General features: G+C 36.2%; 10 protein-coding genes across 11 annotated transcripts; 6 read left to right on the top strand and 4 right to left on the bottom strand.

Moving 5' to 3' along the window:
• Window positions 1-19575: 19575 nt before the first annotated feature.
• LOC133324050 (probable cGMP 3',5'-cyclic phosphodiesterase subunit delta) lies at window positions 19576-20092 on the bottom strand. Its single transcript, XM_061532934.1, has one exon. The coding sequence runs from the start codon at window positions 20061-20063 to the stop codon at window positions 19581-19583; it is 483 nt and encodes a 160-aa protein (XP_061388918.1). The 5' UTR covers window positions 20064-20092; the 3' UTR covers window positions 19576-19580.
• An 827-nt stretch (window positions 20093-20919) lies between these two features.
• Window positions 20920-21671, top strand: LOC133324052 (trafficking protein particle complex subunit 4). The gene is made up of 2 exons (XM_061532937.1): window positions 20920-21116; window positions 21184-21671. Exons 1-2 carry the CDS (start codon window positions 20942-20944, stop codon window positions 21666-21668), a joined length of 660 nt encoding a protein of 219 aa, XP_061388921.1. The 5' UTR covers window positions 20920-20941; the 3' UTR covers window positions 21669-21671.
• A 1745-nt stretch (window positions 21672-23416) lies between these two features.
• On the bottom strand, window positions 23417-26018 carry LOC133324048 (kinesin-like protein Klp68D). Its single transcript, XM_061532932.1, has 2 exons — window positions 25314-26018; window positions 23417-25247 (listed from the first exon to the last, which is right to left on the bottom strand). The coding sequence occupies exons 1-2, from the start codon at window positions 25976-25978 to the stop codon at window positions 23459-23461; spliced, it is 2454 nt and encodes an 817-aa protein (XP_061388916.1). The 5' UTR covers window positions 25979-26018; the 3' UTR covers window positions 23417-23458.
• A 2848-nt stretch (window positions 26019-28866) lies between these two features.
• LOC133324063 (protein hook) lies at window positions 28867-30871 on the top strand. The gene has a single exon (XM_061532949.1). It carries the CDS (start codon window positions 28871-28873, stop codon window positions 30869-30871), a length of 2001 nt encoding a protein of 666 aa, XP_061388933.1. The 5' UTR covers window positions 28867-28870.
• A 2473-nt stretch (window positions 30872-33344) lies between these two features.
• LOC133324053 (eEF1A lysine and N-terminal methyltransferase homolog) lies at window positions 33345-38575 on the bottom strand. Of its 2 annotated transcripts, none has more exons than XM_061532938.1 (9): window positions 38484-38575; window positions 38261-38383; window positions 36676-37126; window positions 36345-36604; window positions 36094-36274; window positions 34268-34472; window positions 34037-34202; window positions 33826-33965; window positions 33345-33754 (listed from the first exon to the last, which is right to left on the bottom strand). In XM_061532938.1, exons 1-9 carry the CDS (start codon window positions 38573-38575, stop codon window positions 33345-33347), a joined length of 2028 nt encoding a protein of 675 aa, XP_061388922.1. The 2 variants fall into 2 exon arrangements, with proteins under 2 accessions (XP_061388922.1, XP_061388923.1); XM_061532939.1 differs by having other exon boundaries at window positions 34286-34472.
• A 3880-nt stretch (window positions 38576-42455) lies between these two features.
• Window positions 42456-49518, top strand: LOC133324059 (protein brunelleschi). The gene is made up of 10 exons (XM_061532944.1): window positions 42456-42487; window positions 43608-43786; window positions 43860-45589; window positions 45655-45898; window positions 46009-46559; window positions 46621-47156; window positions 47859-48052; window positions 48131-48322; window positions 48391-48598; window positions 49200-49518. Exons 1-10 carry the CDS (start codon window positions 42456-42458, stop codon window positions 49498-49500), a joined length of 4167 nt encoding a protein of 1388 aa, XP_061388928.1. The 3' UTR covers window positions 49501-49518.
• A 900-nt stretch (window positions 49519-50418) lies between these two features.
• Window positions 50419-52499, bottom strand: LOC133324057 (interferon-inducible double-stranded RNA-dependent protein kinase activator A). Its single transcript, XM_061532943.1, has 3 exons — window positions 52157-52499; window positions 51918-52078; window positions 50419-50847 (listed from the first exon to the last, which is right to left on the bottom strand). Exons 1-3 carry the CDS (start codon window positions 52497-52499, stop codon window positions 50419-50421), a joined length of 933 nt encoding a protein of 310 aa, XP_061388927.1.
• A 3444-nt stretch (window positions 52500-55943) lies between these two features.
• On the top strand, window positions 55944-62404 carry LOC133324056 (uncharacterized). The gene is made up of 6 exons (XM_061532942.1): window positions 55944-56399; window positions 56482-56628; window positions 56692-56986; window positions 59617-60336; window positions 60419-60549; window positions 61868-62404. The coding sequence occupies exons 1-6, from the start codon at window positions 55944-55946 to the stop codon at window positions 62402-62404; spliced, it is 2286 nt and encodes a 761-aa protein (XP_061388926.1).
• A 541-nt stretch (window positions 62405-62945) lies between these two features.
• On the top strand, window positions 62946-63913 carry LOC133324055 (mitochondrial inner membrane protease ATP23 homolog). Its single transcript, XM_061532941.1, has 2 exons — window positions 62946-63641; window positions 63713-63913. Exons 1-2 carry the CDS (start codon window positions 62946-62948, stop codon window positions 63911-63913), a joined length of 897 nt encoding a protein of 298 aa, XP_061388925.1.
• A 2974-nt stretch (window positions 63914-66887) lies between these two features.
• Window positions 66888-67749, top strand: LOC133324051 (post-GPI attachment to proteins factor 2-like). The gene is made up of 2 exons (XM_061532936.1): window positions 66888-67525; window positions 67603-67749. Exons 1-2 carry the CDS (start codon window positions 66898-66900, stop codon window positions 67737-67739), a joined length of 765 nt encoding a protein of 254 aa, XP_061388920.1. The 5' UTR covers window positions 66888-66897; the 3' UTR covers window positions 67740-67749.
• The last annotated feature ends 3408 nt before the right edge of the window (window positions 67750-71157 follow it).

Genomic DNA, 71157 nt, shown 5'->3' with positions numbered 1-71157 from the left:
TTGCGAAATTTCGATTTTCTGCCTCGAACTTACACAATTGTCTTTGTATCATTGAGATAATTACTAAAGCATGGCTTAATAATATTGCGGAAAGTGGAATCCATTATATAACCCATCAGAATCGAGTGTCAAATGTTTTGGGCAAGTCCAAAGCACCGACCACAGTCCGCATTGGTGGTCAATTCTGATTGAGGTTATTCGTAATATATGGCGTTATATCGTTGACCCTTCATGTCCCCAGTGTGTGGGAAATCTACCTAATTACTTAGCTGGTTCAAGGCAGAACATTTGAGTCATAAGCCAAACTTAAAAAAGATTTTCTGGCGCGTCGATCTTGTATGCAGCTCATACAATTTGAAAGACCGAGATGTTGTCTTCCACTTGTTCTTTCCATCAAATTCCCCTCTGCGTGAGCCATCCTCATCCAATCGCACAACATGGCCTAGCCACGGTAGTTCTCTGCAGCTCGATACGTCTGACTATGTCGATGTTCGTGTTTATACATCGTATAACTCGTGGTTCATTCGACGCCGTCATTTACCGTCCATGCAGATCTTTCGGAGCTATCTCATCTGCTTGCGTAGCTACCCATGCTTGAGATGCATATAACAGCAGGAAAATTCTAGGTACTGACGACATTCAGGGTTTTTTTCCGGCTCGAATGACCAAATGTTTGTATGTATGTGGTATGCGAATCCGTAGCAACCGCGAAATGGAACACAGAATGAGTCAATGTAAAGTTGAGAAAGAAATTACTTAAATAAGCCTCCGCTTTTACGTCTCCGTTGGATGTCGTAGAGAATAAAAAATGGAAAGAAACGATAGGCAGAATACAAGGCCGAATCAGGTGTTATGCTTAGAACAATTTTTATTTCGAATAAGTCTTACCAGTAGGAAGGTTGATTTACAAGAGAGCAAGAACTATATTCTAGTTTTCTATGGAAATAGTTCATTAAACCGAAGTTAGTCATAAATCGGTTTGACATTTAATACAGTTTTAGGTAGTATCAGCGTTTTGTAGAGTGTGAGATTGGTCTAGAAAGAAGTGGACTTGTATCTGAATTGCTTACTTAGACCATAGTAGCATCTGTTGGCCAACACTATCATTCTACGAATTTCAAATCGGATGTCTTTATTTTTATTCATGGCGGTATAACCAAGGTATATAAAATCTTTGACTACCTCGAAGATGTAGTTCCCAAGTTCATTAAACCGAAGTTAGTCATAAATCGGTTTGACATTTAATACAGTTTTAGGTAGTACCAGCGTCTTGTAGAGTGTGAGATTGGTCTAGAAAGAAGTGGACTTGTATCTGAATTGCTTACTTAGACCATAGTAGCATCTGTTGGCCAACACTATCATTCTACGAATTTCAAATCGAATGTCTTTATTTTTATTCATGGCGGTACCACCAAGGTATATAAAATCTTTGACTACCTCGAAGATGTAGTTCCCAAGTTCATTAAACCGAAGTTAGTCATAAATCGGTTTGACATTTAATACAGTTTTAGGTAGTATCAGCGTCTTGTAGAGTGTGAGATTGGTCTAGAAAGAAGTGGACTTGTATCTGAATTGCTTACTTAGACCATAGTAGCATCTGTTGGCCAACACTATCATTCTACGAATTTCAAATCGGATGTTTTTATTTTTATTCATGGCGGTACCACCAAGGTATATAAAATCTTTGACTACCTCGAAGATGTAGTTCCCAAGTTCTAAAGTTTGCTGATCCGATCACTGGTCTGAATCCTCGTTCGGTATTGAAGAGATCCGAGAGATCCCTTCCGACTTTAACTGCTTACATTGTACCAGTAAAAGTTTTCCTGTATATCCGTAATAAATTTGCAGGAATGCCGATCGCAGGCATGGCTTTTAACACCTCGGAGCGGATTGGGATTTCGAATGGTCGATTTGCTAGGTCTGAAGTCGCATTGGTATGGTCCAATAATATCATTGACCTTTGGCTTCAGTCGTTAACACAGTACGGTGGATAGCACTTTATATTCGATGGGAAGGATACTTATTCCTTAATAGTCTTGTTTCTTTTTTAAGCACGGAACACAGGATGCTGAGGTTCCAATCTTTGGCCATGCATTCCTCTAGCCCAATTTACTAATTAGGTGGTGCATGCTCCTAATCAGCATCTGATCACCAGTCTTGTTCGGCTGGTAGGCCATCGGCACCTGCTGCTTTATTGTTCTTCAGCCGATTAATTACTACTCTGACCTCATCTTGGCTAGGTGGTATACACTCTATACCGTCATCTCTTATTTGTCCTGGGGTATCTACCTCTTCGCCACTATTTGATGCCAGAAGCTTTGCTAAATGCTCCAATCAGATCCTCAACACTCTATCTGTATCTGTCACCAGGTTCCCTTCGGGTTGGTGTTTTACTCTTGGTGGTCGTATAATTTGACGGCGATATAATAAGGTTTATTTACTGCATGATGGTAACAATTTCATCTATGTCTACTCCCGAAGAAAAATTATAATGACTGGTGGTGATAGATTCGCAATGTAAAGGAGTGGCGACAGGACTTCTCCTTGCAATATGCCGATTCTAATTTGTACGAATTTCGATTTTCTGCCTCGGAATTCCACATATGCCTGTGTACCATTGAGAGAATTACTACAAAAATCGAGTGATCAACGCAGCGACAACAGTCTGCCTTGGCGGTCGATACTGATTGAGGTCACTCGCAATATATTATCGTTAATCGTCGAGTGCCGTCGTTGTGCTATAAGGTTCAGTAGAGAAATGGGACGATATAATCCTCCGGAATCAGCCTGTTTTCTGTTTTTGGAAGTAGTATGACTTGAACAATTTTGCAAATTTCTGGTATTGTCAACAGGTTAAACAAGATATTTAGAAGTTGTGCGAGATATCTTAGAGCTATGAGCATACGGTAATTTGTAATGGTCCGACCTCTACATCATACGTGAATTGGATATTAATAAATCAATGTTCTCGATCTCATTCTTCTTCACGATACAGAAAATTTAAAGTTGGGTATAATATTCGGCTTTGTCACTAGTTTTTCCAATAATCCTTATTTAAAAAATTCCATATAAAGCATTTAGGTTAGACATTCTCCAATTTTAATGTTTCTGTTAGCACATGCCTTCCTTAATATAAATTTCTATTTTTCTTATTTAATAAATATAAGTTTTTTTACTTTTTCCAGAATTTTTCATTAAGTCGGTAAGTAATTTTTCTCTATCTATATATTTCGACATAATCCTATCATATTTTTATCAAAAACTAGAGCCTAGAAATGCAATAATAACTCAAGAAAGGGGACGCTATTCGAATATAATTTTTCAGTTTCTAAAAGGTAAACCAAATGGAAATGACGGGACTGTAGTGTACTTTTATTTTTATTACTTCCAATATTTCAATTGTCATCGAAAAAGCTGCTGAAGATGTGACATTTCTCACGAACAAAAAAATATATTTTTACCCGAAGTACCCCTACTAATCCTGATCATTATTCGCTCCATATGAAGTCATAATTTTTCAAATTTCATTGCAATGCAAAATAGTCAAATGTAATCCGAGTCTCTTGTTTCTATAAAAAATAGATAGAAACCCATGCAAAATCCACAGAAAAATCATTTTAAATTATTCTCTGTATTCTTTTTTACAAGAATCAAAAATAATTCTGAAGACAGAATTCGTACAATTTGAATAAGAAGCGATTTAAATAAATTTGACTGTATACACAAATTAGTACTGTACACAAATTTACTCCCTTCTCTTCATTGAATAGCTCATAACTTCACCAAAATTTTGAATTATTTTGATTTTTCTTTTGATATGTGTCGTCCATAATCAGGTCTTGACATATGAAATCCAAATAATATATACATATCTACTAGCTGCATATTACATATAAGCTCTAAAACATTTTGTTGCCTGTGGGCAACATTGGGCCACAAAGGGTTAAAGCAATCTTTGGTGTTCTCTAATGACCTCTGGTGTTGACTCCTTCGGACAACATTCTTCCGTAAATGAATAATGATTTGATATCCACTTCTTCGTTTATCCCTCCAATCACTTGAGCTTTTCGCTAATGTTGTTCGACTTCGTTTTGTCGTTTTTCTGACATTTCACAATTGTTGTATAATACAAAAAGGATAATCAAGAATCAATTTCGGTGAATGCTATTCATAGCGGTTTAAAAATCAAACGTAGAGGTTCCCTTATGGTCAGTATTGTTCGCTTGAAATTTTTCATTTTATCCCGTATGATCACCAACGAATTCCGTTAATGGCCCAAAACTTTTGAACCGGTGAAACGTAGAGGTTTCCTATTGTTCGCTCGACATTTTATCCCTTATGATCAGCAACGAATTCCGTTATTGGCTCCAAAACCTTTATCACAGTCTAATCACAGCGGGTAAAAGCAAATGCAGTATTTCCCTGAGCGTCTTTGTGTGGTAGACGTTTTTACTATATTTCTCTCATTTTATCGTGCTTAGGTAGGATGGTCAAGGATGAACTACGATGACTGGTAAAATAGAAATCTTATTATAGCAATAGCAATTAAGTTAGTTAGTTGCTGATATGTTTTGTATGTATTTCAATCTATTAATGTTAGTTCTCTGGGGGCTGATGCTGAGAGTCGATAGAGAAATAATTGCGTATCGTAAATAATTCCGATCGTTCGCAATTTTCTAATTCTGAGAATCGGCACGTAATGAATCGTGGAAGCAAGAAAATATTAACCAACACTGTGAAAAATCGTAAACAAAAACCATCTGCTTCGCGAAAATTAAACAAAGTAATTAACATATTTTTTTAAAGCAAATATAATTTGAAATTTATAAACAAAAAAAATGTATCCGAGTTTAGTTTGTTGTGTAGTTCAACGATTATAAGAAGACAACTCCGTATGAAAAGTGATCGATTTACGTTGACAGATTTGTTATGCCCTCCACCCACAATATTAAGTTCTGTCTGTCGTGTCTGTTTTAATCAGCCTCCCAACGAAAATATCGACACAATTTGACAGAGACAGAGAAACGGTGGTATATTCTTTAGATGGTATATGGGAAGGTCTGTCAACGCAAATGGGTGTAACTCGGGATTCGAAACGCCTTTACACTTGTTCTTTTGAAGATTCGATTTTAACACTAGAAAGACTGGAATTTTGTATATACCTATATTGCATAAAATCGGTCAAAATGACCTCATTCTAAAATAATTTTTATTTTGTAAAGACATTTCTTAAACTTATTTTTTACATTATTTACAATCATTCACAACTTTGTTATTATTTGTTTTCGGTGGGAGAGCTCCCGAGTTTCCCTTTTTGAAAAATTAGAACGCGGACAAAATGTTCCAAAAAGAGGAAGTCTTTACTCTAAGAGTGAAATCGACTGGAAATATAAATTTTATTTTTCCCGATATGAGTGTTTGTTTGTGTTTCTAGAGTAGCAAACGGTTTTCGACGTTGTTGCACTGATCTGGTCATATAAGAAATTTACTTTATACAATAATAAAAGTAGTTTGATTATTTAATATTTCACAAGAGGTCAAAATGACCGATGTTAGGCCATATAGGTATAGCACATGTGAATACGGGGAATGAAAGAGGGGAGGAAGCAGCTACTATGAATAATAAACGTAGTTCTATGTGGTACAAAAAGTCACCAAATTTTAAAAAGCTGTGTCATAATATACACAATTGTTTTTGTACTTCAAATTGAAAAAGCGTCAAAATGACCTCTTTCGGCAATCTGGGTTAAAAATGCAGAAACTCGAAATTGAGCCGTTTTGTCGATAGCTTATACAGTATTTTTCGGTTAATTGAACCTACGGTTAATTGGTTTCCACGCTTAATTGAACCACATGATGGGTCAAAAATATTTCATTTCAAAGTAAGCGGGTTCGGATAATTGGTTCCTCGGTTAATTGAACAAAAATTTGTGCAAATTTTGATGTGCAATTAACCGAAAAATACTGTATACTATCGTTCAAAATAGCGAAAGCTTGCGTGTGACAGTTAAGCATTAATGCCTCAAAGCATACGAAATTCCGATACACTTTAAGCGATATCGTCTAGCAGAATACCAAAAGTACGAAATTTCGATAATTCCGAACAGTATCGACTCTCAGCATCAGCCCCATGGTTCTGGTGGCACTCAGAAATGGCACTATTTAATTTCGTTATCCTCATCTCCCTCTCGATCGGCAATTTCTTCTTTTATGATAGTTTAAAGGAGGCCCTAATATCAATTTTACATTAGGTGGTCCAAGTAAATCTTTATTTAACATTCTGTATTAATTCGCCTCAGTACTTCATTGTTTCAAATGCGAGACCAGGATATTTTAAAGATCCGTCAATATACCCACATTTCAAACCATAAAGGTGATTTGAGTGGAAATTTCATTATCTTTACACAGACTTCAACATTTGTCAGTCCTGATTATGATCATTAAGAACACTTTAAAAATGACCAATGAATATCAAATTTGTTCTTTACAAAATTACAACGGAGAACATTTAGCAAAATGTCATAAATAAAATATATCGCATTCAATATTTTCATTTAGAAGAGGAAAATTTCAAGAATTCTCCACTGTTCTTCAATGCCGCCATTATATATTTTTTGTTTTTATATATTATCCTTAGCAATAATTTCCATTATACTACACACTACTCCCAACAAGACTTGAAGCAATTCAAATGCCAATTAGAGTTGGAAATACGTCCAAAACAACAAAGAAATGTTTTCTCTGTTAAATATACATCAACAAAACAAAAACAACAATTCTTATACTCTTCTCCACTTCTCACCAAACACTCTTCAAGTGTCAGACTTAATAGAGTGGATTTTTGTTGTTGTTATAATAATAACAATAATAATAATGAACAAGTGTCCTTTTAATGAACGCACTCACTCACTCACACACACACAATCTAAATAAACTTACTTTATCGAAAAACAAAAAATATTATTAACAAATTCACTTTTTAAGTTGTTGTCGTTTTCTTAACAAAACCACCAAACAAATCGAAAGAAACAAACAAATCAAAAAATGCCAAGAAAAATTAGCGAGTTTTTCTTTAATGGTTGTTTTCCAGCAACTCTCTAAAACCCAACTGGATTTCACTGCGTCACCATCACCACACAAAACGCCAACAATGGAGGAGATGCACACAGCAAACACACAGAGCAGAGCACGGTCGTCGGTCTGTGAAATAAAAAGAAACAGCTCAAAATAATTGGAAAAATACTAAATAAGAAAACAACAACAATGGCAGTAACAACAACAACAAAAATCGTGAAAAAACACAGTTGTTTTACTCGGCTAAGCAGCACTCGACAATGGCACACAGAGCGAGCAAGTGAGCGAGCATGCGAGCAAACGAACCCGCCAGCCAGCCGAGACATCTGACAGGCAGTCCAAGCAGCCAGGCAGGCAGGCAGTGTTAGTAGTCCATAACAACAAAAACAAAAAAACCCACGAATGGCAACGGTCGTTCCCCACATTTCAGATATACACACAACGCAACCTACAACTCACTCGCAGAGCCAAGCGAGCCCAGCAGAGTTACAGGCATCATCATCAGCACCATTGTCGTGCTGTAGAAGAAATACGTAGTATGAATTTTTGCTCGACAACGGACTTTAGGTGGTTGTCGTGCTGTTACTACCACGGCTGTTGACTGTTATTATTGTGGTGGTCGTTGTTTTTATTGTTGTTGTTTGGCAGTGTGATCACGAACAACAAACTGGAATCACAGGCCATGCAGGCAGGCAGACAGGCAACCAAACAGCCAGGCTATGATGTGTCGAGAGCTACAAGCATTCCGGATACCCTCTCCCCCTCTATCACCACTTGATAGATTGCAGGAACATGGCAAATAACAAGTTAGGAGAACCGAGATACCAGATCGAATGATGGGGAGGGAGAGAGGGTATCCGCACCTAAATGACTGTGCCACGGAGAGGATTCGCGCTCGGTTGCTTGCTCCACATGCAGCAGAAAACGACAAAGAAGAAGAATGATGATGAACAAAACCTAAGACTCACGATTTTCTAGACTTGATTTAAAAAATGCTTGAAGCTAAATACAACAAAAACCCATGGATTCAGCGAACGACGGTCGACACGGTCGAGTCTCAGAAATTTTTGTTGTGAATTCACCCAAGCAAAACCTAAAATCAAACTCAGCCACCATCATCGTCATCATCATTTAGACAAAATGTAAAGCTCCGATGGTCAACAACGAACTTCAATGACGGCTACAATCACTACATCGAAATATAATTGAAGTCGGATAAAAATAAATGCAGGAGATCCCTATTTTGCAGTGTACGACAGTGTACGAACTTCGGCGCACGTAATCTAATCACAGCGAGTAAAAGTAAATTAGGGGTTATCTGAAGGTCTATATGGTTGTGCATTAGGTATGGTAAAGAACGAACCTGTGTGAGGACTAGTTACTGTAGTCAGTCTAATCATAGTATTTAAAGCAAATGTAGGGGTTCCCTTAAGATATGTGGGCAGTTTTTCGCAGACATTTTTTTCAATTTTCCCGAATAAGGACGATAACCTTCAATGAAGTTCGGAGATGCATACAATCTTCTATTGCAATCTACTAACAATGGTCATAAGCAAATTGATCGCTATCGGTCGGCCGTTTATAAAACATTTCTTCCATTTTACAATTTCGATCAATCGAATTTCGGGGAAGGTTACAATCATTTACTATTTTATCGTACACGACGAATAATGATCAACAACGAACTTCAGTGAAGACTACAAAACGTAAATTTAGGTTTTCCCTGAGGATCTGTGTTGTTCACTTGTTCAGTCGAAATTTTGCTGCGCCTATGGGATGGTGACAAATGAACTTGAACGGACTCGTCTACAGGTTGCGGATTATGTAAAGCTCAATATATCCATTGGGTAGCTGAGAATATTAAAAGCAACCGCAGACAATTAGTGGGTCCTGGAGGAGAGTCTCACTGGGTATGACCGATTTTCTATGATCCCAGGACTGATGAGGCCAGAATGGCGCTTCCTCGACTGTATTCTGACGGTGCCTTGTTGATATCTGGGCGCCTCAACAAATTCGTTCTTACTTATATGCAGAGTCCTTTCCATGGAATGAGGATACACCATCTCATAACTCAAGTCCTCGCATCAAAAATTTTGTTATGAAGTCGAATTTTATACCCCGACTTCTTCAAAAAATAAAAATGTTATGCAATGCGATTTTTTGGCTGATGTTCGACCTATACAAGGTCGCATCCCAATTCACCTCCACAAACGATGATATGGACCTTCTACTCGACCTTATTGAGGAAAACGGCTCCTTATGCCTTAGTCAGGAGAGTATGTCGAATCATATTTAGTATGACTCACCATTGACAGACAAATAAGGCACTATGGATACCATTGTGATTAGCACTACGGTGATTAACACAATGGCTCACACAATTAAGGTGAGTCTTCTCCGACGATGGGTACCGGTTTATCGAATAGAGTCCCATTTCTGACAAAGAATTCCTTCTGATTAAGAGGAAACTCAAATTCATGGAAGTTCTCTCGTTGCTATCCGAATGACATTGCGGGAGAATTATGAATTGAAAGAATTCACACGTCGCGTATGAACTGAACCACTGTAGCCCCTCCAAAGTAGGAGAAGACTGTGAGGACGATGGTGGCTGGGACTTCTGATCACTCAGCTTCCTCCAAGGCAGCTCTGGGAAGGTAAAGTAGTGTCGAAGTCGGTGAAGGATTTGATCTCAACAGCTCAAACTAATCACAGCTGTTTAAAACAAACGTAGGCCCCTGGCGCTCACAAACTTTTTGCGGGCATAAATAATGGACATCAAGAAACTTCGTGGCTCGCTGCCATAATCGTAATTTCCCATTTATCGTAATCTAATCAAAGCGGGTAAAAGCAAACGTGAGTTTCAGAAATGGTCAGTATTGTTCGACTTCGTTCTGTCGGATTTCCGACATTTCCCTATTTTGTAGTTCACACAGGATTGCCAACTTCGGTGAATGCTAATCAAAACGGTTTAAAAACAAACGTAGAGCTTCCCTAATGGTCGGTATTGTTCGCACCTCATTTGTACATTTTACTCTGTATGGTCACTTTGTTAATGTCTCCAAAACCTTTATCAGACCTAATCACAGCGGGTGAAATCAAAAGCGTAGGAGTTCTCCCATTGTACTGTGCATGATCGATGGTCAGGGGTCCTAAAGATCTTTGGTGTTCGACTTCGTTTCGACATATTTCCGATATTTACCACATTTCATCGGGATGTCAAGAACAAACTTCGGCTTTGATCATTACAGATCAAACTAATCAATGCGGTTTGAAGAAAAAGTAGGGGTTCCTTAAAGGTTTCTGGTGTTCATTCCTTTGGGCAACCTGTTTCCGTACATGAATAATGGACGGGTGGAATACACATAGGATTTCTCTAATGGGCATTTCCATATTTTTTAGTACAAAAAGGGTTGTCAAGAACCAACTTTGGTAACTGGTACGTTCTAATCGTAGCGTTTAAAAAATTTAAACGAAGAGGTTCCCAATGGTCGGTGTATTTCGCTTTATATATTTTTCTGTTTACTCCGTATGGTCAACAACGAATTCCGTTAATGGCTTCAAAACCTTCATCACAATCTAATCACAGTCGGTAAAATGAACAGCGTAGGGGTTCCCTGATTGTTTGTGCTGTTCGCCTCTGTTCGTTCGACATTTTGTTCATTTTGCCGTGCATGAACGAGCCAGCCAGCCAGTCACACACATTCAACACAGCACGAACACGCATACCTACTACCTACACCTAGAAATTATTACCAATTGTGCCTTTTGCCTTCCCCTTGGTAAATGTGAATCTAGCAGCCAAGAGTCTATAGTATACACCATGAGTGGTTTAGGCCACAAATCGTCGTTGGTTTTCAATTTAAGCTGTAAGAAAATTCAAAAAATATATATTCAAACATTGCGTGCTACGAGCTTCTTTAGGCCACAATCAGCCATCATTCATTCGCCGTTCGCTCGCTTACACCGCCATCCCGCCATTTGAAAACCTCCAACGGAAAAGGTAAATGCGCACAATATTGACCGAAACTGTGGAGAATTCCCTCAAACTAAGCCAAACATAAAAGCTAAAGCAACAACAAAATATCAAAATCAAGCCGCAAAACCCTCAAACATGTGTACACACGCACACTTATTCGTACACACGAGCAACTTAAAGGCAAATGCGAAAATACAATTGATAAAGAAAACCCAAACAAAAAACGGAGTTTTTTTTTCAAAATTTGCCAACTCGTGTGACCAGCAACCGCAAACACTATAAACATCGCCATCACCACCACCGCTTATAATCACCGAAGTGGGGAGATGTGTTTTTGCGGCGACGCTACTACAATTAAGATGCGCTAAGTAAGTGTGTGTATGCGTGTGGAGCCAATCCACCGGTCATCAGCCGAGCGAGCAACCAAACTCGCACTAAAACAATAAAAAGGGGGAGCATCATCATCATCATCGGAGAGGTTCTTGAAAACAACTAAAAGCAATACTCGTGTTTCTGTCCGGTACTCCAACGGCAGCAAGCAACTTGTAGAACTTGTCGAGTGGGTATGACAATGCGAGCTCGATCGTAGATTTGTAGTTGCGTTTGTTTTATTCTTTTTGTTACTCCTTTACTTGTTTCTCTACTTTTCTCTGACATTTGAATTTAATGCTTAATTTCTTTCAACACACAAAGGCAATACTTGTTTGTCGAGTAATCGAAATAATCTGTATGGGGCATCATGATTCATACTGTGTTAAGTTTTAAATTGTTTTGTTGGATCAGGGGAGAAGTGCTAAAGGCGTCCACAGATGGATAATATTTTTCCGGAACTCGGTCGAAGGTCCTGTCATTTATATCACACTTCCCTAGTCATTGTCGGACATATCCTTTAATTATCTCTGAATTACTATCATTATAAGTCGATGTTCTACTCATTGTTTCTCTTTAAAGGTCTTTTAATTTCTCATCAATGGTACCCGATGTTATTGTTAAAATCTTCCAAGGTACCGAAGAAACTTGTACAATTTGTCGTGTTGATATGACGGTCTTAGATTTGTATTTGTTTTTTTTTTCTTTTTTACTCCTTTACCTGTTTCTCTACCTTTCTCTGACATTTGGATTTAATGTTTAATTTATTTCAACACACATAGACAATACTCGTTTGTCGGGTAATCGAAATAATCTGCACTGTGTATGATTCATACTTTTAAGTGGTATAAAAATATATGTCAGGAAAGAGGCGCTAAATACTACGAGATGTGCCCACCGAGTAAGGATATTTTTTTACTGATTTTGTGATTCTAAATCCTTGGATTAACAAGGTGATTGGTTAGATCATTCTTTACTTTCCTGATATTTTCGAGCATGCTCAATAACATTTTTGTAATTGCCTATGATGTTTTTTTTCTTAGAATTGGAATGAAAACATGTATTTATTAAACCGCTAGGATTATTGAATTCAGGATTTATTTATAGGCAATTGAAATATGTGTGTATGATGGTCATGAACGGAAATTAGCGATTATCTGAAGGTTTATATTTTTGTGCAGAAGGTATGGTAAAGAACGAATCTGTGAGTAGACTAGTGACTGTAGTCAAGTCTAATCATAGCATTAAAAATAAATGTAGGGGTTCCCTTAAGTCCTGTGGGCCGTTGTTCGTATCCATTTTTTCCAATTTGCCGAATAAGGACGGTCATTTTCTACGAACTTCGGAGATTTCTAAAATCTTTCATTGCAATCAAAAACAAATTGATCGCTATCGGTCGCTTGTTTTTACAACATTTATCCCATTTTACAGTTTCGATCGATCGAATTGCGGGGAAGGCCACAATCACTTCCTATTTTACCGTGCACCACGAATGACGGTCAAGAACAAACTTCGGCGGAGGCTATAATTGCTGTTTCGCAATCGATCCCTGCAAAAGATCCCTATTTTACCATGTACAACGAAAAGTCTACAATCACTACAACGCAATCATAGCGGTCTGTGGTCCCTGAAGGTCTGCCGAATAAGGACGATAACCTTCAACGAACTTCGGAGACTACTCACAATAGCCAAAAGCAATTGGTCGGTCGTTTTTTAGAGTACATGATCGACCGAATTTCGGGGAAGGCTACAATCACTTCGTATTTTACCGTGCACGACGAATAATGACCATAAACGAACTTCAGCGAAGGCTATAATCATTACACCGCAATCCAATCACCTTGGATAAAAGTAAATATAGGGGTTCCCTGAGGGTCTGTGTTGTTCAATTGTTCGGACGACAAATTGCTGTGCTTAGGGGATGATGAAGAACAAACTTGTATGAAGCCTACACATCATGACAATCTAATCATAACGGGGCGCAAAGCTTTATGCTAACGAATGCGCCCACAATATTAGCATTTATTGGAGAAGAGTCTAGTAGGAAATGATAGAATGCACATTAAATATCCAATTTCATGTCCTTTCCTTACCTTCCAAGTGGCCTAAGCTGGCGTTTCTTCAAATTTGTCTTCAAATAAAAATCTTCAAAAATTATTGCTTTATTGAACAAAATTTTTGTGAGTCAATATATCGATATTTATCATATGTTTTTATTTACACATTTTTGGATCAATAATCGCTCCCTAAAAAATTACCAAAAAATAAAAATCGTCTGGTGACGTTCGTAGCGAACTCGTGCCCATCAGTGATTACGGATTGCAGTCAAATCCGGACGATATTCGATCGGAGCCTTGTTAATACCGAGTCGCCTCAACAAGTTTTTTTCGGGCTTAGCTACCGAGTCCTTACCATGGTAAGAGGCTGGCTGACCTCAAGTCCTCACTTTAAAAAATAAAAATCTTATGGAATACGATTTTTTTCGGCTGACGTTGGCATGAATGCCTTAGCACCCTCAGTCTCGGAATCTACAAGATTAGACCCCAATCAACCTTCACAAACGACAACAATGCTAATGTACCGGACCACTCTTCTATTTCTTCAATAATGCAAGCCTGGATAGACATATGAACTTTCTTCTCGACCTTATTAATGAAACCGGTTCCTTCCCTCTTAAAATACAAACGAATGAAAATATGTATTTTTGGTAGATATTTCCAGGTTAGGTTGTTAGTATTAAATCGCTACGAATATTGAATTCAGATTTTATTCATAGGCAATTGAAATATGTTTCTTACAAAGGAGAAATTACATACTGAACAATTTATTTCTTGGATAGAATTGTATATCGAAGAAATAAATTGCAAAAACCAAAGTCTTCTTTGTTTAAGACAAGTAGTGGATTAATTCGATTCAACAACACCTCCCCTTGAGGTAAATGAACTACTGTTGATATTGTTGTCTTCTTCAACTGTTCTCTTTCTCTCTTCGAGAATGGTTTACATGGTTTGTTTCAGACCTAATTTATGGAATTTCCAATATAGACAAAATCCGTTGCAGACAATTTGGAATAGTCTGTCTGGCCGCAATGTGCACACGATAACTCTCGAAGGGCTTAGCCGATTTCATCCAAACTTTGCACGTATTAATATATATTTCATACTTAATTTAAGTTCGAAGGTGGGCCACATCGGTTCAATCCTTCTTGCACCTCCCCCACAAAATTTTTAAAATTTTGCTAAAAATTAATAATAATATAATATAATTGTTAATAATAATATTAGGTGAACGGACTATCGGATTTGAACCAAAATTTGCAAAAAATATTACATTTAGGCCCCCCCACCCTGGGTCAACCTTTTCAATTTTTATAAATCCAATATTAGGCCAATAGAATGTCAGATTTGATCCAAACCTAATATTTTAATTGTGACGTTATATTGTTGGGAGATGGGACTTATCGGTCCACTCCTTCTAGTACCTCCCTCACAAAGAGCCAACCTTTTGAAAACTTGTAAATCTCTCATGGAACGAACAGATTATTTAATAATATTTCTACCTAATTTTACCACTCCTTCTGGCATCTCCCCCAAAAAAGGTTCAATATTTTTAAATCCAATATTAACCTTTTTTGGGATCTACTTCGAAGAAAAATATTAGCGTTTCTATATCAAATCTATTAAAAAGTTGATGCCTTCTACATCGAGGCATGGGACAAAATGAGATCTGATCTGCATATTTATCTCTTTTCTGCATAGATTTTGAAATCCTATACCTAGATTCTCAATTCTCATTATAAAACTTACGGATATTTTTCGGCAAATATAGTGACCGGTAATGAGTTAATAGGGAACAGTTCCTTGACTAACTCCACTGCTTTCAAAATTGCTAAAATCTCTTAGCTTGTATGAGTTCCTGGCTTCAAGTTCGTCACAGAAAACTACCGCACCAGTGCCTTCTTCCATCAAGTCTGTATATATTGACAGACCGCCAAAAGATAAAAGCTCATCCGCCCAAGTGTTGTTATTTCAGATTTCTTCAAATTAAGGTCTGGGGGTAGTCACTTGAATTTCTATTGTAACAGAGTTCGTAAACTTCAGTCAAGTTTAAGACATTGTGTAAAGTTCGCCATGTCCCCATATCCTTCATGCTAAATGCGCTTCTTGTTGCCTGAAAACGAGTTAGTAAATCGAGTAGCTGAAGATTCATTATCACCTTAGTGGCGCTTTCAGGAAGTATTACCGTAAGAAAACAATTACCAATTACCGTGTAATCAAAAAAGGCGGGTCCTAAAGTAGACTCGTTTCAATTTGAATTAAAACAAGTGAAAAAGCGTTAAGTTCGGCCGGGCCGAACTTTGCATACCCTCCACCATACTGACTGGTATCAAAATGAAAATGAAGGGAAAATGCCAAAAAGTGGGCCGTTACCGACATTTCTACAAAACGATTATGTAAACCATAATACAAATTTCAGAAATTTTTAATGGATGGTATAATTATCCAGCCTGTTGGCTAATGAACACGGTGAAGGTGTGCCTCATCGAAATATTGGTTCTAGACCCCATGTTTATTTGGAATAAAATTTTGATTTCATCGAAACTTTGCCCATCTTATTATTTCTTCCAAATTTAGTTCAAGTTCGAAGATGGGGAATATCACACTATTTTAATGTAAACAAGTGAAAAAGCGTTACGTTCGGCCGGGCCGAACTTTGGATGCCCTCCACCATTGATATACTAAAAGGTAGTTGAAATGAAAATGTAGAGAAAATACCAAAAAGTGGACCTATACCGACATTTCTACAACGCGATTATGTAAACCATAATGTGAACCATGTCCCAGAAAATGTTTATTTCATCCAACCTGTGCCTATCTTATTATTCTTCCAAACTTAGTTCAGGTTCGAAAATGTGGACTATCGGTCCACTCCCTCTGATACCTCCCACAGGCGCTAGGCCTAAATGCGGGTTATAGTTCATGTATAGTTCATTATCGAACCTTACGTTCTAACTTTATCTCGATATCCTCCGCAGGTTAAATACTTACGACAGACTCTTAGAACCAAACCCAAAACGCGTAACAAATTAGACAACTATTTTAATATAAAAAAGGGGGTTATATGGGGACTACCCCAAAAAGAGGGCGAATATAAATAATTTTTGGTAGGGAGATTTGTTACCATATACGACTACAAAATACCAAATTGCAGCGAATTCGGTTGAAAAATTCGCTCAAGAACCCCAAAATACCGAATATTTGGGGTACCCTTATATGGGGGATACCCGAAAAAATTGACCTATATTCATAATTTTTTGTGGAGAAATTTGGTACCTATTAAGAACTCAAAATATTAAATTACAGCCAATTCGATGTAAACATACGATAAAAAAACCCCAAAATACTGAAAGCTAGAAGGTGCCGTTATATGGGGGCTACCAGAAAAAGTGGACCTATACCCATAATTTTTTGTGGAGACATTTAGTACCCAATAAGAACCCAACCCCAAATTTTAGCGAATTCGGTTGAAAAACACGGTCAAGAACCCCAAAATACCGAAAATTGGTGGGTACCCTTATATGGGTGCTATGCCTAAACGTGGACCGATATATTCCACCTTCGAACTTGACCTGCCTGCAGACAAAAGACATCCCTATGCCAAATTTCAGCACCCTATTTCAATTCCTTCAGAAGAGCGTGATTACAACAGACGGACGGACAGACAGAATATATATACTTTATAGGGTCGGAAATAAATATTTCGATGAGTTACAAACGGAATGACAAAATTAATATACCCTCCATACTATGGTGGAGGGTATAAAAAGGGGGTTATATGAGAACTACCCCAAAAAGGGGGCGAATATTAATAATTTTCGATGGGGTGATTTGTTACCATATACGACTACAAAATACCAAATTGCACCGAATTCGGTAGAAAACGCGTTCAAGAACCCCAAAATACCGAAAATTGGGTAGTACCCTTATATGGGGGTATCCGAAAAAATGGATATATATTTATAATTTTTAGTGGGGTGATTTGCTACCCAAATGTAAATCGAAGAACTAAATTACAGCCAATTCCATCAAAAAATACGAGCAGAATCCCCAAAATACCTAAAATTTGGGTGTACCATTATATGGGGACTACCAGAAAAAGTGGACCTACATTTATAATTTTTAGTGGGCAGATTTGCTACATAATAAGAACTCAAAGTACCAAATTTCAGTAAATTCGGTTGAAGAATGCGCTCAAGAACCTCAAAATACCGAAAATTGGGGGTACCCTTATATAGGGGGCTATCCGAAAAAAATGGACCAATATTTATAATTTTGAGAGAACTCAAAATACCAAATTTCAGCGAATTCGGTCAAAAAATGCAGTCAAAACCCCCAAAATACCGAAAACGCACCCAAGAATCCCATAATTTGGAGTATCCTTATATGGAGGCTATACGAAAAAAATTACCTATATTTATAATTTTTAGTAGGGAGATTAGGAGAACTCAAAGTACCAAATTTCAGTGAATTCGGTCGAAAAATGCAGTCAAAACCCCCAAAATACCGAAAATTGGGAGTACCCTTATATGGAGGCTATACGAAAAAATTTACCTATATTTATAATTTTTAGTAGGGAGATTTGGAGAACTCAAAGTACCAAATTTCAGTGAATTCGGTCGGAAAATGCGATCAAAACCCCCATAATACCGAAAATTGGGGGTACCCTTATATGGAGGCTATCGGAAAAATGGACCCATTTTTATAATTTTTAGTAGGGAGATTGGGAGAACTCAAAGTACCAAATTTCAGTAAATTCGGTCGAAAAAACGCGCTCAAGAACCTCAAAATAACGACAATTGGGGGTACCCTTTTATGGAGGCTATTTTCGAACCTATACTTTATAGGTTCGAAAATCATTATTTCGATGCGTTACAAACGGAAAAACAAAACTAATATACCCTCCATACTATGGTGGAGGATATAAAAGGAGAACCTAAACTGATTATTGAAGAACACAACTACGCTACACCTTTTTAATAAAATTGTCCACCTGAGTAAAGCAAAATAAAACTATGTACATAATTAATTTGATTAACAGATTTGTTTGTTTTTTTTTATTTCAATTTAAACATATTAGTAATATTTAAAAAACAAGCGTTAATTTTAATTATTTTTTAAATTAAATTAAATATTATAAATTAAAAATCTATATGTATACATACTTATGTGTATATGTTAAATTCATATTACATTATTATTTTTCTAGTTTGTTGTTTTATTGCTTATTTATATATATATATGTATATATGTTAATAGCTGAATTGCATACGAACAAAAACGAAAAGAAAAGTCCGTTCTTTTTTCGTTCTATGGATGTTGTTGGCGCGGTGGCATCGTAAAATAAAAAAATTATTCGATTCGACTATTCAAAGAAATGCAAAACAAAAATGTTTTAAAAATAAACATACATACAAACAGACACACACACAAATATACTAAAGTATAGCCACTTTTTTGTGTTGGTGTATGTGTGTTGTAGGTGTGTTATATTAATATATATAGATTTAAATACACATTATTATAGGTATTAATAAATATTTAGTAATTTTTGTTTTTCTTAAGAAATGCTTTTAACAAATTTCCAGTACTTCCAAATGTTTTGGCGCGTATAATTAATGTAGGTATGTCGTTGTTTTCGAGTATCTCCAACAAATGTAGATTTAGACGTATGTATATATAGTATCTCCAAAAAAAGTGCCATTAAACTGACCACGAATAAAAAGTGTAAATCATTTTTTGGTTGTGGGAGCCCAGTAGAGAAGAGATCAAATAATCGATGAAATATAATGAAGCAGAAGAAATAATAAAAAAAACAACAAAAAATTAAAATCATTTTGTGTGGGCAGACATCACGGCTGCTGGCTGGCTGCCTGGCTGATTCAAAACCATGTCTTATTTTAGTTGTTGTAAGTTGATTTTGTTTTGTTGATGATGTTGTTGTTGTAATTTTGGAGATGTCATTCCATTAGCTTGTCTTTTGGTGGTTACTAAAATGAACAGGCAATGTAGTAGTTTATTGATGTAATGGTTGTTGTTGCTCTAATCAACATTGTCGAGGTCACTGAGAAACTGTCATCGTCGTCATCGCCTTTGTAGCCTGTCTATATGTAATAAAGTCGCACTACAGATTTGGTGATGAGTGTATCGTTGTCATAGAAACAGGTTTGTATGGTCACATTACCATTTAGAACCTTAGCAGGCATCATTTGTGATTCCGGCGCCGCCTCTATGGTCGATTGCCAGGTATTTGTGGTATTCGCTCCCACCCAACCCATTTCAAAGAACCACTCCTCCATAATGCGTCCCTTGAAGAGCACCTTTTGATCCAGGCGAAAGTTTTCCATTGCCTCAATGGTGCTGAAATTGATTTCCCGTGACACTGCCCTCAAATCGAGTATTTTCACTGGCACCCTGGCCTCATGTTCCACATCGGGCGAGGAGAAATCTTTGTTTTCCTGCCAAATCACCTTGCCCGTATCGGCATCACGTAAAATCATATAATTGATTTGGAATCCTTTCTGTATGCGCTCGCCGCGTTCGACAAAGGCTTCACTGGAATTGGTACTGGTGTCATCTGAGCCCATTTTCTCCACTTTGCTGGAATTATCGTAAAACTGGTTGGAGGTGTTGAAAATATATTAATTTGTTTTTCTTTTCCTATGTTTTTTTTTTGAAACTTTATTCGGAACTCTCTGCACTTGATGTGTATGGTGGTTCTTCTTTCCACAAGAAAATATACACAGATTGTAAAATCGAATTGTCAAAAAACAGCTGTTTCAGCAGTTGCTAAGGTTTTGTTTGGCAGCTGCCAAAACAGCTGAATTAGTGGAAACGTAACGTAAAGGCAACGTAATCGCCAGGACATGGAAAAATATTCTTTAAAAAATCCACGACCTGGATAGGCTATCCCTTGGAAAAATGTTCTTTTAAAAATCCACGACTTGGATAGGCTATCCCTTGGAAAAATATTCTTTTAAAAATCTACGCCTTGGATAGGCTATCCCTTGGAAAATATTCTGTTAAAAATCCACGCGTTGGATAGGCTATCCCTTGGAAAAATATTCTTTTAAAAATCCACGCCTTGGATAGGCTATCCCTTGGAAAAATATTTTTTTAAAAATCCACGCCTTGGATAGGCTATCCCTTGGAAAAATATTCTTTTAAAAATCTACACCTCTGTTGATGCTTGAAAAAATTTTCTTTTACAAATCTACGGCTCAGATGGCCCTAGAAAAAATATTCTTTAAAACATCAAAGCCTCTGCTAGCATCCCTTGAAAAAATATTCCTTGCATTTACATGTCATTTAAATTTTTCATCATGTGATGCCTCCTTAGTGTGTTTTCCAACCAAAGAGTCTTGTAAACATAAATCAGCTGTTGTTGACAAGACCATCCATTCTAGAGCCTAGAATTACAATAAAAAAACATAAAAATTGTTTAGATTTGTTTCAAAAAATAAAAATGATTATTTACGGCGTCTATATAGTCAGCAAATCTGGTGGTCTCATTTTCAATTTGGACAACAATGTGCCCAGGATAGAACATGAAAAAACATTTAGCTATCCTCTGGATCTAATGTTGGATTACAATCCCAAAAAAGTCAGTGTGGCTTTCAATCGTAAAGATGGGATAAATGGTAAGCAAAGCCTATGGAATATCCAGCAGAAACAATGGACTAATAACGCCCTTGAATTTATTTCCAGTTGGCCATGTTCTCGTTGCGGTAAATGGTAGCCAAGTAAACGGTGCCACTTTAGAAGATGGTCGCGACGTTAAAGAGGTCTTAGAAAATGCCGAAAATTATCCATTGAATCTGAAATTCAGCCGTCCCAAAATGACAACAAATGAGAAAATCTTTTTGGCCAGTATGTTTTATCCGCTATTTGCCATTGCGAGTCAACTGAGTCCAGAACCGAAAAGTTCTGGTATTGAAACGTTGGAAACCGACACTTTTACCTTGCATTGTTTTCAAACGCTGACGGGTGTTAAGTTTATAGTGATCAGTGAAACGGGCCTTAGTGGTATGGACATATTATTGCGAAAGATTTACGAACTATATTCGGATTATGCTCTAAAGAATCCTTTCTATTCACTGGAAATGCCAATACGTTGTGAGCTATTCGATAATAAACTGCAGGCATTATTAGATTTAGTCGAAAAGACGGGGACATTAAATTTGGACAAATAAATATAACACACTACGTTGATGTGGCAATTGATTTATGTATATTATTTTATATATGTATTATTATTTAAATAAATAATTTATTTTCATTCCATACAAATAAATAAATGAGGTGGCTCATTTAACATTAATTTCTGAAGAATATTTTTCAAGGCGTGGATTTTTTAAAGAATATTTTTCCAAGGGATAGCCGTGGATTTTTTAATGATAGCCTAGTATAGGCGTGGATTTTTTAAAGAATATTTTTCCAAGGGATAGCCTAGTAGAGGCGTGGATTTTTTAAAGAATATTTTTCCAAGGGATAGCCTGTTATAGGCGTGGATTTTTTAAAGAATATTTTTCCAAGGGATAGCCTAGTATAGGCGTGGATTTTTTAAAGAATATTTTTCCAAGGGATAGCCTAGTAGAGGCGTGGATTTTTTAAAGAATATTTTTCCAAGGGATAGCCTGTTATAGGCGTGGATTTTTTAAAGAATATTTTTTCCACGGGATAGCCTAGTAGAGGCGTGGATTTTTTAAAGAATATTTTTCCAAGGGATAGCCTAGTAGAGGCGTGGATTTTTTAAAGAATATTTTTCCAAGGGATAGCCTAGTAGAGGCGTGGATTTTTAAATAATATTTTTTCAAGGCCCATAAGAGGCGTGGATTTTTAAAGAATATTTTTCCAAGGCCCATAAGAGGCGTGGATTTTTAAAGAATATTTTTTCAAGGCTCATAAGAGGCGTGGATTTTTAAAGAATAGTTTTTCAAGGCCCATAAGAGGCGTGGATTTTTAAAGAAAAAATTTTCAAGGCCCATAAGAGGCGTGGATTTTTAAAGAATATTTTTTCAAGGCCCATAAGAGGCGTGGATTTTTAAAGAATATTTTTTCAAGGCCCATAAGAGGCGTGGATTTTTAAAGAATATTTTTTCAAGGCCCATAAGAGGCGTGGATTTTTAAAGAATATTTTTTCAAGGCCCATAAGTGGCGTGGATTTTTAAAGAATATTTTTTCAAGGCCCATAAGAGGCGTGGATTTTTAAAGAATATTTTTTCAAGGCCCATAAGAGGCGTGGATTTTTAAAGAATATTTTTCAAGGCACATAAGAGGCGTGCATTTTTAAAGAATATTTTTTCAAGGCCCATAAGAGGCGTGGATTCTTAAAGAATATAATTTTGATTTTTAAATAATATGTATAGGCCTGTAAGAATGAAAACCTAATATTTTTTGTTTTTGAGTGTCTTTCTTTATTTTTTTTCTTGTCAAAAAAATAAAAAGTTTTGTGCAAAAAATAAAAAAAAAATGCTAAAATTAAAAAATACAAAACATGAAAAAATATAAAACAAATAAAAACATATGTAACTACTATGTTAACTTATAAATTAAAGAAATGCAGTTCACAAATACAATTATCGTAATGTTTATAAAATAATAAACAAACATACAAATAAATTAAGCTAAAAGCGATCGAACATTACATATATTTTTTCTTTTCTTATGAACATATTGCACTAGGAGATAGAGAAGAAGAGTTGTTGTCGTCATCCACCTCGACATTATCGTGGTAATATTAAGTCGAGAGGAGGAGACATATATGGAGGGGCGTTATGAGTGTGAGAGTGGGTGAATAGTTTTTTGTTTTCGAACCATATAAAGACAAAACACATAAATGATTGGGGGGGAAAATAATTTATAGCTGCTTCACTTTTTTGTTCAAAATTTTTGCTATTCATTTCAATTGTTTTTTTGTTTAACGATTTTTTTCTTTTCATTTGTTTTTTGGTCATTTTGCGATTTCTTTTGTGGCCGGAGTTCATTTTGTGACTAGACCTCTAGCTTTGGGATAAGCTGATACAGGCTTCTTGGCTGTTGTTGCCGGACGACCAGTTGGTGGTCTTCTATTCGAATCCATGGCAGCGGATGGTGGTATACCTGATGCAATACGACTAGATTTAATGCGGCTAATGCCATTGGCAGTAGGTGCACCACCACCTCCCACACCATTTGCCGCCGCTGGGCCATGACCATTCATATTACTGCCATTACTGTTGGCAGCTGCCGCCGCCGCTGCTGCTGCCGCATTAGCACTAGCATTTATGATACTTTCCAAACGACTGCGTATGGAATTGGTGTGATTCTCAACAATGTCTATGTCATCACCGGTCTGCATGGCCTGGGCCAGTACAGCCTGTAGCGAAGCGGATATTTTTGGTGTCTTATATTCCTGAGTAGTGCGACATGGCATTTCCAATTCATAGGAGACAATGTTTTCACTCTTAAAGCGTAAGCCCGCCTCGCTGGTATTCGACTTAGCCTCGAGTATGGCATATTCCGAAATGGGACGCCTTCTTTGGGGATGTGAGACAGGACGTTTGGTATTAAAGGTGCCATCATTGCCCACAGGCAGGGCAGAGAATTTCCATTCCTCCTGTTCCTCATCATATTTGGCTTGGGTATACAATCTTTGTTTGACCTCCACCGGCACAAAGTTATCAATGATCAACAGCTGGCGTTTTAATTCCTTTACCAATTCATTTTGGGCCATTTCCAATTCTCGCAAATCCTGATTGTGTTCAAATTTACAATCGTTTAATTCCTGTTGTAAGGCCAAAAATTTCGCATAGCATTTGGAGAGTTTACGCTTCTTCAATTCCACCTCCTGTTCGAGGGAGGTGACAGTTTCGCGTATTTCCAAAGTGGTCTCCTCTTGCAGCTCCAATTTTTGTTGCATTTCAATTTCACGTTTTTTACGTTCCGCAATCTCTACAAGTTTCTTTTCCAATTCAATTTGTCGTTCGCTGTAGGTGTCGAGGAGATTTTTGCCACCCCTTACCATTTGAGATTCGAGTTCCTTTAGTTTGGCGGCCAATTTGGCGGTTTCCAAACGTTCACTTTCCAGCTGTTCATTGGTTTTGGCCACCTCTTCTTCGACTTCATTTTCTTTATCGGATTCCTCTTCTTCGTTGACGGCGCCGCCAGTGGCCGCGTCTGCATCAATGGCATTATCATTGAGTGCTGCACCACCTGCCGATGATTGCACACTTTCTCCCATTTCTTTGTGTTGTTTTTCTTTGCGTTCTTTGGGTTTCTTCACCACCACCTTCTTGATGGGTTTTTCCACTTTGACATGTTGTTGCTGTTTGGAACCTATCAAACGTTTGAGGCGTTCGATTTCCTCTTGGTACTCCTTGAGTTTAGCATCCTGTGGATCTTCATTCTTTATTGGTTGATTTTGAATGGCCTTGGCCCGTGAGGCATAACGTAATGTGGTGAGGGTTTCATTGTAGTTATAGGCCGAGGGACCGATATTGGCAATCATAATAGTTTTGGAATTACCACCCAAGGAATCTTGTAAGAGACGTGTCAGCTTTGAATCCCGATAGGGTACATGTGGGGAGTTTTCAGCCAGAGCGGAAATGACATTACCCAATGACGAGAGGGCCAGGTTAATTTTGCTGGCTTCCTTGAGACGTTCAGCTGAGGCACCAGTTTTACTTTGACGCTCACTACCGGCCAAATCGATCAGATTGAGTTTGCCCACCTTAATTGTGTTGGTTTCAATGTCGCACATTTCGATTTTTATCATAAAAATGGAATGAGATCTGAAAGACAAACAAAAACAATTTTTTTATTTTCAAAATAAAAAATAAGTGGGTTCCTCCTCCTACCTGGAACTGTGTTCATTCATATTGGTAAAGCCCACGGTACGATTTTTGTTACCCACTTTCATGACATTCATCATATCCTCCACACTTTTACACGTCACCGAATGCAAATTCGGCACATAGACACCCGAACTACTTTCACGCACCTCTAAATTTTTCGAATTTGGCTTTAGCAAATCTCTCAACTCTTCCATGTAAATTTCCAAATAGGAAACATCAACAAGAAATTGAAAATTCTCGGTACGATTTATGTGCAACCAGATCTGTTCGAAACTGCGCGGAATAATACCCACCAGCTCATCATTGCCGCGTATACCCTCCATGGTGAAGGTTTTACCCGTACCCGTTTGACCATAGGCAAAGATGCAGCCATTATAGCCTTCCAATACCGAACTGACCAATGGGAAGACCACTTCATTGTACACGGTGGTCTGTGAGGCACCCGGATCATAGACAGCATCATAGGTAAAGACTTTGCGCTGTTCCTTTTGGCTATCCGTTTGATTGGCTATTTCGATGACCCCACGCTTCGGATAGACACTGATGACCTCATCATATCCCTCGGAACGTTCCTTATTACTCATGGGGCGGCATCGTACCACCACCTGTACACATTCGTTCAGTGTTTGGCTATTGCCAGTGCCAGGCCTTCGTGCTCGAGCACTCATGTTTATGGTGGTAATATTTCACAATAGCCAATCGCAACCACCAGCACAGCACAGAAAGCAACGTTACCAAGGCAAACAAGACAATTGACAGTTGCTGTGATGAGGGGGAGAAAAGCAAATATATAGAGAAAAATCAATAAAGGCCCTCATTAAAAATGTTGGAAAAAATATTACAAACTATTTTAAAATAACTATTAGTAAATTACTTGTTTTTTATATTTCACTTACTTGATTTCAAATATGTTTTCTTTCCAATTTGTTTGTATTTTTTTTCCCCAAAATTTAATTTTCCCCTTGGGAGAAAAATAACACAAAAGAATAACACCACCACCACCTGTCCACTACCACCGCCAACTTTACCAGCAGCAGCAAAGTTTTCTATCGTTTTTTTTTTTCTTTACTATTATATTATTAATAATTTATTTTAAACATGTTTTATTTTCCATAAATCTTTGTGGTTTAATTCCAAAACTTTCCTTTTCCTATTTGACTGTGTGTATTTATTATTACGAACGAACTCTTATTTTCACTCTGTAGTTATTATTTTTTCATCTGCCAATCATTCACAATAGCGTCCATTGATGAGTTATGAGTCAAACGCAAACAAAGCCAGCCGTTATGCATTTTATATGACGGCGTTGATAGCCAGCCGTTAGTGCTGTTATCGTGTTATCGAACGGAAATTATGTTGTTTTTTTTAGCAGGATGGGAAATAACCTGTGTTTTATAATATATATATATATATTATATTATATAAAAAAGCGGCATTGAAGATTTAAAATATCAATCAATCAATTTAAAATATCAATATTTATCTATTATTATATTAATATTAATCTAATGATCAATATTGATCAATTTTTTATGGTACTTGAGCATTGTTTCAGTAGCTGTAATTTAAATTTTTGGTTCGCATAGGTTTTAAATCTCCTTTCAAAAATTATTAACATTGGCCTCCTCCCAAATTCCGACATATTGATATTTTTTTAACTGAATTGAGTATAGTTCGATGTTTTAGATATGTGTTGGGCGCCAAATCTTCCTATCAAAAAATTTCCCTGATATAACTGCCATATAAAGCTCCCGATAGCTTTGAGGAATTTGTAATGTACACCTCATGGTGGTGGGTATAAAAATACCTTCATCATCTAGAATTTCTTAATTCAAGAGTCCGTGATGAATGACTGAAGCCAATGGTCAATGACATTATTGGACCATACCAATTCAACCACCATAGATCAGAATTTCACTCTGCCCAAATCCTAGAAAAGTCTCACGAAAAACACATCGACACATTCCACCTATTCGTCGACTATAAAACCGTATTCGACATCCCTGTCCCTTTATAGCTGTTTTAAGCCATGCCTGCAGGATAATTTTAACTGGCACAAGATCAGCAGTTAACGTCGGGAAGGATCTCTCGGAACCTTCAATGCCGAACGAGGATTCAGACAAGGTGACAATTTGTCGTGTTACCTGTTTAACATCCTGCTGGAAAAGGTCAGACGATATGTAAATGTAAACAAAAATTGCAAATTGCCAACAAATGCTACTAGGGTCTGAGTAAGCAACCCAAAAGCAATGTCACCTCTCGCCAAACCAAACTAACACTTTACAAGACGCTGTACTACCCGTGCTGTTGTATGGATCTGAAGGATGGGTAATTGCGCAAGCAGATGAGGCAGCTCTTGGAGTGTTTTAGAGGAAAATTCTCCGGAAGATCTGTCTCGATTGTGAATATCGCAGTCGAATGAACCATGAGTTGTACCCTCTATACTCGGATATCGACATAGTCAGACATATCGAGCTGCAGCGACTACGGTGTCGTGGGAATGGATGATGATTCCCCAACTCAAAATGCTTATAAAAGCGAGCTAAGTGATGGTTCACGCAGAGGGGGAAGGCCACGAATCTCGGAACATGATCTTTTTTATGCTCGGCTTTTGGAACAAATGTTCTGTCACAAGACAGCTAAGTATGCAAATAGAATTTAATTTTAGAGCGCTTAAAATCCAAAATCCGTGATTTTTAAGCAAATGTTGGTCGAAAATTACCTCAAAAGTATCAATGTTTGTAACAAATCGCGTGGAGACCATTTAAATGATGTCGCAGTGTATCACACATAATGTCCACCTTCAAACTTTATAAAAAATTACCAAAATTACATTAGGCAATTTTCCTTGCGGCAATTCTTAGTTTATGTATACTTTTGGAACCACGAAATAAATAACCATATACCTATATCTTAGTTGTTTTCGTTCTCTTAAGTATATGAAAGCGTGGTTTTATATTTGTCGGGATCGGGATCGGTGTTGAGAGTTTCTCTCTCTCTCAGTGGTAAATTGTGAATTGTGTTGGAAAACATTACCACAGGTAGGAACAAAAAAGTACGAAAAGGTACCTAAAATTCTACTTCAAATGATAATAAATCATAATTATCGAGAAATATTGGCCAATATTTATACCAGTTATTTGCATAAATAATATATGTTATAATTTAAACGTAAATGTATTCACGATAATAAAAAAATCTAATTTTTGTTTTGGTACTATATCTTTTGTGAACAAAAAGTACGCTTGTTTTAAAAATAGCGCAACTCTAATTACTCTCTCAAGAGAGAGAAACTCTCAACACCGATCCCGATCCCGACAAATATAAAACCACGCAAAATAACAATTTAACGCCGTCAAATTGTACAGTGATTGGACTATTCATTATACCGGCGTACTAACAAATAACTGACTGACTAAGCCCAGCTGGTCTAGTTTGATGTGTTGCCGTGCCACTTGAACATCTGTTTTTTATTAGAAGATATTTTTTTAATTTATTATTTTGTTATTAACAACTTTCTTTTTGCTTCGAATAAAAAATATTAACGGCGAACCAATAAAATGGGTGATATGTGTCAAAGTTTAATGGAATGGTTTAAAACCCTGAATTTACCAGCACCACACGAAACGGCAGAGGAACTGTCGGATGGCGTTGCAATGGCCCAGGCCCTAAATCAATTTGCTCCTGAGTCATTCACCGACACTTGGCTGTCGAAAATAAAAATTGAAGTTGGCATCAATTGGCGTCTAAAAATGAGCAATTTAAAGAAGGTAATCGAGGCGCTCTATGACTATTATGCCGATGTGTTGAACTATTCCCTCAGCGAATTCCCCCGACCGGATGCTATGCGCATTGCTGAAAAGTATGACACTGTCGAGCTGGAACGACTGTTGCAGCTGATATTGGGTTGTGCTGTCAACTGTGCCACGAAACAGGACTACATTCGTGACATTATGCTATTGGAAGAGTCTCTGCAGGCGAATATCATGAAAGCCCTTCAGGAACTTGAATCTTCATGCCAAGGATCGTCAATGTCAAAGAATTCCCTAAATATTGCAAATTTGGACAATAAACTGCTGCAGGAGGATAGGGATCGTTTGGCCCAAAAATGTTTTGAGCTGGACAAGAAGATTGCTATCTTAGTGGAGGAGAATACCAATCTACGCTCCGAGGTAACAAAGCTACAGGAGGATGTAAAGAAACTCGAACTGGCCCCGGTGATTGGAGATGACGGAGTTTCACTGGGTCCGGTGAATACCGGATCAACGAGATATCATGATATGCGCAAACAACTGGATCAAATGAAAGAGGAACTGCTGCAGTCGGAAACTGCTCGCGAAGATCTACGTATCAAGTCGCAAGAACAAGAATCGGAAATCCAATTGCTGCAACAGCGGGTGGAGGAGCTGAACAAAGTCAACTCGGAATTTCTGAAACTGAAAGACGAGATCGATGTTCTGCGCGAGACCAATGAGAAGCTGAAGGTATGCGAGACCCAGGTCAAGACGTACAAGAAAAAACTGGAAGACTACACCGATCTAAAGAAACAATTGAAAATGTTAGACGAACGAAGTGCCGAATATTTACAACAAAACGCCCAATTTGAAGAGGATGCTAAGAAGTGTGCTGCCCTCAAGGGACAAATCGATTTGTACAAGAAGGAGGTCCAAGACTTGCACACAAAACTGGAAAAGGAAATCAGCAATAATTTGAAACTGGAATTCGAAAGCAAAGCCATGGAGGAGACAATATTCTCCCTGCAACAGGCCAAGGAGGGTCTGCTCAAGGAGAGGAACAGTTTACGGGAGGCTTTGGATGAATTGAGATGTGGTCACCTTTCTACAGACTCGGGAGATGTTACAACCACCATGTCCAATGAATTGCAGCCCTCCGTTTTGAATGAACGTGTCCGCAGGCTGGAAATCGAAAATAAGGCATTGCGCGAGGGACAAGGTGGCCAAACGGCCCTAATGCAACTGCTAGACGATGCCAATAAACGCAACAGCAATCTGCGCGAACAATTAAAATCTGCCACGGAACGTATTATGTTACTCACCCACCACTCATCGGCCGCTGGCGATGATAAAGCCACCACATCCGCGGAAGAACTAAAACAACTACTCGAACTTAATGAACAAAAATCGGGTCAGGTCGAAGAATATGCCAATCAAAATGCTGGACTACAAAATAAAGTAGCCCAACTTGAATCCGCATTGGCGGCAAAGGATCAAGAATTGCTGGCACTCGATACCAAATATCGCAAATGTGTTGAACGGGCAAAGGATGTAATTAAGAATATGGATCCTCGTACAATGACCGAACTGAATTTAGTCGATAATATACAAGATTTTGGTGCTGCCGTCGACGAAAAGAGGCTACAATTTTCCACAATTGAAGAGAACCTCATCGCCACGGCATTCTATAAATTGGCCAATAACACCCAACGTGATATAATCGATGCCAAGTTGGCAATGCTGTTGGGTCAAGGACAAACGTTTCTATCACGTCAACGGCAATCGGGACCACGTAAACAATTGACATCAACAATTAAATTGAAATAATTGTGGCGAAGCAACAATAGAAGAGGAAAAAATTAAAATAAAAATGCACACTCACATACGATATACATATATCGTATCGCAAAATGTATTATATTCTCTATGTATCTTATATATTTATAGTTATTATATTTTATTATTATGATTATGAAAAAAATAATAAATTCACACGTTATTCTTGTTCAAAGAATATTAAAAGAAATTGTAAGTAATGGAACATATTAAAATTTTATTCGAAACTACTCGCAGCAACTAGATGGAAATAAGTTTTAATAGTTTTAAGATTATTAGTCCTCGGAGTAATCCTGCCAGCGAGAAAACTGAGATCGGAATGGTGTAGCAGCTTCAATCCGTATTGGACATCTTCATGAGCAGATGAAGATTATAACCGTCGATCGGCACAGCCTAGTCTCAAGGTCCAGGCTTCGATTATTAAATAATATTTTTTCAAGGCCTACGAATTTTTAAAAAATATTTTTTCAATGCCTGCGAATTTCTAAAGAATACAGAACGGTTGTTCCATAAGCCGAGCTTAAAAAAGATTTTCAAGCGCGTCGGTCTTGTGCGCATCCCCACCAATTTGGAAGACCACGTTTCAATATGTTGGTTTCTACTTAGTCTTTCCATCTAATTCGTGGCCTTCCCCTTTTACGGGAACCATCAGTAGGCTCGCTTTTATATGCCTTTTGAGCTGGAGCATTCTCATGCATTCCCACAATATGGCCTAGCCACCGCAGTCGCGGTACCAAGGTACATAAAATCGTTTACTACCTCGAAGCTGTAGTTCTCAAGTTCCACAGTTGGTCCGAGTCTACTGGACGTCATGAGCGTTGATACCATCAGATTGGTCTTCTCGCCGTTTACTGCCAGTTCCACTTTGGCAGACCTCCTCAATTTGTTCAAAGCTGGCTATTACTGCTCGCAATGTTCGACCCATTATATCGATGTCATCGACGTTGGCGAGTAACATGTGTTGTTTTTTGTACACAGTGCCATTTCTGTTCGCCTTTGCGTCTCGTATGACCTTTTCCAGCAGGATGTTAAAAAGATCACACGACAAACTGTTACCTTGTCTGAATTCTCGTTCGGTATTAAAGGGCTCCGATAGGTTCTTTTCGACATTAACTGCTGACCTTGTGCCACTTAAAGTTATCCTACATAGCCGTATTAATTTTGCAGGAATATAATAGGGCTGTCGAATGTGGCTTTATAGTCGACGAATGGGTGGTATGTGTCGATGTGTTTTTCGTGGGTCTTTTCCAGGATTTGGCGCAGAGTGAAAATCTGAAGCCGCTTTGATATGGTCCAATAATGTCATTGACCATTGGCTTCAGTCGTTCACACTGCGCGCTGGACAGCACTTTATATGCGATGGGAAGAAGACTTATTCCTCTATAGTTCGTGTATATCGTGTTGTGTCCTTTTTTGTGCTCGGGACACAGCTGGTGCATGCTCCTGACCAGCATCTGACCATCAGTCTTGAATAGTTCGACTGGTAACCCATCGGCTCCTGCTGCTTTATTCTTCTTGAGCCGATCAATTGTTTTTGTGACCTCGTACACTCTAATACCATCATCTCTTATTGGTTCTGTGGTATCTTCTTCACCGCCACTATTTGATACCAAGAGCTTTTCAAAATGCTCCTTCCAGATCCTCAACACAATATACCATGGATTTCTTGGTGGTACCCAAGTGATGCTTTTGCTGCAGTTTGTAGGGTGTGGGCAATTCTTTGTCATTGTGCTTCTATACTATTATCGTGACAAGGGGTGCTTTCGTCAAGGAATTGGGTAAGTTGAGTGGAGTAGGCCTCGGCTACCTGTTGTGTTTGCAGGTTTTCGAGGTCGAGTTTCCGTGTTGTATTAGATCGCACCTTTGCTGCAACATTAAGACGAGTGCGAACCTTGACTGCTACAAGGTAGTGGTCCCTAATCGATATTCGCTCCTCTGATCGATCGAACATATAATACACTGGATGAATGCCTTCCGTCTATCACATAATGATCAATTTAATTTCTCGTTGCTTGATCAGGAGAAATGCAGGTGACCCTGTGTATATCGATATGCCATGTTTTTTGCTGCCGCGAAGTCAATCAACCTCATGCTCATCTTTGTCTTCGGTCGGAGCATGGGCGCAAATAAGACTGATGATTCGCTTATATATTGTAGTGAATCTGGACACGAGGTCTTTCATTCTCTTTTTCTTTGCTTTTTCATAGTAGGAGGAATTTTCCGAGTGTGGGCAATTAACCCGACGCCTCAATCCATTTTTTATAGTGCTTACGGGTGAACTCACGGCACATATCAGCTCACTATTTCAAGCTTAAGATTCAAGCTTATTGATAAGATTAAGAACTCCCTACTTAGGAGACGCCCAGAAAATGAAATATCTGATACTTCTTCTGGTAAACTTCATTAAATCCAACGAATTAAATTTATATACAAACAACAGTTGCATGTAATTCTCAATTACAAATTATATTTTCAATTCACTTAAAAATTCGGTTACATCTAAAACTTCATCTTTGCACAATTTCTTCTTTTTGGTTAGATCATTTAATTTTCTACCCGATGACCCAAGACATTTCTTCCATACCGATAATTTTTTAAATTTTTCATTATTTGTACAATAAATAATTTCATTAACATCTTCATCTAGCTTATACGAACACACCGAGGGGAATATCGTTTTCAAATCGCCGATAGTTTGATCTCTTAACGTGTCATCACGACACACCAAATTCAATATAAATAAACCACTTTCATTTAAAAGTGACTTTAGATTTAGCAGAACATCATTGGCCATAAACGAGGGTGGGGGACAGCTCATGCCCAGTGTCAAATCTTTACTATCGACATCAAATAGTATGGCATCATATTTATGACCTAATGGAAGAAGAAGAAAAAATACAAATAAGGAGCTGAGGAGTTGGCTATAAATTTTGAGATATATTTACCTTCTTTGCGACAATAATTTAAAAATTGCAAACCATCTTCTATGACAACATGCAGACGTTCATCTTGCTGCAGCCCAAAATATTTTTCAGCCACATTTGCCATGGCTGGATCTATATCGACAGCGGTAATATCAATGTTGCTGAAATATTAAACAACAAAAATAATTATTATTATTATCAGATTAATTTATATTAAATAATTATAACTTACCCCACTGCCTCGTGAAGAAACATACATAGACCTCCACCACCCAAACCAATAACCAAAATCTTTATCATTTGTTCTTGTGACTCGGCAATCAATTGTACACCCAGCGACATATAGGCATGATGCTGGCATGCTAAATAACCAAAATCAATATTATCCTGATTCTTGCCTATATTAAAAAAATATATATAAATTATTACTGACTCTTCTTCAAATTAATGAGTATGGAATGACTTCCATTGATTCCATTGCCCTTACCCTTCTTAATCAACGCTTCTGATTGCACCACAGCCTGATTGCTCATAAAAATGAGACGTCGAAACGTTTTACCATCCGATCCTTCAACTTCCTCAACGACAAAATCGCCGGATATATCTGATTTGCCTTTGAACAAAGTTGTACGCGTTCCCATATCAGCGCCAATGGATAAATAGGGAATCTAAAAAAAAACAAATATGAAACTTTTTCAAAATTATAAAATATAAATAATTTTTTTTTTCAAATATTAGACACTTAGGAGTGGATTTGTTAATGCAATTTTTTCATCCAGTATCTGGCCCTTAGGCGTGGATTTTTTAAAGCAATTTTTTCATCCCGTATCTGGCCCTTAGGCGTGGATTTTTTAAAGCAATTTTTCATCCCGTATCTGGCCCTTAGGCGTGGATTTTTTAATGCAATTTTTGTCAGCGATTATCAGACCCTTAGGCGTGGATTTTTAAAGCAATTTTTTCATCCAGTATCTGGCCCTTAGGCGTGGATTTTAAAGCAATTTTTCATCCCTTAGGCGTGGATTTTTAAAGCAATTTTTGTCAGCGATTATCAGACCCTTAGGCGTGGATTTTTAAAGCAATTTTTGTCAGCGATTATCAGACCCTTAGGCGTGGAATTTTTAAGCAATTCTTGTCAGCGATTATCAGACCCTTAGGCGTGGATTTTTAAAGCAATTTTTGTCAGCGATTATCAGACCCATAGGCGTGGATTTTTAAAGCAATTTTTGTCAGCGATTATCAGACCCTTAGGAGTGGATTTTTAAAGCAATTTTTGTCAGCGATTATCAGACCCTTAGGTGTGGATTTTTTAAGCAATTTTTGTCAGCGATTATCAGACCCTTAGGCGTGGATTTTTAAAGCAATTTTTGTCAGCGATTATCAGACCCTTAGGCGTGGATTTTTAAAGCAATTTTTGTCAGCGATTATCAGACCCTTAGGCGTGGAATTTTTAAGCAATTTTTGTCAGCGATTATCAGACCCTTAGGTGTGGATTTTTTAAGCAATTTTTGTCAGCGATTATCAGACCCTTAGGCGTGGATTTTTAAAGCAATTTTTGTCAGCGATTATCAGACCCTTAGGCGTGGATTTTTAAAGAAATTTTTGTCAGCGATTATCAGACCCTTAGGCGTGGATTTTTTAAGCAATTTTTGTCAGCGATTATCAGACCCTTAGGCGTGGATTTTTAATGCAATTTTTGTCAGCGATTATCAGATCCTTAGGCGTGGATTTTTAAAGAAATTTTTGTCAGCGATTATCAGACCCTTAGGCGTGGATTTTTTAAGCAATTTTTGTCAGCGATTATCAGACCCTTAGGCGTGGATTTTTAATGCAATTTTTGTCAGCGATTATCAGATCCTTAGGCGTGGATTTTTAAAGAAATTTTTGTCAGCGATTATCAGACCCTTAGGCGTGGATTTTTAAAGTAATTTTTTCATCCAGTATCTGGCCTTCAGGCGTGGATTTTTTAAAGCAATTTCTTCATCCAGTATCTGGCCTTCAGGCGTGGATTTTTTAAAGCAATTTCTTCATCCAGTATCTGGCCCTTAGGCATGAATTTTTATAGCAATTTCTTCATCCAGTATCTGGCCCTTAGGCATGAATTTTTATAGCAATTTCTTCATCCAGTATCTGGCCCTTAGGCATGAATTTTTATAGCAATTTCTTCATCCAGTATCTGGCCCTTAGGCATGAATTTTTATAGCAATTTCTTCATCCAGTATCTGGACCTTGAAAGGTAGTCCTCGAAAAACATCCAAACTCGACGGAAATTATAAAATTTCATTTCATTACCTGATCCTTCAAACCAACGGGTGCAAAACTTTTTACACTATCCGACAATTCGGCTTTAACTTCGTCCATTGATAGATAACTTTGTTCGCGATGTAATGTAACTACAGCCATGCGTTGGAATTTGGATTGTTCCAAAAGTTTTCTGCGGCCCTTCGATGTGGCAAACAGCCATTCAACCTCTCTGCAAAATAAAATGCAAACACATCTGAAAAATCTGAAATCTTTGGTTATGAATATGAAATCGAACTTACCGTCCTTGTGGCACCAGAAAAACGGCATATTTTCCTAGACCTCTGGCTGGTGGTTGATCTACAATGTGTACTGTATAACGTGCGACATTTTCACCTGGTCTACACAAATCAATGCTGACGTCATTGTGGCCAACCACATCGGTACGACCAAGGCCATTGCAGACCACTGCCGCAGTTTGTAGAGATTTCACGGAATTTTGTAAATCTAGGGCGGATTTGCAGCGTTGAACTTTATCACTGGTATAGCTGAATTCTAGAATCTATAAAAAATTAATAAAAAACTTGCAATACAATATTGAAAAAAAAAAACACAACAGCAACAGCAACTCACCGGCATTGGCAGTGATTTAAATTTTGTTGCCACTATTGTAAACACCGGCATTGATACAGCATCAGGATTTTCAAGATTTTTCTCTTGATTAGCTGCATCAGCATCGGGACAATGAACGATACGCAACATAAATGCATTTTTGGGAAAATATTCAATAATATATTTTAAAATATGTTCTTGCAGCAGTGATATGCAAACATAACGTCCGCCATTTCTTAATACCCGTGCAATTTCTTTAAAATAAGCCTCAACAGTTTTTTGTGTACCCTCCGTGTCATCGACAAACAACGCATCCAATGTACCCTTATCCAACGCCACCGAAAATTGTTCATTATCAAAACTCATGCTGGTGGCATCCATTTGTATGAATTTCATATCGCTACGAGTGCGCGCATTTGCTTCTTGCATTTTCTTTATCGCCACAGCGGATATATCGATGTTGGTTATATCTCTGGAAAAGATAGAAAAATAAAGTAGAAATTTGTATACCTTTCAACACACTGTGGTACAGGGTATTATGTCTTAGTGCATATGTTTGTAACAGGCAAGAGGAGACGAGACAGACACATGGTTCCTTTTGAGAATATATATAATCACTTTCTGAGTCGATTTCTGCATGTCTGTCCATGATAAATTGTAAACAAAGTACAGGTCGCGTTTATTATCCGAATTGGATGAAATTTGGCGCAGCTCAATTATTTAGCCCAAGGACGAACCCTATTGAAATTGGGAAAACTCGGTTCAGATTAAGATATAGCTCCCATATATATTTTCGTCCGAATTTATATTAATAGAGCACCAAAGCCCCTAAATTTCTTTCGATTTGCACGAAATTTGGCATTGCGTACTGAACTAAGTCTAGAATGTCGTGTGTTAAGTTTCGTAAAAATCGATTCAGATTTAGTTCTAGCTCCCATATACATTTTCGCCCGATTTAATGTAAAAGGTGCAGCGAAGTTCCTGTATATCTTTCGATTTGCACGAAACTTGGCACAGCGTATTGAATTAGGTCTAGAATGAAGTGTGTTAAGTTTCGTGAACATCGGTTCAGATTTAGATATAGCTCCCATATATGTTTTCATCGGATTTAATGTAAATGGTGTACCAAAGTCTCTATATATCTTTCGACTTGCACGAAATTTTGCATAGCCTACGGAAATAAGTCTAGAATGGCATGTGTTAAGTTTCGTGAAAATCGGTTCTGATTTAGATATAGCTTCCATATATATTTTCTTCCGTTTTAATGTAAATGGTGCACCAAAATCCCTTTATATCTTTCGATTTGCACGAAATTTGGCATAGCCTACGGAAATAAGTCTAGAATGACATGTGTTAAGTTTCGAGAAAATCGGTTGAGTTTTAGATATAGCTCCCACATATATTTTCGTCCGATTTAATGTAAATGGTGTATTAAAGTTCGTATAATTCTTTCGATTTGCACGAAATTTGGCATAGCCAAAATATATTTCTAAATACCTATAATATTATTTTTTCCTCCATTATAGAAAATCTAAAAAATGCATGCTGGAATCATCGCCGCCACCTCCTACCATGTTATGATATATTGTCTTAAAAAAAAACTTACTTAAATCCCGAATCATACATATCCATACTCAATTTGGAGTTGCCACAACCAACCATAAGAATTTTATCATTCGGCCGGATATATTTATGGATCTGTTCGCATAATTCCAAATATTCACCATACCTATGTTGAAACGAAACAAAACAAATATTCAAAATAAGTGAAAGGAAAATATCAATGTGGTTTTGTGTTGAGGTGTAGTTCCCATTCATCATATTCCTACCATTCAAAAGCCTTTTCTCCACGTTTCTTAAAGAAGGTATTCCAATAGTCAACTGTGGCGAATTCCTCATGGGTTTTGGGTAATAAATTCATTTTGTTTCGGATTTGATTTCACTCAAAAATCCAATAATATTTTAATTCGAAATTTGTTTCTTTAAAAAGAAAACAAACCACGCCGAACTACGAATATGAATAAAAAAGAACAAATCGCCGATAAAAAATAAAAATCAAAACAAAAAATTCGAACAGCTGATATGAAATAACAGCTGACTTGGTTATTAATAGGTTCGTTCGTTTACTTTCCCAGTAATATTTACTCAGTAAGAATTTGCAGAGAGTAAATACGAATTTTTCCTTCTCAAGAGAGAAAACTGCAAAAAGTAAACGAACAACATCCAGTAAAAAGATTGTTTCGACACAGCTGATTAAAACAACAAACAAATTGGCGCAAACTAAAAACAGCATTTTTATTAGAAAAATGGATAACAAGCGGAAAATAGAAATAGTTTGTTCCCCACAAACATTTAAAAGGGTTGTGGCCGGTAAATTGTAACTATTTATTCACAAAACAATCAATTTTCTTGAGAAAAAATTTTTGTTTGTTTACAAAACATAACAAAACAGCTGATTAAATATCAGCTGATGGTACAAGAAATTCCTTATGGTGTTTCTACACGATATGTATTTTACATATGTGCTGTCACTTTTTTACATATGGAAATCGAACTCGTCATGTGAAACATACGGAAATTTCAATGTGTCAAAACGATATGCAATTACATATGTATTTTTTTCCGAATAGGACGCGCTCTATTTTCGTATGTGAAACATAAGGAAATCAGCTGTTTGAATGAAACACATTGTTGGAAGAAAATATTTCAATTGCAATTCAAAAAAAAAGGATGAAAAGGCAACAATTACAAATTATTATTTCGTTTGTAGGTGTTTAATAAAAAAATGATGTTGATTTAAGCAAAAATAAAAATGTTTTTTTTGTTTATAGGTTATGTCATATGTAAAATACATATGCCGATTTGAACACAAAAATAAATGTTTTGTGTACACTGCTAATTTTGACACACATAAGGAATTACATATGGATGAAAAAGTGACAGCACATATGTAAAATACATATCGTGTAAAAACACCATTACTGAGTAAATTTTCCTAGTAAGAATTTGCAAATACTCAGTAACACAACTGTCAAATCTGCTCTCTCAATTCACTCTCTTTTACTGGACTTTTGGGTAAACGAACAACATTTTGTAATAATTTGTACAAATTCGTACAAATTATTGAGTAAACGAACGAACCTAATAATGGTGTAACCAGATTATATGGTGTGGTATTCTTTAAAAAAACCATGCCCATAATAATAAAAAATATTTTTTAAAAAATTAATTTAAGACTAAACATTTTCTTTAAAAAAATCCATGCCCCAAAAATCTTCGAAGAATTTTTTCTCTCAAACACTCCAAGAGCTGACTCATCTGCTTGCGTAGGTACCCAGATCCATACAACAGCATGGTTAGTATCAGTGTCTTGTATAGTGTGAGTTTCGACTGGCGGGAGGTGGCCTTGCTTTGAGTTGCCTACTCAGACCATAGTAGCATCTGCTGGCCAACACTATTCTCCTCCGGATTTCAAAACTGATGTTATTAGTTTTGTTTATGGCGGTACCAAGGTATATAAAATTTTTGACTACATCGAAGCTGTAGTTCTCAAGTTCCACAGTTGGTCCGAGTCTACAGGACGTCTTGCCCATAAACATTTCGGATAATTTTTCACTCAAACACTTCAAGAGCTGTCTCATCTGATTGCGCAAGTACCCATGCATCAGATCCATACAAACAGCACGGATAGTATCAGCGTCTTGTAAAGTGTGAGTTTGGTCTGGCAGGAGGTGACCTCGTTTCTAAACTGCTTACTTAGATAGTAGCATCTATTGGCCATCACAACCCTTCTCCGAATTTCAAAACTGACGTCATTCGTTTTATTTATGGTGGTATCAAGGTATATAAAATCTTTGACCAGCTCGAAGCTGCAGTTTTCAAGTTCCACAGTTTGTGGTCCGAGTCTACTGGACGTCTTGCGCGTTGATACCATCAGCTTGGTCTTCTCGCCGTTTATTGCCAGACCCACTTTGGCAATGTTCGACCCATTATGTCGATGTCATCGGCGTAGGCGAGTAACATGTGTTGTTTGGTGTAAAGAAGGTCATTTCTGTTCACCTTTGCCCCTCGTATGACCTTTTCCAAGAGGATGTTAAAGCGATCACACGACAAACTTTGTCACCTTATCTGAAACCTCGTTCGGTATTGAAGGGCTCCGAAAGGTCCTTTCCGACTTTAACCGCTGACCTTGTGCAACTTAAAGTTATCCTGTATATTGTTCTTGCAAAATAGTCAGGCTGAATCCCAGTTTGTTGTTTTTATAAAAAAACAACTATTTATTAGTGGGGAATGTATGGCATTGTTTGCCGAGGGGTAAGGCAGGGAAGACTATAGTTTCGGATCACGCCACTGATCCTCATCAGTTCCCTTAGTTTTTTGTTGGGATATTCTCCCCAGAAGCTATTGATTCTATACAAAAACCCTTTCATACCCAAATGTCTCTTGTAACAAAGCGACACTGGGATTCAGCCTGACTATTTTGCAAAAACAAAATACAAATGGTATCCCAAATAAACCGCCAACACTACTGAAGTTATCCTGTATAGCTGCATTAATTTTGCAGGAATGCCGAATTCAGACATGGCTTTAAACACCTCTGAACGGATAGAGCTGTCGATTGCAGCTTAATAGTAAGTTTACATTTAACCGGATATCGTTAATCCAGTAGGTTTCAATTGTCAATTCCTTTGCATATACGTCAAATAATCCTCATAAAGTAGATTAACCAGGTAAAAAGTTCTAATGTACAAGGAGTTTAATAGTCGACGAATATGTGGAATGTGTCGATGTGATTTGCCAGGCCTGTTGGTCGATTCACTATAAAATTTAAACAATTCTCAAATCGAAATACATTATAACGACAAAATAAACAATATTTCAATTCTATAACAATTGTTGTTAAAAATTGTTAAAATTTTTGTTAATAAACAACACCAAAATATTCGATGTTAACTTATCGACAAATATTTTACAATATTGAACAGCCTTGTTTTGTTCTGAATTTGTATGTATTTTGTTTTCAAAATGATTAAAATTAAAAGCTTTTTGAAAGTTTATCGACAATTTGTCTACATTTTTGCAGAATAACAATGTCGTTATTGCATCTTTTATGTGTAGACAAAACTTCTTCATCGCCATTATTTGAAACCAGAAGCTTTTCAAAATTCTCCTTTCAGATCCTCAACACGCTATTTTTACCTGTCACCAGTTTTCCATATTCATCTCTACAGGAGAATGTGCCTGCACCAAAGCCTTCGGTTTGGTGTTTTATTCGTTGGTCAAATTTCCGGACTTCATTCTGCCTTATGTACATCTCGATTTGCTGTCATATGCTGTTCTAGATGCTCGTAAATATAATAAAAGGTAACAGCAGTTCGTCCTCGGACGGCTCACAAGAAAGACGTGACCTTAAAAATTTTAAATGAGTATTACACGCCCACGGGCTTAAAAATAGATTTTTACAAAATGGCGGTTGTTAAGCGTTCGCTTAACTAACACGTGTGTTTTCAAATACGGATAACCTATAACTTACCAGTTTTCGTTCTACAGAATCGTGCCTGCAAAAAGCTGCGCATGAAATTTTTAATTTTCGTAAATTTAATAACAAAAGAAGATGCTTTTCGCAACTATGTGACTCCTTCACAGTAGAAGAGTTCACTGATACACAAGGCTTAGAAAGTCTGAACATTGTGGTCAAATTCTATAAGACTAATATAGAAGAACTTCGCTTTCAACCTGCAAAACACAAACCACCATCTATGGATAAAGTCAAATTCGTAGCTTAAGCTACATATGGAGACATGGCTCTGAACATTCTAATACCAAATAGGACGTGAGCCAAGGAGGAGAGCAGTTAATTGGAAAAAAAAATAAATAAAAGGTATAAAAGGTAACAGCAAGTGTTGTTGTACAACTAACGATACAATAACCACATGGAAATTTGTTGTTGTAAGTTCTACTAGTGTCAACTCATTTGACAGAAAAATGTAAACAAACAAACAAATTATCATCAAATTGTTTTTATTTTGAAAACGAAATATTTTCGAATCCTCAAAATAAAAATTGAAAAACATGAATGAAAATCTATCAAATTTATATTTCTATCTTTTTCCTTTAATTGAACCATTGATTTGCTTCCTCAAACTTTCCCAGCAGGCAGATTGAGTAAATTGAATACGGGAGCACATTAATAAAGAACAATTTCAAATTGTATGCGTTCTCAATTTTCCTGTTGGGTGATTTTTAAAAAAAACATAATTTGCCAAATTCATATTGACACTAGTATTACGTTGGAATCAAATCAGCAGGGATTTGCTGTTACCTTTTATAATTTTACCATGAACAATTTCATTTGTTTGTTTTATTGTTTTTACAATAACAAAATAAATGTAAACAATATTAAACATATAGACATTTATTTTTTTCTTTCAATTAAACGGAAATTTTCTCATTCCTAAACTAAAAAAAAACACAGAGCCGTCATCAGACGCCGTTCATTGAACCCTGGCGACAATCGATAAAGGCCCCCACCGATTTGTGTTATTGTGTAATCGATTAATCAAAAGTCAATTTTTTTATTCCTATGAAATTAGTTTTGTGTGAAAAAATGGAATTAGAATTTAAATAAATATTTATAGTTGAATTCTTGCTAAATGCAATTACCGTTATATGTGTTAGTGCAATTACGAATGTAAACAACCAATTATTTGTCACATATACACAGTGCAACAAAAGAAATCGTGCGGAAAAGTCAAGTCCTCTGGCCTTAGACAATATTATATTTGCTATCGAAGAGATTAACACGTATTTTATTATTATTGTACGCCTTCCTTCTTCCACGAAGAGGAAAAGTAATCTTCCATTTGTTGGGAAGAAAAAAATAAACAAAAATCATTATTTGTATTTATATAATTATTTAATATTGAAATGTGAAACGGAATAATTGCGAATAGATTTGTTCAACTAAATTGGAATTCCAGTATCATCATCATGTCGCGTCCTGATTATGAACAAACAATACTACATCACAGCACATTGTTGGTATTGTTGCGTGGAGTGGGTTCATCGAAACCAAGATCTTTACAGAAAATCTTTGATAAAGTGAAACGTGTCAATAATGTCAAAATTCAAGGTATCCATCCATCCATGCATTTTGCTGCTATATGAAAAAAAATAATTTAAAAACAAAAAATTAAACCTTTTAGATTCCAGTGGTTTGGTACGTGATATTTGGGTACGTTATATACACGACTATCCGGTAGAGAACAATGACTGGGGAGATTTTCAAACACATCGCAGGCTATTGGGTCTAATAACAATTGGCAAATTCGAAAATCAGACAGAACTGAATGAAATGTGTCGCCAACATGAGTCGTTGAAGGTGCGTTATGTCAACACCCTGTACGATTCGAGGGCCATATTTTTTGGCCCGGCCGAAACAACTCCAGAAAATGTTCCTCTATCCACAACTACTACTACAAACCACATTGATTCCAATGAATCCACTATGCATTTAGATACAATCAAGGAGAATATAGAACCCACAGATTCAAAACAACAAGATTCACCAGCTGCTACGGCCGTCAATAGTAGTTCCAAACGCCTCCTAGATGAATTTACCACACCGTCCAACTTCAAAGCTCAGGCATTCTTTTATCGTGAAAATGATGTTTGCTCAGATCTGGAGCATCATATGGTGGATTTCATAAATGCCCTATTTTGGGTATTGGAGTCACGTCGCCTGGAACGTTCTCGTGAAAAAATGGAAAAGTGGACGCTGATAATGGCACCCTTTGAAAAGCGAGACTTTGTCGGTTTGGATATGGAATCGAGGAATAATCGCAAACGTGTCGGTGGCCGAATTGTTAAAAATCTTGCAGATTTATCGCTGCAAGCAGGACTAATAACTGAAGCTTTAACGTTGTATCATAATGCCTGCGAAACGTTACGTTCTATTAACGATATTCTGTGGTTGGGCGCTGCGGAGGAAGGTCTGTGCTCGGCCTCGGTTTGTTTACTTTTCCCTCAGCTAAGAGTCGATGAGACTCTACATCGTAATGCATCGCTGCAGGAAGGTTCACCGCTTAAATGCACCCCAAACAAATGGAGACAAAGTGAAATCACCAAACGCTATAATGCCAACGATCGAACAGCAAATAACCAACCGGAAGAGGAACATAATGAAGCAACGGCGGCCACCACACCTACTCACCAGGCGACACCCTCCGCTTCAGCTTCCACCTCTTCCGTTTCGTCAATTTTAACAAATTCAACATTATCAAATTCCACATCCTCCTCGTCATCGTCGACGATATCCACCCTGTCAGCAACAAGTCCACGACATCATTCGGAATTGCCGGGAAATATTTTGAAACCCGATGAAATTCTAACTTATTTTAAAAATGCCATTATAAAATATAGCAAATATAGTCATGCGGCCATAGTGGAAATTGAATCGGCCTTTAAGGCATCCCGCATTATGATTGAACAAAATCGCCCGCTCGATGTGGCAATGTTTTTGCAAAATGTTCTCTACGTTACCCACAGTATGACTGAAGCGGAACGTATTAAAAGTTTTGAAATGATGACCTCGTTATATCTGCAAATTGGCTATAGACGTAAGGCGGCTTTCTTTCAACGTTTAGCTGCCCTTAAACATGCCCATCAAAATTCATCGAACACGGACTGGTCACAGACTTATAGATTAATGTTATCCAGCTTTCCTGGTTATATGTTATCACTTGATCCACTCGAAGTGTTGGAATATAAATCCGGTTGGCCTTCGCTACAAATTGATGTCTTGCAATCGTTAATAACGGCAGCTAAACGATTGGGACACTCGACTCTGGCCACCAGGCATATGACATTTCTGTTGCAAACCCAATGGCATAATATGTCACTGAGCGAACAAAGTGATATGGCTGTGCAATTATCAGTGAGTTGACAAAAACAACAACACAAATGCCAATGTTTATGTTTTCTTTTTTTATTTTACAATAGAATTTAAGCGCCCAGTGTGAAGGTTCGCCAGTGCCCTTGGTATTGGAAAACGGCACGGTTATACCACCGGCAAATCTAACCGATTTACCATTTTGTATGGATATTGTGGTAAAAGATCTGCCGGCTCATTTGAGACCGCAACGTATAAAAATTGCCAAAGCCGATAGTGGTCCATTCTTGTTTACACCCTTGCAGTTTAATTCAATGGATCGCCGAGATAAGAACAAGGATAAAAATAAAATTGGTAAGATATTACAACAACTAGCAATTAATTGTGGTGGTTGAGAAATTACACAATAGTTGTTTTACTTTGTGGTTTTTAAATGATTTTTATTTTTTGCCTTTTGTTTTTAGCATTCTTTTGGGTCCAGAATAATGTTAGTGAAGTTTCCGTACGACTACGTAATCCTTTGCCATTCGATTTAACTGTCAGCGATATGCGTTTGCTAACCAATGGCATCGTCTTCAAATCCCTACCGCAAACGGTAACATTGCAGCCCGAAAAACCCACATTAATCACTTTGCATGGCACCCCCATGGAAGTGGGACAATTGGAAATTCAAGGTTATAGTACACACACATTGGGTGTTAAGTCGAATTGTCGCATGAAACACATGAAGGATCGGAAATTTCCACCCAACTTTGTTGTCGATGTAATACCAGCATTGCCCATCATCAATGTAAAAACATCCTTGCCACAAACAGCAACATTCAGTAACATGTCTGGAGCTGATACTGTGATAACCACAGCTAGCCTAACGCTATACAATGGCGAATCGTCGATGTGTGTGATAACAATAACCAATACTAGTGATATACCAGTTGAACATTTAGAAATTACAATTAACTCCAACCTCGAACAGGAAATACAAAAGAAAGTATTTCAAATAGATGAGGATTTACAAGTAAGCAAATCGAAATGTGTATATTTCCTACCAAATTTATAATTTCGTCTTTTATTTGCAGGCCAAATTGCCTATTGCTCCACAAAGCAGCATCGATTTCAAATTGAAGATATTTGCTGAAGCTGATTTTATATGTCCCAACATCAATGTCAATCATCAAGCACCAGCATCTATACATTCCAATAGCACTGGGGCACATCACCAACACCATCCACATCCCTTCGATCATAGTCACTCGTTGCAGTATTCTTCGACATTATCGAATAGTGGTCCGACCAGTCTACCATCACGTGTTGGTTCACCCAGTCAGCAGTCTGTTGCATCGACGACCGCCACAACACGTCGCAATGATATGTCGTACAGTAGTTTTCGTTCAACATCATCTACTGCTCAACATTCATTGGCTGCATTGAGTTTAACAACGGCCGATACAAATTCGATTCATCAAGCCCAGCCGATCGATGCACAAATACGTATAAAATATTCTGGTGGCGATGCAATGCAAGAAGGATATTGTCGTCAATGTGCAGTCTATTTTAAATTGGAATGTATACAAAGTGCTCAAATAACCAGTTGGGATGTATTGCCGGCTGAAGTGTAAGTTTTTCTTTTTATACCTGTGCATATGTTTGTAACAGGCAAAAGGAAAGGAGACGGACCCATGGTTCTTTTTGAGAATATGCATAGAATCACTTTCTGAGTCGATTTATGTATGTCTGTCCGTCCGTCTGTTCATGTTAAGTTGTAAACAAAGTGCAGGTCACATTTATTATCCGAATTGGATGATATTTGACACAGATCATTTATTTAGTCCAGGGACGAACCCTATTGAAATTGGGAAAATCGGTTTAGATTTAGATATAGCTCCCATATATAGTTTTGTCCGATTTTCAGTAAATGGTGCACCAAAGCTCCAAAATATGGCCGATTGACTCACAATTTTGCACAACGTACTGAAGTTAGTATAACCAACTGTGTGGAAAGTTTCGCTGAAATCGGTTCAGATTTAGATATAGCCCCCATATATAGTATCATCCGATTTTCAGTAAATGGTGCAACAAATCCCCAAAATATGTACGATTAACACACAATTCTGCACTACGTACTGAAGTTACTATAGCATAACGTGTGCTAAATTTCGTGAAAATCGGTTCAGATTTAGGTATAGCTCCCATACATAGTTTCGTCCGATTTTATGTAAATGGTGCACCAAAGTCCCTATATATCTGTAGCTATTTTGTTAAACAATCTTTTCAAATCCATAATTTCAAATTATATTTTAATTTTTGTTTTTTTTAGGCCATCTCAATTTTATTTGGTTTTGGATATAACAAATCTAACTGCTCAAGAAATGACGCTCAATTATACAAATAATAAAAACATTTCAATGGAGGCCAATGAAAGTTGTCGTGTACCGATACCGGTTGATCGTTGCTCGGTGGAGGAGGTATGGGCAGCAAGGGAAGCTGAAATTGCAGAGAACTTGGAGAAAGGTATAACACACACAAACACACAAAACATATTTATACACATTATTACAAAAACAACAACTTGTGTTTTCTTTTTTTCAGAATTATGTTTTCGCACAGAAATGGGCACATTTAATGATTCTGTGAGTCGTTTGTGTTCGAAACACATTGCCGAAAGGGTTAAAATTAAATGGTCATTGTCGGGTACAGACATTCAGGGTATAGCATCACTAAAGGGTATTGTTCTAACACAAGCCATGATTGATTTGTGTACGGTATCACCATTACAATGGAGTAAGTATAAATAATTTCTTTTAGCCAGTCCTTTTTTATTTTTATTTTGTTTGAAATTTCTCCTACAGACATCTCATTTAAAAATCAACCCGTTCAGCCGCAATCGGAGGTGATTTGTACAGCGGGCCAAAGTTCACTGCTTAGCATTACAGTGTGCAATCAATCATTGCAGCCATTGAAAAATCTAATACTCACCATAAAATTCTATCAGGATTATTTAAATGGTACGGAAAATTATAATCTGGAAACAAGGGTGGCAATATCGGGACCTAATCGGTAAGTTGCTTTAAAAAAATCGCAATTACGAGGAGCTTGGAAAACTTACTACCAACCTAAGGGTCATCTGTACGTGTGATTCTTTTTAAAAAATATTATCAAACATCGGTCGTAGTTGATCGGATTTGTTATACACTTCACCACACTGTGGTACAGGATATTATGTCTTTGTGTGCACATGTTTGTAGCAGACACAAGGAAACGAGAAATGAGATACACATGGTTCCTTTTGAGAATTATTACATAGAATCATTTTCTGACTCGATTTATACATGTCCGTCCATCCGCCGGCCTGTCTATGTTAAATTGTAAGCAAAGTACAGGTCGCATTTATGATCCGAATTGGATGAAATTTGGGACAGCTCATTTATTTGGCCCAAGGACGAACCCTATTGAAATAGGAAAAATCGGTTCAGATTTAGATATAGCTCCCATATATTTTTTGATTTTATGTAAATGATGCACCGAAGTCCCTATATATCATTCGATTTGCATGAAATTTGTCAAAGCGTTCTAAATTAAGTCTAGAATGATATTTTTTTTTTGGAGTAATTTTCTCCATTTTAATATTTATTTCATTTTTCTTCTCTCTTTTGTGCAGAGTACGCATACCCATATTGAAAAAAGATGAAAAAGTCAATCATGAGTGTACAGTACTATTTTTTACACCGGGTCGATTTAAAACCAGTATTCAATGTCATGCCAAACCATCACCGCAGCAGCAACAAAAACACTCACCAGCAAATACAATGCTATCACGACGTTCCTGCCCTGCCAATGATCCCAATTTGCATATAACTCTCAATGATATAACCGTTGGTGCTCAAAGCTACCATGAACAACAGGAGCATATATGGAAATTTATACCACCCATTGAGGTGACTGTTGTGGAACAACAATAAACAATAAACAAAAAAAAAAAAAAAAAAAAAACAAAAAAGAGAAGAATTGTGTGTGTGTGCGAGTGTTATAATAATCAAATTATTATTAATTTTTTTTTTGTAAGTTAATGCTGATGATAAGTGTGATTTAAAGCATCCTACTTCCCAAAAAACAAACACCACAAAATGGTGTCTTTTTATATACTCCTTTCTCTCCTTCTCTCTCCTCTACAAATCCTCAATTATTTAAGATCAATAAATATTATGTATAAATATTATTTCTTTTATACAATATACATATTATTTTCATTTAGTTAATTAAATATCTGAAAAACAAAAGAAAAGGAAATATTTTTTTTCTTATGGATTTCATATGTACCACTATAGATATTATATTAAAAATATATATTAAATATATTATTATTATTATCATTATTATCGAAGGCAGAATTAACAAGAAATATAAACAAAGTTAAACAAAAGCAAAAAAAAAACAAACAAATCTTTGTTATGTTTTATACCTAAAACATCATTTTTTTATTTTCTTTACCAAGTAAGAATAATTATTAGATGGTGTATTTACTTTGCCACAAGACTATTAGGTGATTTATTATTATCATTATTATTTTTTTTTTTTTTTTGTTTAATGAATTGTTTTATTATCATTTTTATAAAAAAATAAAAGAAAAACCTCTAAGCAATTGTTAATGGAAAGCATAAACCAATTAAAAACAAAAATAATATATATTATATATAAATATTTATATACATATTGTAATAAAGCAATTAATTATTGATATATATGCTTGTGTAAATTATTATACAAAAATAAAATTTGAAAAAAACTAAATAAAAGAAAATATTTCAATTTCCTTAGGGCTATATATATAATATATATATACTATGTATAAATATATATATATATATATACTATATATTCTAATAATCCAACATATCACGAAAATAATCCAATACATTCTTATAAACATATTCAGCTGTATTCGCAAATAATACATCATATTCACAATCGAGTTCGATTTGTACAATTGGTTCGATGGTCTTTTCGGCCGATACTTGTTTAATCCGTGGACTTATTTTCAGAGCATGTAACAACTCTTTTGCCTGGCTTTCATAGTCCTCATCGTAGGCTTCGCTAAGCAATATTTCTTTCGCTGTCATTTTCAAATGATTGTGAAATTTGGCAAAATAATTATGTCGATCACACAATAAGATACCCGGTGGGTCATCTATTCCACTTTCGGTTAGTTCACGATAGGTTTTGAATTTTTGATATCGTTCAGCTTCAATATCTTCGATTTTAGTGTCGATCGGTGCTACTTGCATTTCATGTTCCATTGGGGCAATATCCTAAAAAATAAAATAAACAATGCTTTAATAAACACTTACTTAAAATCGGACGAAAATATATATATCATTCTAGACGCAATTCAATACGCTATGCTAAAATTCGTGTAAATCGAATGAAATATAGGGACTTTGGAGCATCATTTACATTAAATCGGACGAAAATATATGTATATGAGAGCTATATCTAAATATGAACCGATTTTTACGAAACTTAGCACACATCATACTATACGCAATTCACTACGCTAAGCCAATATTCCGGCAAATCGAAACATAAAGGGACTTTGGAGCACCATTTACAATAAATCGGACGAAAATATGTATGGGAGCTATGTCTAAAGCTCAACCGATTTTTACGAAACTTAGCACACAACATTCTAGACTCAATTCAGTATACTATGCCAAATTTCGTGCAAATCGAAAGATATATAGGGACTTTGGTGCATCATTTACATTAAATCGGAAGAAAATATATATGGGAGCTATATCTAAATCTGAACCGATTTTTACGAAACTTAGCACTCATCATTCTAGACCTAAATCATTAGGCTGTGCCAAATATCGTGCAAATCGAAAGATATAGAGGGACCGTTTACATTAAATCGGACGAAAATACATGTGGGAGCTATATCTAAATCTAAACCGATTTTTCCCAATTTCAATAGGGCTCGTCCTTGGGCCAAATGAATCAGCTGTGCCAAATTTCATCCAATTCGGATCATAAATGCGACCAGTACTTTGTTTACTATTTAACATGAACAGACGGACAGACATACATAAATCGTCTCAGAAAGTGATTCTATGCATATTCTGAAATCTATGCTTGTGGATGGACCTTAAACATATATTTTTTTAAATCCATGACTACGAAAGACCTTTCAAAATACATTTAAAAAAACTTCAATTGTTTTCTACAAAATTTAAGGAAGACTTCTTTACAAAAAATCCTCTTCTGGAAGACCCTTAAAAATATTTGTTTAGGATTACACCACATTATTACATTATTATTTATGTTAAAAGAAAAATCGTGCTCATAGATTATTTGATTCTTCGAATAATATAATGTCCGCGGTAGTAGTTCTGAAATATTCCTCACTTACATTGAAAATGATATCAAATATTTTTGTAGCAGCAATTTGTTTGGCATCTTTTTTCTTATCCGATACACCATAACGTCGTATCGATGCAACCGAACACAATGCAATAAATTCCGGTGCATCCGGTGGACCACCTAAAATGTTCAATTTCATTGTTATATTTTTGAAAGGAAACGGAATTTCCCATGGTGGTGGTTGGTTGGTTTACATACCTTGTTGAACAATTTCAAACACGGGCAATGGATGCTGATGCTGTACACAATAGTCCCGTAATTTTACAATCATATCAGTGGGTGGTACCGGAACAACTTCCACTGGCCGTATATTATCAATATCCGGATACTCAACGCGTAGTCGTTTTATTAAATTCGATGCAGCTGCATGCTTAGCATCACGCTTAGAACGTCCCTGGCCGTCGGCTTCCATATTCATTACTTGAGCCCGACAAATAAATGATGTACCGTCTTCGGCATCAATGCAATCATAGGTTGGTGGTGGTATTTTATGTTTGGCACAGTATTCTTGAAGTGCGGATACGGATGATTTTGATGCCATTCCTTTAGGAATTTTCTTCTAATACACGTCAGTGGGAGTTTTGTTGTGAAAATGCAATGCAATTTTTTGATATCGAACCCTCTATTAGACGTTTGTTATTCACCGGTTTATTTAATTCTAACAACCAGTGTTGCCAATGTGATTGTTCATCGCTGTGAAAATTCCCCCTGTTACCATATCGAAATTTTTCGCTTTGTTGTGTGTCAGAAGTTTTCCCTTATGGCATATTTTGAAATGGCCCTTAAAAAATATTGTTTTTAAAATCCACGCCTATGGATGACCCTTAAAAATATTGGTTTGAAAATCGACGCCTATGGATGACCCTTAAAATATTGTTTTTAAAATCCGGACTTACAGATTACGCCTATTATTAGTATTGTTTTTTTTTTTTTTTTAATTCTAGGCCATGGTACAATTATAAAAGGTAACAGCAAATCCCAGCTGATTTGATTCCAACGTAATACTAGTGTCAATATTAATTTGAAAAATTATGTTTTTAAAAATCACCCAACAGGAAAATTGGGAACGCATACAATTTGTAATTGTTCTTTATTAAGTGTGCTCCCGTATTCAATTCACTCAATCTGCCTGCTGGGAAAGTTTGAGGAAGCAAATCTTTCTTCAAGGAATAACTCGCTATTCCCAGCATTTTCATATGTGTTACACATGTATATGGCAATGGCTCAATTATAGGAAAGATGTGGAAGCGATAGAAATATAATTTTGATAGATTTTCATTCATGTTTTTCAATTTTTATTTTGAGGGTTCGAAAATATTTTTTCAAAATAAAAATAATTTGATGATAATTTTCTTGTTTGTTTACATTTTTCTGTCAAATGAGTTGACACTAGTAGAACTTACAACAACAAATTTCCATGTGGTTGTTGTATCGTTTTTTGTACAACAACACTTGCTGTTACCTTCTATTATTATACCATGATTCTAGGCATTGAATTTAAAAAAAAAAACAATAACCCTTAAAAAATATTTTTTGAACCCACAAGGAAATAAGCAACTAATATATATATATATATATATATATATATTGTGACAGAACTTTCGTTCCATATGCCGAGCTGAGAAAAGATTTCCAGGCGCGTCGGTCTTTTTCGCAATTTTTTCCAATTTGAAAGATCTTCTTCGGCAATGTTGTCTTCGACTTGATCTTTCCGTCTTATTCGTGGCCTTCCTCTTCTATGGGAACCATCAGTAGGCTCGCTTTTATATGCCTTTTGAACTGGGTAATTCTCATTCATTCGCACAACATGACCTAACCACCGTAGTCGCTTCAGCTCAATACGACTGACTATGTCGATGTCCGCGTATACATTGTAAAGCTCGTGGTTCATTCGACGCCTATATTCTCCGTTGACGCAGATCGGCCCGTAGATCTTTCGGAGAATTTTTCTCTCAAACACCCCAAGAGCTGCCTCATCTGCTTGCGCAAGTATGCCATGCTTCATATCCATACAACAGCACTGTGGATTGTGAGTTTGGTCTGAAGGGAGGAGGCCTTCTTTCTAAACTGCTTACTTAGACCATAGTAGCATCTGTTGGCCATCACTAACCTTCTCCGAATTTCAAAACTGTTGTCATTCGTTTTATTTATGGCGGTACCAATGTACATATATAAAATCATTAACTTCCTCGAAACTGTAGTTCTCAAGTTCTACAGTTGGTTCAAGTCTACTGGACGTCTTGCACGTTGATATCATCAAATTGGTCTTCTCGCCGTTAACTGTCAGACCCACTTTTGCAGACTCCTCCTCAATTTTTTCAAAGGTGGCTGTTATCGCTCGCAATTTTCGGCCCATTATATCGATGTCATCGGAGTATGCGAGTAACATATGCTGTTTGGTGTACAGAGTGCCATTTCTGCTCACCTCTTCTAGCAGGGTATTGACCAGTTAACACGACAAACTGCCACCTTGTCTGAATCCTCGTTCGTTCGGCTCCGATAGATCATTTCCGAATTTAACTACTGACTTTGTGCCACTTAAAGTTATCCTGCATAACCGTATTAATTTTGCAGGAATGCCGAACGTAGACGACATGCCTTTAAACAACTCTGAACGGACAGGGCTGTCGAATGCGGCTTTATAGTCAACGAATAGGTGGAAAGTGTCGATGTGTTTTTCGTGGGTCTTTTCCAGGATTTGACGCAAAGAGAAAATCTGGGGGGTTTGCCAGATATGAAGCCGCATTGGTATAGTCCGATAATGTCATTGATAATTGGCTTCAGTCGTTCACACAGCACACTGGATAGCACTTTATACGCGATGTGAAGAAAACTTATTCCTCTATAGTTGGCACATATCGTCTTGTGTTCTTTTTTGTGCACGGGACACAGGGTGCTGAGGTTCCAATCTCGTTGGGCATGCATTCCTCTAACCAAATTGTACTAATCAACTGGTGCATGCTCCTAACCAGCATCTGACCACCAGTTTTGAATTGTTCGGCTGGTAACCCATCGGCTCCTGCTACTTTTTTGTTCTTCAACCGATTAATTGCTATTCTGACCTCGTCTTGGCTAGGTGGTATACACTCTATAACGTCATCTCTTTATAGATGTTACAAAATATATTTATAGATTATGAAAAAAATTGGAATCATATATACATAGATATGTCTGCATGAGACTACGTTTACATTGTACCGGATTTCGTTAACCCAGTGGGTTTCAATTGTCAATTCCATATCATATATGTCAAACAAATCCTCATGAAGTAGGTTAATCTGGTAAAAAGTTCTAAAGGGCCCCACACACCATAGGGCATACATGACAGCATTTGAAGTAGTATTAGTAATTTTGTGTCAGTTTGAGAATGTATGTGAATTTCGGTAATTTTCAAATTTGTCAGAAACAAATTTTGGAGTAGAAAAACAAATAATTGTGATGAAATAAAATAATACAAATTTTAATTCGAAAATAAAATTTTGTGAAGGAAAAAATCATGTTTTTTGGTTTGTTCCTGTACTGCAAGAATCTTGTACTTTTTACTACGATAACGAATTTTCCTTTATGATATCGAAGAAAATAGTAAAATCTAGTAGATTCTTGCAGTACAGGAACAGACCATTTGTAATTTTGATTGAATTTTGACAGGGGCTCATCGGCAGTATAGTGTGTGGGGCAGTATAGTGTAAATACCGTTTTAAAAATAGTTTTTAAATTAAAAACAAATAGATTTAAACCTTAAAAGAATTTATTGGACATTTGTATCACCATATAGAAACGGTGGCAACCCTCTATTAGCAGTTTGCAAATAACAAAAACAAAAAAGCCCACCCCATCATCTGATAACAGCTGATTTCTTGTTTGCTTGGTTTTGTTTATTCTTTTCAGTTCTTCTTTCGCAAAAGTTTTATTGTTGTTTGACAAAACATTTTTATTTTTGTTTTTATTCGAATTTTTAATAATATATTTTTCAACAAATTAAATTATGAAAAATTCCAATACACAACAGAGTGAAGATACCAGCAGCAGTACTACATCAAAGACAGCACAAACCAAGTCCACAAAGAAATCGACAAAATCTCGGGCCAAATCAAGTAAAAGCGAATCCCAGAGTGGCAGTTCGAATAAAAATGCAAATACAGCAACGAGTAGTAGCGGTTCTGGTGGAACACTGATAACACAGCAGCCGCAGCATCATCATCAACAGCAACAACAACAGGGAACAACAATAACAACAAACCAAGTGAATTTAATGCCAACAACTCCCACCTCATCATTGGCTGGTAGTGGTGGTGGCATTGGAGGAGTTACTGGAGTTGGGGTAAATATGTTTGAGAGTCCGTCATTAGCACAGGTTGGTGGCGGAGGAGGAAGTGGTGGAGGTAGTGGTGGTGTTGGTTCTGGTACAACAAATAATAATGAAATTAATAATGCAACAAGAGTAAGTTGGGCGCCTAAGCTGATGAACTGTTTTTTTTATTAATTTTTTTTCTTTTGTATTTTCTTTTTGCCTGTATTTTCAGAATCATCACAAAAGTTATGTCGGTCTGGAGCCGCGTTCAATAAAAATTATTTGGGAACAACATGATCAAAGTGATATTGAATTATCGAATGAGGTGTGTTCCCGTGTGGCCGAAGATGTTTCCTATAAGCTATGGGAATTGGTTAATGTAATAGAATTTACAACATCATTCTTTTTATAAATTATAAATATAATTTTTTCTTTATTTTAGAATATAAAAACATATGCCCGCCACTCGGGCGGTGTGGTTACATACGATTTGGTAAATGAAGTCCTAAAGGACTCCGATGTGCCACCCTGTTTGGGTGCAATGGATAGTGATTGGGATCGCATTGATTATGATGACAGCTATTTCTTTTATTCGGATAAAATATTAGAATTACGCGATGAATACCAGCGAGAGGTTTCATTCACCATGCCACATGGTCCAGATTTTAAATGTTATTGGCCGTTGGATGATAAATATATGGAACATATAAAGAAATATGTTCCTAGTTTAATATATGGTATGTATGTATGTGTTAAAATGGAAAAGGTATTTCCATAAATCAGATTAAAACATTTTCGAAGAAGAACAAATTGAGATTTCGTATAGATATTTTTAGTTGCTACATTAATCATCCTATCATTATTTGTCGAAAGTCAAAAAAATATATATTTCATAAGGATAAAATATCCAAAAATATAGACTTGCTAGACTCTAAAATTCATGAAGCTTATCGAGCAGGTCTGAATAGTATTCACCCGGGGAAGCTGCCAACTACAAGGACGCCAACCATCGCCAGCGAAAAGTATCATCGGCCTGGTACTGTGTCCGTTGAAATCATGATGAAGGATGCAATATTAACCAGTGAGCGGAGCAGTATAGTCGGACGGGGCCGACCATACGATACCCTACACAATTACCACGGAACTCAAATTTTCTGCGGATGTATATTCCGAGCCTGGGCAATATTTCGTGATATTTGCACCCTCTTACCCGATTAGAGGTAAACAGCACCTCTTCCTTACACTGACATATTTCCCGAATATTACTAGTATTCAGTACAGCTATTGTCCTTACACTGACATATTTTTCGAATATTACGAGTATTCAGTACTGCTATTGTCCAGATTCCCTTCACCGTGGGATGTGTTGTGATGTTCGGCTTTCATTTGTAGTCTATAGATCGACTCGAAAATAACACAAAAAATTAAGTTTTCGGTCCACTTCATTCCAAAATTATTATATGATCATCACCGAAAATTATAGGCGTTGTCCTTGACCATAACTAAACCTCATGGAACATTTCAAAGCGATCAGCGCTATAGTTCCACTCTCCAGAGTGATAATGGGTTACTAAATAATATACAAATACGGAGATACCTGTAAATATTTAGGTGTAACTCCCACATCCGAGCACATACAACAATATAATTGGTATTAATTTAAAGGTCAACCACTCCTCTTGGATATAATATAAACTTTTCGGGTCTATGTCCTTCAGGGGTAAATATATATGCTATAGAATACAAATTTTGTAATTTTTCACACAAAAGTCAGGGTCCATTTGACCCGCTAAATATTGACCGATCTATATGAAAACAGGCATGCTTATTCTTTGGTCTGATCCCCTTCTCCATGGAAAATTTCACGATGTTCGGGCCATTATTGCGGCCTCTGGAGCGACCAGAAAAACGGACAAAAATTTAGTATTTGGTCCATTTCATCCCCTAAATATTAACCGATCTTTCCCAAAAACAATAGGGATCTTCATTGGCCAGAACCCATCATACATGAAAAATTTCGTGAAGATTGGTCCATAACTGTGGCCTGTATCGTGTTTACAAATTATAATGGACAGACGGACGGACGGACGGACGGACGGACATGTCTAGATCGACTCAGCTAGTCGAGATATGACGATCGGTATACTTAAAGGTGGGTCTAGGACCAATATTTCGAGGCGTTACAAACTTTTGGGGCTGCACAAAGCTATAATACCCTGACAACATAGTTGTGTAGGGTATACAAATTTAATTTTGAATTTAATATTTGAAGAAAATAGCAAAATGTTCCTAGGATTTTTGATATGATGAAATAGGATGTACAAGGAAATATACATTATCAAATCGATCGAAAAATTTCGATTCGGTCCCCTTTTTATACCCAAGGTATTATGTATTTGTGCATATGTTTGTAACAGGCAAAAGGAAAGGAGAGATCACCTTCTATGTCGATTTGTGCATGTCCGTCCGTCTGTTAGTGATAAATTGTAAACAAAGTACAGGTAGCATTTATAATCCGATTTTGATGAAATTTGGTACAGCTCATTTGTTTGGCCCAAGGACAAACCCTATTGAAATTGGGGAAAATCGGTTCAGATTTAGATATAGCTCCCATATATATTTTCATCTGATTTAAAGTAAATGGTGCACCAAAGTGCCTATATATCTTTCGATTTGCACGAAATTTGGCACAGCGTACTGAATTAGGTCTAAAATGATGTGTGCTAAGTTTCGTGGAAGTCGGTTCAGATTTCGTGGAAGTCGGTTCAGATTTCGTGGAAGTCGGTTCAGATTTAGATATAGCTCCCATATATATTTTCATCCGATTTAAAGTAAATGGTGCACCAAAGTCCCTGTATAGCGTACTGAATTAGGTCTAAAATGATGTGTGCTAAGTTTCGTGGAAGTCGGTTCAGATTTATATTATATAGCTCTCATATATATTTTCGTCCGATTTTACGTAAATGGTGCCCCATAGTACCTAAATATTTTTCGATTTACACGAAATTTGGCATAGCGTACTGCATTGAGTCTAGAATGAAATCGGTTCGGTTAGTGAAAATCGGTTCAGATTTAGATATAGCTCCCATATATATTTTCATCCGATTTAAAGTAAATGATGCACCAAAGACCCAATATATCTTTCGATTTGGTTTCGATAGGTTCCATAAAGGCATAATGATCAGATATTCAAGTTCGTTCAATGTCATGCCAATGTTCTTTCGAAAAGGCGGAGTCTGTTAGGAGACATATGTAGAATATATCCAATAGTCGACCCGTTCCGACTTTACTACTTTCCTTACTGGTTTTGTTAATTGAAAAGCTCAGTTTTTAATAAAAAATTTCATTTTTTTTCTTACTTTTACAGCTACCCTAAATGGTAATCCCGATGAATTGGACGCTGTTCTAAGTGAAGCAGCTTTTAGCCCCTTAATTGGCTCTTGTTATCGTTTAATATTGGCAAAGATTGTACAAATTATTGCCTTCAAACAGACCAGCGAAATAAGTTCTCGATGTTGGCGTCTGCTACGGGCACTATCAACAAATCCACGTACCCGCGATGTTGATAGTCGTGAAGAATATTATCATTTGGCAGAAATACTTATTTGTCAGCTATTGGCACCCTTGGAATCGATTAAAATTCAAAATAATCCCACAAAAGAAGAACTGAATATAACTGCTCAAAATGATCATCACATTAAAATGGAAACAAGTGGTATTGGTTTTGAGACAACCACCAGCAACACCATTCAACATTCAGATGTGAATGTAATACAACAAAGTGGTAGTGGTGGTAACGGAACAGATAATTGTGAAAAAATATTTAAACTTGAACCAGATGATGACGACGATGGCGATGATGATGTGGAAATGGATGTCACAAGTCTGTGCGATGAAAGTGCAGCAACGAATCTGCAAACGTCACAGTATTTTGCCACTCCAGTTGAATGGGAATGTGTTGATGAATTGTGTGAAACACTAGGAATGCTGGGTGCCCTCAATGGGTATTTTCAAAGTGAATGTTTGTTTCACATATTGCGCAGATTGAAACGTTTCTTTCGAGGACGCGTAATACAAAAAGAAAGAGGTGAGTAAGTAGTTGGAGTTTTTGTTTTCATAAATCTTGAAAGAGAAAATTGTTTACAAAAAATTTAATTTTCTTCTCTTAGATTATAATTACATTAGTAGATCTGTTCGAGGTCTTATTGCATTGGGCGAATATGCATTTCGAGAATTTATACCATTTCTTTATAAACTCAATGTGGATGAAGTTCCTGAATCTCTATGGAATGATTTTAATGTAATACTACTACAAATCAGGTATGTGATGGAAAACAAAACGGTTTGTCAGAAGAGATGGTGTATATTTTTAGATTCCTCCGATGAAAATTTAACAGAAAAAATAGACGGATGTAAGCGAAAACAGTACTATTTACTGACAAGTTTTTTTTCCCCCAATTCCATACAAATTATTTGTTCTCAAGTTCAGTTCGCCTATGGTCCATTTTTGTTTAGAGGCCACATTTCATAGAAGTAGGAAAAATGGGTAGGCAATATATATTAAGTATGGAGAGTTAAGTGGAGAGTGTATACCACCTAGCTAAGATGAGGTCATAAAAGCAATTAATCGGCTCAAGAACAATAAAGCAGCAGGAGCCGACGGGCTACCAGCCGAATTATTCAAGACTGGTGGTCAGGAGCATGCACCTGATTAGCACAATTTGGCTAGAGGAATGCATGTCTGACTGGAACCTCAGCATCCTGTGTCCCAAATTGAGAAGGAGTCTGTCTGTCCAGTAGACTCGGACCAATTGTGGAACTTGAGAACTACATCTTCAAGGTAGTTAAAAATTGTATATACCTTGGTACCGCAAAAAAAAGAATGACGTCAGTTTTGAAATTCGGAGAAGGATTGTGATGGCCATCACATGCTACTATGGTCTAAATAAGCAGTTTTGAAACAAGGCCACCTCCCGCCAGACCAAACGCACACTTTACAAGACGCTGATCTGAAGCATGGTACTTGTGCAAGCAGAAGAGGCAGTTCTTGGGGAGTTTGAAAGAAAAATTCTCCGAAAGATCTACGGGCCGATGTGCGTCGTCGGTGAATATAGCCGTCGAATAAATCATGAGCTGTACCTGCTATTCTCGGACATCGACATTGTTAGACGTATTGAGCTACAGCGACTACGATGGCTAGGCCATGTTGTGCGAATGAATGAGAATGCCCCAGCTCAAAAGGCGAGCCTACTGATGGAGAATGTCATAATAATTGTCATGATATATATATATATATATATATATATATCAGGATTCAGTTATATTCCATTAAACGGGCTTAAAACGAAATTCCGATGTAATGCTAATTTGCTTATAGTCCACAAAAATTGTGCAACTATAGTTGTGGACTATAAACGAAAACTACTGTGGTACCAGTCCGATCAGAAAAAGTATTGAAAATAAACCCCTCTATAAGGTATAAAAAGTAAATATAAAAAAGTTAATACATTTAAATCGTATATTTTTACGACAAGTCGAATCGTTTTGATTTCCCTCATATATCTAAATGGTTACTTGCCCATAGAAAATCATAATAAACATAACTTTATTTTTTATAGATATCATCAGTATTTTTAAGTGGCAACGATGACATTTTCCTCTACGAATGGCTGCAGGAAGTATGTGGCGGTGATAAACTGCAACCATTTTTAACCTACTATGCCCAGTTCTATGAGAAATTCCTTAAATATCGTTTTGTGCGTCGCAAGAAATGTACATTTAAAATAAATCCCAAATTGGGTGTACGTCGATTGGAATGGAATGCTTTAGCTGCTGCCATGTGTCATGGTGATGATCCCAATAAGGCATTGAAACCCAAGCCATTGCTGAATGATCTGTTTCCCGAATTGAAACCGATTAATCCGAAATTAAATCGTGCCGGTAATATACGTTTTAAATTTGCCGGTTGTCGTCCGGTCATATTGAAACCAAAAAATAAATATGGACAGCTGGCCGGTGATGGTGGTGGTGCCGTTTCAACACTAAATGGCTGTTCGGCAAGTGATGTGTTAATTGCAAAGCGTAGATTATTTAAGCCATTAACAAATGAAAAGTCAATGACACCACTATGTAGTTATTATTATGTAAAAATATAATATTTATGAATATATTTCTATTTGAAAATTATTTGCATAGGATTTCGATTTGAAAATGCGGCAAACCCAGAAAAATAAGTAGTAGGTAGGTTTATCAAAATATTTTTTTTTATTATTTAACTCCTCCTCCAACTAGCCCACTTTCTATTTAAAATAGAAGGTATCTTCTATTTTAAATCTAAGTATTCTTAAAAACAATTTTCGCTCAAATTTGTATTCGATGATATAAAACATTCGGTATATAAAACATGTGGCAAATTAAGTAAATGCTTACTACAGCACCATTTTGTAATTTTTTAAAGCCCATAGACGTAAGTAACTCCTTAAAATGCGTCCTTACGAGCCGTCCGAAGACGAATCAAAATATTTGTTTAACGGATACAAATTAGAAATACAACACTTCATACATAACATATGGCTGCAAATCATATGGTCGTTGTTATCGACCCGATGACCAATGTTATCGAAATAGTCAAGCACTAGTTGGGGAATGTTATTTAACCCGACAATCAGACATATGAAAACAAAATAGATCCTCATCATGGGTTGGTTTACAAAAGTTGAAACAAAAGCAAAAGATGACATACCTGGCCTGGATATAGAGGCCAGTAGCACTGCCACAACAAATAAATCTCAGGATTCGGCCAAAAGCACTACGGAGAAAAACGAAAACAATAGTAGCAGCAGCACCACCACTACCGGTGATAATGAGAAACCCGAAACACCCGGAAAAACTAACAAAGAATGGGGTTACGATTTATATCCCGAAAGACGTGGCGAGGAATTTAAACCGAAATGGTCACGTATTCTGCTCGGTCTTGAGGGTCACGAAAATATGGATAAAGTTAAGTGTGAACGTAACGTATATTGGTGTGTCAAAAATAGCCCTTTAGTTAAGTTAATGATGGGCGCATTACGGAGTTCCGGTTGCCCCATCGATTTACGGAGGCACATATCGTGTGAAGTTTGTGACAGCAGTGTTACGGGTGGCTATGATCCGGTGCTCAATCAAATTGTTGTCTGTCAAAATATGGCTCGCAAAGAAGGCATGGTACAGGGTGTTCTAACCCATGAAATGATACATATGTTCGATTATTGTAACAATGATTTGGATTTTCGTAACATCGATCATTTGGCGTGTACAGAGATACGGGCAGCAAACTTGGCCCATTGTTCCTTTTTAAGTGCCATGATGCAGGGTGATGCTTCATTGTTTAACATTAAACAAAGTCATCAGGTGAGATTTTTGCTATCATTGTTGTATTTTAATTTGTAATATAATTTTAATACTACATCATTCTGTTGCAGAATTGTGTCAAATCAAAAGCCTTGGCCTCTGTTCTAGCTGTACGCAATGTTACCCGACAGGAAGCCATTGATGCCGTAGAGCGGGTATTTCCTAAATGTTATAACGATTTGGAACCAATTGGTCGTCGTATTCGACGAAATTCTCCCGATCAACATAGAGCCTACATGGAGGGTCCTATGTATGGCTATGATGTTTATTAGTAATTTTAATGATAATAATAACTTTGTTAAATATTTTCTGTTGTTAGAAACAATATAAATAATTTGGTAATGGCAAAGTAAAACAATAACAATAATTTGAATCCTTGAATGCAATTTAAATACAAGTAGATAAGTAATTAACGAAATAGACAATTATAAGTTTATTTAAAGTTTAAATCCCTTTTTTATTTAGAGATTAATACAAATTCCATCTTTTCGACGGCTGACATGATTTCCCACCAATGCAACATTGCAAATCAGAAATTACAAAGGAATTTAAAAGGGTACATGTCTGGCTCTGGTATGAATTATGATTATTAACATCGCACAAAAATTAATCAAATGACTCACTCTTGGAAAAAATGTTTTTTTTGAACATTGTCATTTTCCGCTCCAAGAGAATGAGAGGGACCAAAAAGGATGGCAAATAAAATCTCCATAATCCGGACCCCGCAAATCCGGAAAAAGTCTACGTCTCAATAGTTAATGAAAAAATATATTTTTTTAAAAACGAAAATATATATTTTTTTACAAATCTTCGCATCCATAGGCGCAATCTACTCCTCAAATGTCATGAAAAAATATGTTTAAAAAATCTATGCCTCAAAACAAGGTATATTGTACGCCAATTGTAGGCCCAAGAAAAAATATTTTAAAAAATCCACGCCTCATTAGGCCTTAAAAAAGATATTTAAAAAAAAAAATCTACAGCTGCTGCTATTAAGATATACAGTGGTAGTCAAAACATTTGCAACTGGAAGTTGAAATATATGTCGACTTGGAATTTTTTCAACGTTTAAGGTTCAACTGAAATTGTGATTGTAATTTCTCTTTGAAAATGTTTGGTATTTTGCTGTAAAATTTATTGATAAAATAGATAACTCAATATTAGCTTGGTCAAAACATATGCAACTCTGACAAATTTAAAAAAATACCGTTATTATAGGTATCATAGTTTATTTTTTTCGCAAAGTTTAAGTATTCTTGAGTGTTAAGAGGTAGTTTTAATAAATATTTAATAAAAAATTGTAATATACGATCCCAAACAACCAAATAGAAGTGACATGCGATAAATTCGAGTTTGGGTTAATAAAACGCATTGTGGAGGTATTAGAAAAACTCATTGTTGGTGATTATATGAATGGAATATCCTTAAGAAAGATTTCTGAAGAATATAATGTTCCCAGAAGTTCAATATCACATATAGGGAAGAAGTATAAATACACAAACCCAGTTTGGAGGAAGTCCACTGAACCAAAGACGTCGTACAGATAATTTGTACATGCAGATGGTCAAAGCAATAATTTATTACATGTTCCCATCTAGCAAAAGCGACTCAAAAACCAAAAGTTGCCACATGTATGCCTACACGCCATATAAAGACCTGACTACTAGAAAACCGTCCTGCAAAAAATGCGCTTATTTCACCTTGTCGTCAATTGAAGCGGTCAAACTTAGTTGCAAATGTTTTGACCACCACAGTAAGGCGCCTCTGAAGCCTTTAGAAAAAATCTTAGACCTAGACTTTAGGAAATTATTTTTTTTTAAACCTACATCCCAATAGTTATTGTAAAAAAATATTCTTTTGAAAATCTGCATATCAATATCCCGTAGAAAAAGATGCGTTTAAGAAAACTGCGCAACAAAAGTGTGAAAAAATATATAACAAATTTATAAAAAAATGTACCCTTATTAAAGCTTATAGTAATGTACTACTTTTTACTACAATAACGAATTTTCCTTTATGATATCCATGGTATAATAATAGAAGGTAACAGCAAGTGTTGTTGTACAAAAAACGATATTGTTGTAAGTTCTAAAACTCATTTGACAAAAAATGTAAACAAACAAACAAATTATCATCAAATTATTTTTATTTTGAAAATGAAATATTTTAGAATCCTCAAAATAAAAATTTGAAAAACATGAATGAAAATCTATCAAATTTATATTTCTATCTATTCCACATCTTTTCTATAATTGAGCCATTGCCATATATATGTGTAACACATATGAAAATGCTGGGAATAGCGAGTTATTCCTTGAAGAAAGATTTGCCTCCTCAAGCTTTCCCAGCAGGCAGATTGAGTAAATTGAAAACAGGAGCACATTTAATAAAGAACAATTTTAAATTGTATGCGTTTTTTCCTGTTGGGTGATTTTTAAAAACATAATTTGTCAAATTCATATTGACACTAGTATTACGTTGAAATCAAATCAGCTGGGATTTGCTGTTACCTTTTATAATTGTACCATGTATGATATCGAAGAAAATAGTAAAATGTAGTAAATTCTTGCAGTACGGGTACATACCAATTCTTTACAAATGTATGTCTTGATAGTCTATAGACAAAATTATTTAAAAAACCCTCAAGAGTCCTCTGAAATTTTATTTTTAAAAAATATAGCTCTCCATATCTTATACGTTCCATTTAAATGTAGTATTACAATAATGCTGTATCGTTATATCACTTTGTCGTTAATCGATAATAATCGATAACCTATTACAATTTTGATAACCTTTTTTTTGACAACCATCAACTGGCTATTGTTGGGAACTTAAAACAACAACCGTAATGTCATGATAAAAAAACAAATAACAATCAGACGACGACGACAACAACACCAACAAATAATGGAAATTCGACAAGTGCTAAGATAAAATAAATTGATTAAGAAAAATTATATGTAAGGGCTCCATCTATTAATAAATGTAACCATTTTCTATAGAGTAAAATAATGTCATGTAAGTAGACAATAATATTCAATACAATTCTTTAATATTTATAAACAAACAATTTTCGCCTCCCAATAAAGTTTACGACAACAATTGTCACACGGAATATAAACATCAACATCGCAACACCACCCAACTGTAGGCTCTTTCGTTTCGTGTTGAGTGGCTGGCACCCATCCACCCAACCCCTAATCTTTAACCCCCAAACATTAATCACAATTGAACACAACAAACTCGTCTATGGAAAATGTTACCGACCTATGAACGATTGAATGGACCGAAAATATTATTTCGTATTGCATTCTCCAAAGTGGCTATAAGTGCTGTCAGCTTGGCGCTGGGTGCATTTCTCTTCTGTATCTTCTGGTCGGTGGTATTCGATTTTGAACGTGCCACATTTACACACTGTGACGTGAGAAATTACCTGCCATCAATATCGGCGGCCATTGGTAATTATGAACCGCAGCGGACAATTTGGCGTTTGGCCATTGTACTGCATCTGCCCGTACGACTGGCCGTGGCCCACATTTATATGAAATACTATAAAGAGCAAATAAGAAAGAATCGTCGCTTGTTTGCTCACATGGCCGTTAGCTTAAATGTAATTGAGAACATAGCATTGCTTTCGCTGTCACTGTGGACATCGTCGGACAGCTATGAACTGCATCGGAATGCGTTTTGCACCTTCATTGCCAGCAGTGAGCTGTACATGTTGATATCGTATTTTCTCAATAAGAATGCCCGGAGACAGGCTCTGACCGAGAAGGAGGAGAAATCGACCAGATTGAAATTGTACTTTTTTCTAACAAATCTTTTGGCTTTTGCTTTGGCAGGTTACTTTTTTCTGAGGCACAATGCAAAATGTGAACCAGGAGGTAATTGCAATGAGCATTCATTTTTTTCTGGAGAGTTTGGAAATTAATATTTTTTGTTTTCTTGCCTTTCTTTACAGTTTATACATTATTTGCCTTATTTGAATATATTGTGGTATTTACAAATATGGCCTATCATATGACGGCCTATTTTGATTTTTATGGTTATTATGTATATTTCGATTGGGAAAATGGACTGTATTTATCGCACTTATAGTTGTAATTTAGAGTAACTAAAAACTATCAACTTTTTAATTAAGAAAAAAAGGAGAAAAAAATATCACAAAAATTGGGGCCACTTAAAAACAATTAAATTCTTAAACAAAATTGTGGTATTGTTGTTGCCAGTCACTTTGAAACCTTTTTTTCGAAACGAAAATCATGTATTAAAGAAATATGGAATTTATATTAATTTAATATTGCCATTTTTCAGGGAATTATTTAATATATTTTTGTATATAACAAAAATGAAATCGTACACACACACATTACACTTAAGTAGTTAGCTTGATGGTATTAAACGATTTTTGTTTTTTTAAATCATATCTAACAATAAATAAAATTAGAATATTAAGATTTTGTCTTAATTGTTATAATCACAATGAAAACGAAAAAAACCGATTGCAATTTTTAAATGCTAAGCAATTAAAAATGCAAAAAATATCAAATGCTTATATGAAAAAAATAAAACAATTGACATTTTCTTTACTCTCTTCTTCTAGTATCTTATACAATTTAAATTAAAAAAATATCCACTTTATTTAATATTAATATTATACAACTTAAATTAAAAAAATAGCCACTTTATTTAATTATCCTAGCGCAATATAATTGTGTGGAACAAAATCTAAATGATATTAAAACAAATCTGCAATAGAAATAAAAATTATTGTAAAACATTTGTCCAATTAAAACGAAAGCTCAAAATCAAATATAGTTTATTTTTGTCGTTTTTATTAATGTTTTTTCAGTCTTTATACAGCACTTGAAAAGATCTACGCCAGGAAAACATATTTTAAAAAATCTACGGCTCCAAAGTCATGGAAAAAGTATTTTTAAAGAAATGTACACAGAAACTGACAATTGAAAAACATTTTTAAAAAATTTACGCCTTCATGGTGAAGAATATAAAAATATGCGGTTCCATAGATCATGGAAAAAATGTAAAAATTGCACTATTTCCATATCATAGTACATAAAAACATATCTTTACAAAATTACGCCTTAAGAGCCCATTGGAAAACATGTTTACCTTCATACTCCATGGAACAATAATTTTTTAAAGAATATACAACTTAACAACCCATGGATATTATAATCAAAATGGTGTCATATGAAAGGGTATAATCGCATACTTTCTAAGGGCTAAGTCAAAATATGGACTTCAATTTAAGAATGTTGGAAAAATGTTTGGTATTACATAAAACGTGTAACTTTTATTTTATACAAATTTCTTTTTAATTCAGCTCAGCTGAATTAGAAAATTATGTCGCAAAACCTTTTAATTTTCTCCACAAACAATTCTGGGGCAAAATTATTATCTTTAGCTTTGCTGAATTAAAAATACATACTCAAAAATTAGGGGAAAGTTTAAATTTATTGATAAAAATGTTTTTGGACCCATATCCGCATTATAATCTTAGCTGAATTTGAATATAAATTAAATTTTATAAAAAAAATATAATTTTTCCAATCTACAAATTACAATCTACAAATTACAATTACAAATAAATGTTTTTTATTTAACGAAATTGACAATTTTAGTAACTAAAATTATGTTAATAATAAAAATATTGAATTTCCTTTTTGATTTCTTAAATTCAACTCAGCTGAATTGCAATATACAACCATAAAATAAATTTCTTAAAAGTCGAACATATAATTTTCGTGATATATTAAAAAAAACAATGCGCAGATGTATGCCAGCCCCAAAAATCCCGAAATTTGAAAATTAGTGTGTTTTCGCCTGTAAAATGCTTCAAAAGCCTCAAAATACTGACAACTATTGGCCGGGACACCTTTATGACCGCTAACCCAAAACGTGGAAACATATATCTTTTTTGCAAACATTCAATCTTTTCAGTACAAAATTCCAAATCTGTATTTTAATTTTTCGAGCTCTATCGTGATTTCAACAGACAAGCGGTCAAACAAACGGACGGATGAATAGCCCGGCGGACATGTCTAAATCTACACAGAATTTTATTCTAAAAAAAGAAAATCTGTATTTTATGGGGCCGCAGGATTTTTAGGTGTTACAAACTGAATGAGCGACCTCATATATTCGAGGAGGACTTCTAAAATATATTATTATTTTATAAATTATAATCATATTTGACCACGTCTAATGGTATTAAGACTTGAACTTCTACTGCCGCATTTGTTCATTGTGTTCTTCATATCCCGCAATTATCCTTATTTTTACACAAAACTAATTAAATTCCTTTACTCTACACCTGAAACAGCAATTTAATTTAATTTTTTTTAAACACACAAATTTGCCACAATTTAAAGTCCGGCTTTCAAAACTAATGTAATTTGATTGATAATTAATTAAAGAAATGTTTCAATATTGACACACATAAAAACTACAAATTCTCCCCTAACCAATAGTGAACGTTTCACGCCGATATATGCATTCATTACTGAGCTATAGCTATTTAAAGTTTGTCTTGTGTCAAAATATAGCGGCTACACGATTCTGTTTGCCTATTACCCGAAATGGAAAAAATGAAGAAATTGCATCTTCGCAAAAACAGATAAAAATGCATAAGTAAGTGTGTTACCAGATTGGTAAGTATTTTACATTGTATGTTTGCATGTTATTACACAAATTCTGAGCATACTTTTAGGCGTTACATTAAAAACATGCCACATACAAATTAGTAACGGGTATCTATTTGATTGTAACGCCTAAAAGTATGCTCATGTTTTGTAAACTAAAAGTGAAATACACACAAACCGAACGATCTGGCAACAAATATTAAATTCTTGTTTTGTTTCGACAACTTGGAATTTCTTCATTTTAATTTTTTTGTGGTAATAGGCAAACAGAATCGCGTAGCAGCTATATTTTGACAGAAGGTCAACTTTAAATAGCTATAGCTCAGTAATGAATGCATGTATTGGCATGAAACTTTCACTATTGCTTAGGGGAGAATTTGTAGTTTTTATGTGTATCGATATAAAAGACTTTGTACAATTAATAATTAACAAAATTGAAGTTTTTAAAAACTGTCTTTAAATTGCAGGAAATTTGTGTTTTAAGAAAGAAAAATTAAATTAGAGTGCTGTTGAGGTTTAGAGTAAAGGAATTTTATTTGTTTTTTTGCGCAAATATAAGGATAATTGAGAGAATATCAAGAACACAAAGAAAAAGGTTCATATACCAATCGGTAGGATTTTTTGGAATTGCAAATGCGATATATGGGTCCAGGTTTTGTCTTAGCTCCCCAAAAAAAAGCGCCCAATTGTTGGTAAATCGGGAGCTATATCTAAATCGCAACCGATTTTCACGAAACTTAACACACACATCATTCTAGACATAGTTCAGTACGCTATGCCAAATTTCGTGCCAATCAAAAGATATATAGGGACTTTGGTGCACTATTTACATTAAATCGGACGAAAATATA

This window comes from Musca vetustissima, unplaced genomic scaffold (genome assembly GCF_032173495.1).
Source record: "Musca vetustissima isolate MV318-11 ecotype Yass unplaced genomic scaffold, APGP_CSIRO_Mvet_v1 utg9295, whole genome shotgun sequence".
Classification (NCBI taxonomy): domain Eukaryota; kingdom Metazoa; phylum Arthropoda; class Insecta; order Diptera; family Muscidae; genus Musca; species Musca vetustissima.
This window is presented reverse-complemented; position numbering and strand designations above follow the sequence as displayed.

Coding starts and splice junctions, on each gene's coding strand:
- LOC133324053 (XM_061532938.1), bottom strand. CDS start 38,575: ATGAATTTATTACCCAAAACCCATGAGGAATTCGCCACAGTTGACTAT. Junction 38,384..38,483: donor GGAGAAAAGGCTTTTGAATG/GTAGGAATATGA, acceptor GTTTCAACATAG/GTATGGTGAATATTTGGAAT. Junction 34,473..36,093: donor CCGTTGGTTTGAAGGATCAG/GTAATGAAATGA, acceptor GTTTTTTTTTAG/ATTCCCTATTTATCCATTGG.
- LOC133324057 (XM_061532943.1), bottom strand. CDS start 52,499: ATGGCATCAAAATCATCCGTATCCGCACTTCAAGAATACTGTGCCAAA. Junction 52,079..52,156: donor GTTTGAAATTGTTCAACAAG/GTATGTAAACCA, acceptor TGAACATTTTAG/GTGGTCCACCGGATGCACCG. Junction 50,848..51,917: donor AATATTTCAGAACTACTACC/GCGGACATTATA, acceptor TTTATTTTTTAG/GATATTGCCCCAATGGAACA.
- LOC133324048 (XM_061532932.1), bottom strand. CDS start 25,978: ATGAGTGCTCGAGCACGAAGGCCTGGCACTGGCAATAGCCAAACACTG. Junction 25,248..25,313: donor ATGAATGAACACAGTTCCAG/GTAGGAGGAGGA, acceptor TTTGTCTTTCAG/ATCTCATTCCATTTTTATGA.
- LOC133324050 (XM_061532934.1), bottom strand. CDS start 20,063: ATGGGCTCAGATGACACCAGTACCAATTCCAGTGAAGCCTTTGTCGAA.
- LOC133324059 (XM_061532944.1), top strand. CDS start 42,456: ATGGCTCTGAACATTCTAATACCAAATAGGAC. Junction 48,053..48,130: donor TGCAGAGAACTTGGAGAAAG/GTATAACACACA, acceptor TCTTTTTTTCAG/AATTATGTTTTCGCACAGAA. Junction 48,323..48,390: donor GGTATCACCATTACAATGGA/GTAAGTATAAAT, acceptor TTTCTCCTACAG/ACATCTCATTTAAAAATCAA.
- LOC133324051 (XM_061532936.1), top strand. CDS start 66,898: ATGTTACCGACCTATGAACGATTGAATGGACCGAAAATATTATTTCGT. Junction 67,526..67,602: donor TGCAAAATGTGAACCAGGAG/GTAATTGCAATG, acceptor CTTTCTTTACAG/TTTATACATTATTTGCCTTA.
- LOC133324056 (XM_061532942.1), top strand. CDS start 55,944: ATGAAAAATTCCAATACACAACAGAGTGAAGATACCAGCAGCAGTACT. Junction 60,337..60,418: donor CGTAATACAAAAAGAAAGAG/GTGAGTAAGTAG, acceptor TTCTTCTCTTAG/ATTATAATTACATTAGTAGA. Junction 60,550..61,867: donor CTCTATGGAATGATTTTAAT/GTAATACTACTA, acceptor TATTTTTTATAG/ATATCATCAGTATTTTTAAG.
- LOC133324052 (XM_061532937.1), top strand. CDS start 20,942: ATGATTATTTACGGCGTCTATATAGTCAGCAAATCTGGTGGTCTCATT. Junction 21,117..21,183: donor TCGTAAAGATGGGATAAATG/GTAAGCAAAGCC, acceptor ATTTATTTCCAG/TTGGCCATGTTCTCGTTGCG.
- LOC133324055 (XM_061532941.1), top strand. CDS start 62,946: ATGGGTTGGTTTACAAAAGTTGAAACAAAAGCAAAAGATGACATACCT. Junction 63,642..63,712: donor ACATTAAACAAAGTCATCAG/GTGAGATTTTTG, acceptor ATTCTGTTGCAG/AATTGTGTCAAATCAAAAGC.
- LOC133324063 (XM_061532949.1), top strand. CDS start 28,871: ATGGGTGATATGTGTCAAAGTTTAATGGAATGGTTTAAAACCCTGAAT.